Raw genomic sequence first — 60948 nt, forward strand, 5'->3', positions numbered from 1 at the left:
CTAAATGGTGTCCTTTCATCTCCTGGCATTTACTCCTGCTAATGGCTCTGGCTCTGGCTTAAAGCCTCCTCTTCCTCCATCTCCTTCCCTCCCCTGCCCCACCTCCCTCCATCCTCTCCCTCAGATCCAGTCGCTTTGCTGGGCAACAGGCACTTCTGGTTAAAACACCAGGGTAGGAGGGGATAACCTAGCTGTGTCAGGAGGTGGGGTGGGAGTCCAGATGTAGGAATACAGACCAGGAGATTCAAGACAGACATGGAGATAAGACAGGCCATGGCAATAGCTTCTCTTTGACTCTCCGTGGATAGCTGTCTCCTCCCTCACCCTCACCCACCCCAACTCTAAAAGGCTGACAAGCAGAAAACCTAGGTAATGTGTATGTTTTCCAGGGGACAGTTCAGGAGACACAGAAGAGTTTTCTGACTGGTTTTTCCCTTAATCTTCAGTTGTGCTTAAACATCATTTTTCTTCAAAGTCGTTTTTGGAAACATTTCAGGAAACACCTAATTAATACACCCCACAGCCCCTTTGAACAAATTCTGTTGAGTAATCTGTTTTGAATGAATTTTTTTCAGTGTGAAATTTTAGAGTGTTATATAAAGAACGTGTATAATTTGAGGAAAAACAATAAATTGAACATCCAGGGACCTACCCCTCATAAACAGAACATTACTGGTACCTTAGAAGGCTCTATTGCATCCTCTCCCTGGCCCCCATCTCCACAGGTAATTCACTATCCGGAATTATGTATTAATTATTCCCTTATATTTTTATACACATATACACATATTTGACTATAAATGGATGCATGTATTTATACATATATGCATGTATGTATATATAACAATATAATACAGTCATCACGGGGGATTGATTCCAGAACCCCTGTGGAGCTACAAAATCTACAGATGCTCAAGTCCCTTATATAAAATAACATAGCATAGTATTTGCATTTAACCTATGCACATCCTCCTGTATACTTTAAATCATCTCTAGATCACTTAAAATACCTAATACAATGTAAATACTATGTAAATTATTGTAAACACAATGCAAGTGTTATATAAATAATTGTGGACACGTGACAAATTCAAGATTGCTTTTTGGAGCTTTTTGGATTTTTTAAAAAATATTTTCAATCTACAGTTGGTTGAATCCGGGGACACAGAACCCACAAATATGGAGGGTCAACTATACAGTTTTGCCTGTTTTTGAACTTTCTATAGATGGACTCACTCTTTTTATTTTTCTGTGTCTTGCTTCTTTTGCTATGTTTTTACAGTGCATCTGTGTTGAAGCATGTGACTATCATCCTTCTTCACCGTTGTATAAAATTCCACTGAATGAACATATCACAGTTTATACTGTTGATAAATATTGTACATACCCCCTGGTCTTCATAAGCAAGATTTTCTCTAGAGTTTATATCTAACATTGTTGTGTCATAGGGCACACACAAGTCCAACTTAACTAGGTAATAATCATTTTCTAAAGCGGTTGCACTAATTTCACAGATCAGGTTGCCCTGGAAACAAACTAGGATGCTTCTGTGAAGGAAGTTTATTGGGGGGTGGGGTGGTCTCAGGAACACCTGTGAGGGATGAGAGAAGCAAGACTTAGATCTACCATCTTATTTTGTGCTTTTTTGCCACAACTGTTTTTTTATTCTTTCTTGGCTTCTGTTTTCTTTTTCACCACTAGTTTTAAACATATATAATTTATTTATGTTCTCTTACTGATAATCCTGGAAATTTATTTAGCTTGCTTATTGAATAATTCGGAAAAGTAGATGAATACATGTATAGCTTTTCCTAGAAAATTTATTAGGTATGTTATTTTTACTTGAGGGTTGTTAGGTTTTTCTGAAACTGTGAGTGGTTCTTCCATCATTTCTGGAAAATTTCCAACAATTATCTTTTCAGATATTGATCCTGCTCGTTCCCTCCCTCTTCTCCTTCTGTTAGTTCTCCTTTCCCTCAACGTCACTTAACTTTTCTCTCATATATCACATCTGTGCCTTTCTACACTGCATTCCGGATCATTTTTTCACTTCAAGAATTCTCTCTTAGCTATGACTCTTAAACTCGATCATTGAGGTTTTTCAGCTCAATTACTTTTGTTTTCATTTTTAGAAGTTCCTACCTGTTTTTTAAAAATATTTTCTTGTCTGCTCATTTTTTATTAGATTTCCTGAGATATAATTTTCAGCACACAAGATTCATCCTTTTAAAATATAAAATTCAGTGGTCTTTGGTTTATTCAGAGTTGTGCAACTACTACCTCGATATAATTCCAGAACATTTTCATCACCCCAAAAGAAACCCTGTACCCATTAACAGTCACACATTGTTCCCTTGTTTCCCCAGTCCCTGGAAACCACTAACCTACTTTCTGTCACTATGGATTTGCTTATTCTGTACATTATATATAAATTGTGTCATACATATATGACCTCTTGTATCTGCCTTCTTACACTTAGCACAGTGTTTTCAGGGTTCATCCATGTTGTAACGTGTATCACTACTTCATTCCTTTTAATGGTTGAATAATATCCCATTGAATGGATAAACCACATTTTGTTTATCTCTTCATCAGTTGACTGACACTTGAGTTGTTTCTGCTTTGGGACTGTTATGAATAATTCTATAAGCATTCATGTGCAAGCTTTTGTGGAGACCTATATTTTCATTTCTCTTGAGTATCTCCTTAGGAGTGGAATCGTTGAATCATATGATAACTGTTTTACTTTTTGTGGAACTGTCAGTTTTCAAACTGACTGCATCATTTTAAATTCCCACCAGCAATGTGGGAATCACGTCCTTGCCAACACTTGTTATTATCCATCTTTTATTATTTTAGCCATCCCACTGGATGTGAAGAGGTTCTCTGTTCACCTGTAAGCTCCCCTTTGTCTTAAAAAAAACAAACAAACTAATACAGCTACTTTATAATCTGTGTCTGACAATACCAACATATGAAGTTTTTCAGCTGGTTTCCACGCTGTCATTTCTGCTGAATCATGTTCATGGTCTTGTAATTTTTTTAAGTAAGCTTCTCATTTTTCTTAGAACTTTATCTTTGGGAATAATTGAAGCCTAGGATGAACATGGGCTATTCAAGAGGATTTATTTGCCTCTGACAGATGCTTCAGGACATTTACAGAAAAATATTAAACTGAAATCTCAGCTTGAGGCTTTTCAGACCACCCAGGTAGGGTGAATTTAGACTGCAAAAGCTCACATGAGAATTAGCTTATCATTCTCAGGGAAGACTCTTCCTCGAGTCACTATCAAAGTTTTAGACAGAAAAGTTTTTTTCCAATCCTCAGGGTGGGAGAGTTGTTTGCCCCATGACCCCAAGTTCACTTTTATATTTTGGGCATAGTCTTCACTTTGGCCAGGGCCAAAAGCTCACTGTGATGGTTAACCTTATGCATCAACTTGGCTAGGCCACAGTACCAGATATTTGCTCAAACATGTCCGGAGTAAAGGTATTTTACCTGAAAAGGAATTTTTTAGATGAAATTAACATTTAAATCAATAGACTGGGGGCTTCCCTGGTGGCACAGCGGTTAAGAATCCGCCTGCCAATGCAGGGGACACGGGTTCGAGCCCTGGTCCAGGAAGACCCCACATGCCGTGGAGCAACTTAGCCCGCGTGCCACAACTACTGAGCCTGCGCTCTAGAACCCGCGAGCCACAGCTACTGAAGCCCAAATGCTTAGAGTCCGTGCTCCGCAACAAGAGAAGCCACCTCAATGAGAGGCCTGCACACCGCAACGAAGAGTAGCCTCCGCTCGCCACAACTAGAGAAAGCCCAGGCGCAGCAACGAACACCCAACACAGCCAAAAATAAAAATAAATAAAATAAATTTTTAAAACTAAATAAATAAATAAATAAATAGACTTTGAGTAAAGCCGATGGCACTCCATAATGTGGGTGGGTCTCATCCAATCAGTTGAAGGTCTTAAGAGAAAGCAGACTGAAGTCCCCCCAAAAAGAGGGAATTCTTCCAGAAGACTAGAGCCACAATATCAGCTCATCCCTGGGTCTAGAGCCTGCTGCCTGCCCTGCAGATTTTGGACTTGCGAGCCTTCACAGTCATGTGAGCCAATTCTTTAAAATAAATCTTTCTCAACAGATGATAGATGAGAGGCAGATAGATAGATGACAGATAATATAGATACATGTAAATGCAATATAGATAGATAGATATGCGAATGCTACACACACACACACACACACACACACACACACACACACTCTCAAGTTCACTGGGTTCAGCAAATGCCTTCAAAGCCAAAGTTGACTTCAGGGTCTGCTTACAACTCTGCATGTCTATCTTCATTAGGTTTCTGACTTCATGCCAGCCTATCAGTGCATTTAGGAAATTTAAAAATTTCTTAATGGAAGGGTTGGTCATCTACCATACTGGCAAAAGTTGCAGTCAGTAAACAAGCTGATTTATTGTGCTTTTCTTTAACTTACCTTAGAGCCAATTGAATCGTGAAATGTGGCTCATGTCTTGGTGACTCCTATCACCTGATGTTAATGAGTATCTTCCTTTTGCCGGACTCAGTATATTGTATCATGTAAATAATTGTATTAATGGTTATAACCACACATACTTGATTCAAAATCACTGAGGTGCAAGGTAGATCTTTACGGAATGTCTCTTACACCTATGGAGTGTGGGGTTACTTCCCACCAATTGCAAACTTTCCTGAACATCTTTTAACATTTCACTTTCTTTCCCCACTCCCTTGAATGGAGGACTACTTGCTTCCCCCGAGACCTACCATCTCTCCTTCCTCTTGCAGTGGGGAGGCAGGGTGGAGAGGAAGAGGTCAAAAATAATTGAGAGATTACTCGAGGGTGTTCAACCTGGATGGCCAGATCAATGTTTGGTAAAGTATGTAGGAGAAAGTGTATCTTTGCTGGGGCAGGATGAACTGCACTTTAGATATGCTGAATCAGAAATGACAAGAGGGCAATGAGAAAGCCACCAGACAATTGAAAAAGGAAACCTAGAGTTTGGAAAGGACATTTGTTCTTTTTGCAACATTTTCTTCTCACCATGTTCTGAGGAACACGGACACCATGAATGAAATAGCCTCTACTGCTGTCAGCTCTGCCGGGCAGAATAAGATTGAAGACAAGGAAAGAAGAAAAAGAGTCAAGCTGAGATAAATACCTTTGCCTGGTTTCTTAAAGCCAATCGGAGACCCTTTTTACATACTGTCCTTCTCCAAGATCTACTTAAAATACTTATATTGTAAAGATTGACAGCTGAACCAACTTGAGCTCAAAACACCAAGTAGTTGGAATGCAAAGAAAATACAACTGTGTATCAGTCAGACCAAAGAGCTCTGGTCAAGATATTTCCAGCTAAGAGAGGGGTGAGATTCATTGACTAACAAACTTGAAAAGTCCGAAGGTGAGTGTGGAGTTTTGAAAAACGTTTTTGACAAATATTTATGAAATAAGGGAAATTCCCAACATGAAAAATATATGTATGGGAGGAAAAAAACTGGAAGCACACCAACATGTAAATAGTTGTTGTCTCTACGTTATTACAGGTGATTTTAGTTGTCATCTTTTCATATTTGGTTTTTAATTATGGTGACACAGTGTAGTGTAATGAGCAGAACTTGGGCTTTGGGGCCTGGCAGACCTGGGCGTTACAACTATGCCTGCTGTGTAAAAAACTTCACCTCTCTGACCCTGAGTTTTCTCACAGGAAAAATAGGAATAATAATGACAAGATGAAGTCTGGATTCAATGACATGAAGTGCTTGGCATAAATAGGAAACAGGATTATTATGTGAACAAGTATTGCATTTGGGTGGTTGCTCCTTCTTTCATTTTCTATTTTAATTATTTTTTTAAACATTGCTTCTTCCCTGTTTCTTCAGAGCTCAATTTCCTTCTTAGGAAAAGTGGTATCCACTCCAGTTGTTTTTCTTCTCAGCACTGGTTAAGTGTAAATTCTTTCAGTCTATTAGAAATTACCTTAATTTTATGTTTACTCTTGAAAAGTAGTTTAGAAGGATACGAATTTCTAGATTTGACTTTTTTTAACCAGCATTTTGAAGTTATTCTCTTTTAGCTTCTAGCATAACTGTCGAGCAGACTGTTAATCAAACTATTGTTCTACATTCTCAAAGAGTTAGGAAGCCACAATTAGTCATTCCTTTCTCCATATAAAATGCCTCATTAAAATATTTAGCTACTATGTCTCTGGTATTCGAACATGCCCGTTCTATTGAAAAAGGAAAAGTAAATCTGATAGAATCTGCTCTTGGTAAACCTAGGCTGGCTCTCCCTGCTTTCTTCTCTACATACTTAAAAATCTATGCTTTTAACAATTATGATTTGTTTTCTGCTCAGAGCAATAAACTCACCAAGTCTATAATTTCTAGACTTTCCTTCCCCTCTCTGCACAATCCTAGAGGAGGCAAGAGTTCCAGGAGTATCATTCAGATTTTCTAAGCACATCAAGTATCTCACCTGCTTTAACTCAGTTTGCATCTCAGCCACCTATAGGACCCCAGCGGGCAACACAAATGAGCCAAGTGGAGCATGTCAGGCCAGAGGCAAAAAGAAACAGAAGGACTGGACTAAAGGAGCAATCATTATTCAGCTCCTGGCAAACCGCTGCCACACAGGAGTCCAATTCCAATCAGTACCAGTGTTTCAAGCAAAGTTGAAATACAAAACCTATTTAAATGTGAAATCTCCTTACTTCTAAGTTTGGCAATTATTTGAAAAATCAGATCTCACGTTGGACCAAAGCATAAGCATATCAGTGGGCAGAATTCAGCACACAAGAGTTCAGTTTTAATCTCTTGCTCTAAACTAAGAAATCTAGGTGTCTGTTTAAAAGAAGGGTGGGAGGGAAGACCTAAAAAGTCAAATTGGAGGCGCCAATCCTCTCCTGAAAATGTCTCTTTTTATCTATTTATAGATAATATTTAATATTATCCTCCTTGCCCCAGAGCACAAAAGTAAAATGAGAGTGAGGTGATTACAAAACTACAAAGGATGGAGAAAAAAATGCAACCACGACTCCCAAGGAGTAGCCTTCCTGCACTCTTTATTGTTCCTGCTGTTAATGATGCTGCAAAAGGCTCAGTTTTTACTTCTTGCATAGTAGCACCAAGAGTGACTTCTTCCATCTTTCATACTTTAAAAAATGTGAGGTAATTCTTCAAGCCCTGTCCCTCACCCCCCTCTCTATCCCAGCTAAAACACAGGTCACAAATTATCCCAATTTGCAATGTGCAAAGTTGTTTAAATGTCATTTGTCACAACTTCCCATTCCTTTTGAAATTTTTTTCCTTTTTGGAATTATAGTCTAAGGAATCTTGCTCACTGTTGCAAAGCGTTTTTTAAATTGTTTTCTTGGTGACTGGGAGGCACTCGCACCCAAGCCATTATATGCTATCATTATTTCCTAGCATTCTGAAACATTCATGAAAAGCTAGAAAATCATTCTCTAATTTCTAGGCTTAAAATACTTAAAACGAAGTCAAATTCCATTAGTAATAAACAACTGGCACCTAACTTTCAAGTGCCTGATGCTATACAGCATGACAAAGGTCTGATCTCTATATCCTATGGAAGACGTGCTCAATCCAGGCCAGAAGAGTTTCCTAACACGCTCATATCAAGGCAATCACAATATTCCATCGATACTTTGCACTAAAATCCACAAACAAATTGGGCAAATAGCCTTTCAAGTCATTCTGTCAGCATTCAGAGGCACCTGAATAAGAACTTAGGATTCACTGTCCTATTAAAAATATTCCTAGCTTCCGTTCTTCTTGAAAACCATGTTAGAAGCACTGAGGTTGTTCAATGTGCCTTCTATCACAGCAATTTCACTTCGATGCCTTTGTTTTTTTGTTCAATACTGAGTATGCTAACAAGATACTACAGATTGATAATCAAGGCCAGGCATTTCTTAAGTTTATTGGGGAATTCTTAGTTGGGAGAGAAAGATCACAGACTTAAACAACTGGAAAAAGATAAAAGAACAATTAATTGCACATTATTACAAAAGTAATTTCTGAAATGTTTATTTTGAGCCACTGCTAAAACAAAATTTTAGTTCTTATTTTGGTAAATGAACATATTAAATTACTGAAAAGCAAAAAAAAAAAAAAAAAGTTACTGTTATGCAAGATCTTAATGTAGTAATTCAGCACAAACAGCTACAATTACTCAAAGCTGCTTTTGCTCTATATCTGGTATATTAAACAAAAATGTGACTTACTTTTAACACTGCACAAGTAACCAAAGGTAGTAAATCCAGAAATATTAAAACCTGATATTAAATAGTATTCAAACATTTCAACAAAAACAAAACAATGAACTTCTAGAACTATACTTCTACCCATGTGAAAGGAATGTACATGGACGGTTAAAACAAATAAATAAATAAATAAAGTGACAAGAGTGACCAACACTGTATCTGCATCTTCAGAACAGGAATACAGTGAGTGAGTAAGTGTGTGCAGGGTCTTCTAATAAAAATGAGAAGAAATGCATTTCATTTTAGTACAATTTCATAATTCCCACGGAAGCTCTAATTCTCATGTGCTGGTGACAGGTGGCCAGGGTTTTAAGTGGAAAGTATTTTCCCTACACCCTGAATATGGATGCATTACTCTTTAAAAGTTCTGTGGAAAGTTTCCCTTGAAAAATCAAAATTTAAAGCAATAGATTGATGGGAAATTGATCATTTTAATTGTGGAAGAATAATATTTGCTAAATAATTAACTAAGAAGACATCTGCGTCTAGACTCTGATGATGAGTCAAGGTTAAATTTTGCATTTGGGGAACGTGCATGGTATCAAAGTCACGTGGGTAAACTATCTTCCACTTTATACCTGGTGCATTTAATTAAGTAATTAACTTCTCCTACCTGCAAAATAAAACCTTTATTTAAGCAAAACGAAAGTATTATGAATTGAATTAATTCACATCAAATATCTGAAAGGGTAAGTGGAACATTTTTCAAAATATGAAGATGTTATCACATATATTCACTGAGTGAATATTCTCAAAGATTTTATTACTCCATTAAATTGTGTCACAGCATCCAATAGATACTGTAATTTTCTTCCGTGTCATTCCTTTTGTATAAATCAGGAAATACTTTCAAAATCAAAATTAATAATAACCAAAATATAAATGTAATTTAATCTTGGCTTGGGAAAAGAAGAATATGAAAGAAGTGCCCCATTTCAGTCTGAAACAATGTTCTAAAAACCCCGTCAGAGGCCTCCTTCACTTTCTTTCCACAGATCCTTCGATGTTTCTGAAACTGATACAACAGAGAATTCAACCCAAAGCACAACACAACTTTAACAGTTCTGAATAAAATATCATACTTCATAAGGGCCAACGTGTGCAGAATGGCAGTATTACACTGTCATAATAAATCTACTTATGCCAAGTATATTTTTAACAAAATAAGACAGAGTCGTCCTCAACAAACAGATCTGTTCTGAAGGCTGAACAACCAAATAGATCTACAACGTCTTTGGAAAAATCACAAAGTGCCTTTAAACAAAGTAAGTTTACACTGTTCTTGATTAAAAGATACTGTTATAAACTCCAATGTTTTCTCTCTATATACGGAAGCTTAACTCCCGTTTCTTTTCACATCTGCCAACACTTAATATTTTTCTCTACACCCCTGCACTGAACTGATAGAAGTGTGGAGTTCCACTGTGATTAGCACTATGCATGCTAGTGTCTAAGGATTGGTCTGTCAGTCCGCAGTGGCTGAATAAGGGAATTCTGAATCCATCACAGCTCCAGATAATGCAAAGAAAACAAAGATATGAGGAAAATCTTACCGTAAGAGAAATAAACATTTTCAAGTACAGAAAGTTTTACAGAACTAATACATTGTCACTTTAGCTTAAAAGAAATTCAGAACTCAGTTTTGCTGTTAATAAAACCCGTACATACATCGAAGTCAACAAACACAACTTGATAGTTATACACTTGTAAAAATTCAATCTAAGCTTAATAATCAATCAATCTATGTTATAACAACCTGGTTCCTAACATTAAAAAACCCAGTCCAGTGCTGCTGCATATCAAGTTCTGAGAAGCTAAAGACAGAATCAATTCTGGTTATGTACATTTCCTGCATTTCTCCACCTTAAAAAAAATACCTGAAGAAACTTCAGGAAAATTTATTTTAAGGCCTGCTCTATTTCTTTATCTTAAATTGAGAAAAACCAAAGCTTACACAGTGTAACCTTGAAATATTTAAATAGATTTTGGTATTTTTCTTAAAAAGCAATAAAATAATTTCTCTACTGTAATTGTAATTCAAATTAATGTAAGGGCCCTTATTCCTTGTCTCCTGGTGGGTGCTATGTCTTCTATACTTTGTGCAGCTTCCAGAACAGTCAGTGCTCAAGAAAAAAGAAAATGTAACAGAGCAAAACCAAAGCCTCCAACAAAAAATGATTTACTCTAGGGTTACAAAATCTGCTAATGGAAGAACCAAAAATTCACACACACATACCCTCACATACAAAACACAATCCTGGTCCTCTACTCAAGTCAACTCGCAGTTACTAAAGACAAGTAGTAGAAAATGCAGAGCCCAGAAAGACCGTATCAGAGGACTTTACAAAACAGTGCAGGTACACTTTACTGGGGAAGGGATTCAGGGGAGGGTCCCATTTTTTTCTAGAAAAAGCTTATCTTTGCTAAAGTGGGGTGTTTTTTTCCCCAAAATCCCAACAGTGAAAATAATTATTGGGCTTCTCTAAATGCATTTCCAAATTAACATTAAGTTTTAAAATTTCAACATGTTTTGCACCTTTATTTTCATTTATAGGATAAGTTGGGGACCCAAAAGAGTGAAAAAGAAATAAAAATTCTTACTGCACAATCTTTATAGACATTTTATTTTAAAGCACCTTTTTAATGTTAACAGTGGGTTTCTAACAAGAAAAGAGTAAAATAAAAGAGGGCACCAACCACTAGCAAGGTAAAGTTCTCCTTTCCATACACACACACACACACACACTCACACACACACACACACACACACACACACACACACACACTTGCTTTCATGCCAGAACAATTGGTAACATTAGCAAATAATGTCATTTGATGAAAGGCTAGGGAAACTACCACTTACGATATTTATAGAAACCTAAACTACTCATGTTTCTAAGAAATTAAATAACTTGGGGGATTCAAAAAGCTACCAATAGCTGAACTATGAAAATAAAATTGACCCTTAAAAATAGGACAAAAGATGTCAGAAAAAAAATTAGCCTCGATGCTATTTTTTGATGTGAGATTTGTTATTAATAGGATACCATTTGCTTGCAAAGGAGCAAAATATAACTCCCTATCCCTGTCGCCCACCCTCAGCCACCTCAGTGCAATTTCTAGCAGCACTATTTGGACGCAAAAAGAATGCTGTTAGTCAATGTCCCTGAAAGCCTTCAAATACATGTTCTTAGGGTCTTAACACACTACACATGTGTATAGAAGAATAAACAAAGATAATATTTGAGAGATTACAAAAGTTTGAACTATATATACCATGTGATGACACAACACACTTTAAAAGCTATATTTACCTTCCTCCCAATTCACTTTAAATGTTAATATTCACTATTCAAATTTTACCCTATGCATCTTAATCTGTTCCTTCCTCTCTCAAAACAAATAATAAAATATACTGGTTTGGAGTTTGTTCTATGCATTTTCCAAGAGCCAATCAAACAGGGACTCGGATCTCTCCTCGCTGGACGTCTTCTCCATCGCCTCACAGTATTTAAGCACAGCCTGCAGGAGGTCTCCCACTTTCCAACCTTTTTCTTGTAATCGTTTTGAAAGCTAGTAAGAAAGAAAGGTAAGTCCAACATCAGATAATACTAAGAATCCTGGTGTTTGCAGTAAAATACTGTTTCCCAGTTGTAACAAGGTCTTCTCCCCTAAACCACCACTCTTTACACAAATTAAACATTTTTCCTTCCTGGCTTTTATAAGTACTCTCCTCCACAGAATGCCACTTTGGGATTGCTGGAGCCAGAATCCCACAAACCTCACCCAGCAGATATACGCCTTCTGTGTGGGCGTAGAGAGGCTACATTTCTACAGGAAATTCTTAACCTAACTAAATACATCTGCCATACCCTCAATTAGGAACATAAAATAATAAAGACAATGTCAAGTTTAATAAAAGGATGTGGATTTTCCTTCCACAACATATAGTGTGTTTTTTTCCCTGGAATACGCACTCTAGCCTCAACGGAAACATGGCTTTCTAAGTTACAAAATGTTAATGTTTCCAAAAAAAAAAAAACCAAAAAAGTAAATAAATATTAAATACTATGGCGATCATTTTGCAATATATACCAATATCGAATCATTATGTTGTACACCTGAAACTAATATATATATAGTTATATATCAGTTATAGCTCTTTATTTTAAAAGTAAATAAATGCACGTTTAAATAAACTATCACCACCAATCAGAACACGTCTTCACTCATTTTTTTTCTACTTAGTTCTGTAAAAACTAATTTTTTGTAATATAAATATGCTTAACCTTTTTAAAAATAGCTTTACTGCAATATAATTCACATACCATACAATCACCCATTTAAAATATACCAGTCAATGGTTTTCATTATATTCACAGAGTTGAATGCAACATCATCACAATCAATATTAGGACACTTTTATCACACCAAAAAAAAAGCCCTACCTGTTAATAATCACTCTCCACTCCTCCAAACCCCCTCAACTCTAGACAATCACTAATCTACTTTCAGTCGATAGACTTGCCTATTTTGGCCATTTCATTTTAATGGAATCATAAAATATATGGTCTTCTGTGACCTGGCTTCTTTCATTTAGCATAATGATTTCAAGTTTCCTCCATGGTACAGCATATCTCTACTTCATTCCTTTTTATTGACAGATAATATTCCACTGCATGGATATGCCACATTTTATTCATCCATTCATCGGTTAATGGACAATTAGGATATTTCCACTTTTGGCCTATTATAACACTGCCATGGACATATGTTTTCATTCCTCTTGGGTATATACCTGGGAGTAGAATTGCTGGGTCATATGATAACGCTGTGTTTAACTTTTTGAGGAACCGCAAGAATGTTTTCTTAGGTTACGAGGTGATGAGGTTCCCTTACACCAGCACCATTACACTCAGCTCTGCCTAAGGACTTCCTTAGCCCTCAGTTCATCCAAGACTAAATGACTTGAAAATGTTTGCCTCCCTAAGGTCAGTTCTAATACTTCCCCTACCCATTCTTTCTCCTTGACAATTCACGTCCTGAGCATCCCTTTCTGTCTTATTTTCTGCTTCTGCCTCAAAACAGAAATCTATACTGGAAAAATCCAAGAAGTATAAATAAAGACAACAAAATACCAAAAAAATTTTTTACATAATATCTTTTGAACATACTTCTTTCAACAGTATCTTTGTAAATTCTGAAGCAGGAATCAAGAGTAACTTGATTATTCCTTTTTTGTTATTACTGATTATCTTATATTGGTAATTCTTTGGACTACTCTATATTACATAGTAAGATTAAACCAAAGTTCTGATAAGGAAAATTCCTGGACAAAAACCTTAAGACTGTAAACTAAAAATCTTGACTGATAAGGTAGTTGGGGACTTCCCTGGTGGCACAGTGATTAAGAATCCACCTGCCAATGCAGGGGACATGGGTTTGATCCCTGGTCTGGAAAGATCCCACATGCCGCGGAACAACTAAGCCCATGCGCCACAACTACTGAGCCTGCGCTCTAGAGCCCGTGAGCCACAACTACTGACACCCACGCGCCTAGAGCCTGTGCTCCGCAACAAGAAGCCTGCGCACTGCAACGAAGAGTAGCCCCTGCTCGCCGCAACTAGAGAAAGCCCGTGCACAGCAACAAAGAGCCAACACAGCCAAAAATAAATAAATATATAAATAAATAAATTTATAAAAAAAAAAAAGGTACTTGGCACACAGTAAGTTATCAATAAAAATATCCTATTAGTGCATCTAACCTGAATGTTCTATTATTAGAACCCTATTAAAAGCTCAAAGTGAACTACTGTCCCTTATTAAATGTTTAAATGTTTATTGGCTTTTACTTATGCCAGCTTCTCATACTAATGAAACTGGATTAACAGAAGAGACACACTAATTACTAGGCACAATCATGAATCAATTAAATACAAAGAATAACTCTATCTTTTCATATGAATACATGAAATGCTTATTTTTTTAAAAAGTTATTATCATATTAGTCATCAATTTTATACACATCAGTGTATACATGGCAATTCCAATCTCCCAACTCATCACACAATGACCTACACCCCCCCCCCCGCTGCTTTCCACGCTTGGTGTCCATATGTTTGTTCTCTACATCTGTGTCTCAATTTCTGCCCTGCAAACCGGTTCATCTGTACCATTTTTCTACATTCCACATATATGCATTAATATACGATATTTGTTTTTGTGTTTCTGACTTACTTCACTCTCTATGACAGTCTCTAGATCCATCCACGTCACTACAAATGACCCAATTTCGTTCCTTTTCATGGCTGAGTAATATTCCATTGTATATACGTACCACCTCTTCTTTATCCATTTGTCTGCTGATGGACACTTCGGTTGCTTCCATGACCTGGCTATTGTAAATAGTGCTGCAACGAACATTCGGGTGCATGTGTCTTTCTGAATTATGGTTTTCTCTGGGTATGTGCCTAGTGGGATTGCTGGGTCATATGGTAATACTATTTTTAGTTCTTTAAGGAAACTCCATACTGTTCTCCATAGTGGCTGTATCAATTTACATTCCCAGCAACAGTGCAAGAGGGTTCCCTTTTCTCCACACCCTCTCCAGCATTTGTTCTTTGTAGATTTTCTGATGATGCCCATTCTAACTGGTGTGAGGTGATACCTCATTGTAGTTTTGATTTGCATTTCTCTAATAATTAGTGATGTTGAGCAGCTTTTCATGTGCTTCTTGGCCACCTGTATGTCTGCCTTGGAGAAATGTCTATTTAGGTCTTCTGCCCATTTTTGGATCGGGTTGTTTGTTTTTTTAATATTGAGCTGCATGAGCTGTTTATATATTTTGGAGATTAATCCTTTGTCCATTGATTCGTTTGCAAATATTTTCTCCCATTCTGAGGGTTGTCTTTTGGTCTTGATTATGGTTTCCTTTGTTGTGCAAAAGCTTTTAAGTTTCATTAGGTCCCATTTGTTTGTTTTTGTTTTAATTTCCATTACTCTAGGAGGGGGATCAAAAAAGATCTTCCTGTGATTTATGTCAAAGAGTGTTCTTCCTATGTATTCCTCTAAGAGTTTTATAGTGCCCGGTCTTACATTTAGGTCTCGAATCCATTTTGAGTTTATTTTTGTGTATGGTGCTAGGGAGTGTTCTAATTTCATTCTTTTACATGTAGCTGTCCAGTTTTCCCAGCACCACTTATTGAAGAGACTGTCTTTTCTCCATTGTATATCCTTGCCTCCTTTGTCATAGATTAGTTGACCATAGGTGCGTGGGTTTATCTCTGGGCTTTCTATCCTGTTCCATTGATCTATATTTCTGTTTTTGTGCCAGTACCATATTGTCTTGATTACTGTAGCTTTGTAGTATAGTCTGAAGTCGGGAGTCTGATTCCTCCAGCTCCGTTTTTTTCCCTCCAGACTGCTTTGGCTATTCGGGGTCTTTTGTGTCTCCATACAAATTTTAAGATGTTTTGTTCTAGTTCTGTAAAAAATAGCATTGGTAATTTGATAGGGATTGCATTGAATCTGTAAATTGCTTTGGGTAGTATAGTCATTTTCACAATATTGATTCTTCCAATCCAAGAACATGGTATATCTCTCCATCTGTTGGTATCATCTTTCTTTCATCAGTGTCTTATAGTTTTCTGCATACAGGTCTTTTGTTTCCTTAGGTAGGTTTATTCCTAGGTATTTTATTCTTTTTGTTGCAATGGTAAATGGGAGTGTTTCCTTAATTTCTCTTTCAGATTTTTCATCATTAGTGTATAGGAATGCAAGAGATTTCTGTGCATTAATTTTGTATCCTGCAACTTTACCAAATTCATTGATTACCGCTAGTAGTTTTCTGGTGGCATGTTTAGGATTCTCTATGTATAGTATCATATAATCTGCAAACAGTGACAGTTTTACTTCTTCTTTTCCAATTTCTATTCCTTTTCTTCCCTGATTGCCGTGGCTAGGACTTCCAAAACTATGTTGAATACTAGTGGTGAGAGTGGACATCCTTGTCTTGTTCCTGATCTTAGAGGAAATGCTTTCAGTTTTTCACCACTGAGAATGATGTTTGCTGTGGGTTTGTCGTATATGGCCCTTATTATGTTGAAGTAGGTTCCCTCTATGCCCACTTTCTGGAGAGTTTTTATCATAAATCGGTGTTGAATTTTGTCAAAAGCCTTTTCTGCATCTATTGAGATGATGATATGGTTTTCATCCTTCAATTTGTTAATATGGTGTATCACATTGATGGACTTGCATATACTGAAGAATCCTTGCACCCCTGGGATAAATCCCACTTGATCATGGTGTATGATCCTTTTAATGTGTTGTTGGATTCTGATTGCTAGTATTTTGTTGAGGATTTCTGCATCTATATTCATCAATGATACTGGTATGCAATTTTCTTTTTTTGTAGTATCTTTGTCTGGTTTTGGTATCAGGGTGATGGTGGCCTCACAGAATGAGTTTGGGAGTGTTCCTTCCTCTGCAACTTTTTGGAAGAGTTTGAGAAGGATGGGTTTTAGCTCTTCTCTAAATGTTTGATAGAATTCACCTGTGAAGCCATCTGGTCCTGGACTTTTGTTTGTTGGAAGATTTTTAATCAGTTTCAGTTTCATTACTTGTGATTGGTCTATTCATATTTTCTGTTTCTTCCTGGTTCAGTCATGGAAGGTTATACCTTTCTAAGAAATTGTCCATTTCTTCCAGGTTGTCCATTTTATCGTCATAGAGTTGCTTGCAGTAGTCTCTTTGGATACTCTCTAGTTCTTCGGTGCCTGTTGTAACTTCTCCTTTTTCATTTCTAATTTTATTGATTTGAGTTCTCTCCCTCTTTTTCTTGATGAGTCTGGCTAATGGTTTATCAATTTTGTTTATCTTCTCAAAGAACCAGCTTTTAGTTTTATTGATCTTTGCTATTGTTTTCTTTGTTTCTATTTCATTTATTTCTGCTTTTACCTTTATAGTTTCTTTCCTTCTGCTGACTTTGGGTTTTGTTTGTTCTTCTTTCTCTAGTTCCTTTAGGTGAAACGTTAGATTGTTTATTTGAGATTTTTCTTGTTTCGTGAAGTAGGCTTGTATAGCTATAAACTTCCCTCTAAGAACTGCTTTTGCTGCATCCCATAGGTTTTGGATCGTCATGTTCTCATTGTCATTTCTCTCCAGGTATTTCTTTATTTTCTCTTTGATTTCTTCATTGATCTCTTGGTTATTTAGTAACATATTGTTTAGCCTCCATGTGTTTTTGTTTTTTACGTTTTTTTTCCCTGTAATTGATTTCTAATCTCATAGCGTTGTGGTCAGAAAAGATGCTTGATATGATTTCAATTTTCTTAAATTTACTGAGGCTTGATTTGTGACCCAAGATGTGCTGTATCATGGAGAATGATCTGTGCGCACTTGAGAAAAAAGTGTAATCTGCTGTTTTTGGATGGAATGTCCTATAAATATCAATTAAATCTATCTGGTCTATTGTGTCATTTAAAGCTTGTGTTTCCTTATTAATTTTCTGTTTGGATGATCTGTCCATTGGTGTAAGTGAGGTGTTAAAGTCCCCCACTATTATTGTGTTGCTGTCGATTTCCTCTTTTAGAGCTGTTAGCAGTTGCCTTATGTATTGAGGTGCCCCTATGTTGGGTGCATATCTATTTACAATTTTTATATCTTCTTCTTGGGTTGATCCCTTGACCATTACGTAGTATCCTTCCTTGTCTCTTGTAGCATTCTTTATTTTAAAGTCTATTTTATCTGATATAAGTATTGCTACTCCAGCTTTCTTTTGATTTCCATTTGCATGGAATATCTTTTTCCATCCCCTCACTTTCAGTCTGTATGTGTCCCTAGGTCTGAAGTGGGTCTCTTGTAGACAGCATATATATGGGTCTTGTTTTTGTATCCATTCAGCGAGCCTGTGTCTTTTGGTTGGAGCATTTAATCCATTCACGTTTAAGGTAATTATCGATGTGTATGTTCCTATGACCATTTTCTTAATTGTTTTGGGTTTGTTTTTGTAGGTCCTTTTCTTTTCTTGTGTTTCCCACTTAGAGAAGTTCCTTTAGCATTTGTTATAGAGCTGGTTTCATGGTGCTGAATTCCCTTACCTTTTGCTTGTCTGTAAAGCTTTTGATTTCTCCTTCGAATCTGAATGAGATCCTTGCTGGGTAGAGTAATCTTGGTTGTAGGTTCTTCCCTTTCATCACTTTAAGTATATCATGCCACTCCCTTCTGGCTTGTAGAGTTTGTGCTGAGAAATCAGTTGTTAACCTTATGGGAGTTCCCTTGTATGTTATTTGTCATTTTTCCCTTGCTGCTTTCAATAATTTTTCTTTGTCTTTAATTTTTGCCAATTTGATTACTATGTGTCTCAGCGTGTTTTTCCTTTGGTTTATCCTGTATGGGACTCGCTGTGCTTCCTGGACTTGGGTGGCTATTTCCTTTCCCATGTTAGGGAAGTTTTCGACTACAATCTCTTCAAATATTTTCTCTGGTCCTTTCTGTCTCTCTTCTCCTTCTGGGACCCCTTTAATGCGAATGTTGTTGCGTTTAATGTTGTCCCAGAGGTCTCTTAGGCTGTCTTCATTTCTTTTCATTCTTTTTTTTTTATTCTGTTCTGTGGCAGTAAATTCCACCATTCTGTCTTCCAGGTCACTTATCCGTTCTTCTGCCTCAGTTATTCTGCTACTGATTCCTTCTAGTGTAGTTTTCATTTCAGTTATTGAATTGTTCATCTCTGTTTGTTTGTTCTTTAATTCTTCTAGGTCTTTGTTAAATATTTCTTTCATCTTCTCGATCTTTGCCTCCATTCTTTTTCCGAGGGCCTGGATCATCTTCACTATCATTATTCTGAATTCTTTTTCTGGAAGGTTGCCTATCTCCACTTCATTTAGTTGTTTTTCTGGGGTTTTATCTTGTTCCTTCATCTGGTACATAGCCCTCTGCCTTTTCATCTTGTCTATCTTTCTGTGAATGTGGTTTTTGTTCCACAGGCTGCAGGACTGTAGTTCTTCTGCTGTCCGCCCTCTGGTGGATGAGGCTATCTAAGAGGCTTGTGCAAGCTTCCTGATGGGAGGGACTGGTGGTGGGTAGAGCTGGCTGTTGCTCTGGTGGTCAGAGCTCAGTAAAACTTTAATCCACTTGTCTGATGATGGGTGGGGCTGGGTTCCCTCCCTGTTGGTTGTTTGGCCTGAGGCGACCCAACACTGGAGCCTACCCAGGCTCTTTGGAGGGGCTAATGGCAGACTCTGGGAGGGCTCACACCAAGGAGTACTTCCCAGAACTTCTGCTGCCAGTAAGACCCTATTTCTAATATGGATTGATTCATTCAGTTCTACATCAGTGACCCAAGCATTACAGAGTGTAAAGACCATACATCATATGACTCATCCTTTCCATGGTTTATTTCCACAAACACTATCACTTGCCCAGAAATAACTATAATTTTGTAAATCTCTTATTTCCCCAAGTTCTTTATGATTGATTTCCTTCTTTCCAGTGCATTTGACCTGAAGTCATAGGTCCATCAATCGATGATAAGACAGAAAACTCATGAAATGCTTATTAAAGGCACCTAACTTTGAAAACTTTGGATGTGCCAGGCAGTAGATTAAGCATTTTTTTTTACAGTATTATATTTAATCCTCACAAACCTTTGCAAGGTAAATTCTATACTCATTTCCACGGTACAGATAAAGAAACTGAGACTGGTGAACTTACCCAAGGTTACACTGCTAGAGAGAGGCGGAGCTGATACCTGAGTCCAACCACTGGACTCTATTACCTGGGCATTTACCCACTTTCTATCAACCATGTGACACAGAACATCATATACCGTGTCCTCACAACCACCCTATAAGGTAGGTACTTACTTGTATAAACTCCTTCTTTGCAGAGTCATGAAAATAAAGTTCTGCAACTTCGGCCTCAGAGGCAACGAGCCACTGAAGAATAATCCTTAGCTGGGGGTCTACTGTGCATGGCTCCATGTCAACATTCGCAATTAGCAGAGTATTTCCATCTTGCTCTGAACCTAATATTTAAATTGAAACGATATGAAGTGAAACTCATCAATTCAACTCTCAGTGCTCTGCTTTCCAAGGACATATAAGCATTTTCCATTTCTTAAGAGTCCAAGGAATTCTGGAAAAAAATTCATCTTTTCTTAACTGCACCATAACATCAACTAAAGCATTACTTTGAAAAGGCAAAATAATGCTAAAACAAAGGAACAGCTTTGATCATTTGTGACAGCAGAAATGCAAAACTCTATTCTCAGGTATTGAATTCAAGAGCCAATTCCCAAATGCCATAATTTGTGTCAAAATATAATCTATAGGTAAAGCTGAAAAAAAATAAAACTGAAATGCTACAATTACAATCAAAATATAAATAAAACACAAATAAAAACCTCAAATAAATATATTAAATGGACTTTAAGAAAGCTTTCTGAACTAAGAGAAATAGCAGCAGCAGTGAACACTTGTATTGCACATATTACATCCTAAGTATTGTTTTAATCTCTTTACATATACAAACTCCTTTAATCCTCACAAGCACCCTGTGAGGAGGGAACTGCTATCATCTCATTTTACAGGTGAGGAATCTGAGGCATAGAGAGATCCAGAGTCTCACAGCCGGAAATGGCTGAGCCAGGATATAAACACAGGCGGTCTGGCTCCATGCTCTTAATCACTTCACTCTTTAGGCAAAATACAAAAAAAAAAAAAGTCATATGCAACCACTTACCTCCCAAAAGCTAAACCAGGGAATTTTCTGGTACACCCTTATTATAAATAAGACACTGTTCTCAAGTTTAAGTTTTAATGAAAATTATGATTTCAACATAAAAAAGATGAATCCCTGTTGACTACAAAACTAATGCCCGTGCACCAATATCGTGTGTTTAACACTGCTGCTTAGTGGTGGGCCTCCCACACAAGAGGCCAGCAGTGGGGCATGCTGGTAGACATGGCACCAATTTGCACCAGTAATGGACATTTGTTGGTCAATGTCCCTGATTCTTTTTTTTACAGTTTGCAGGGCATTCTAGACCACTACTAATCATTTTTAGGATTCGTATTGACCCCTAAAATTTTTCATTTAAAAAAATTGGTCCACACTATTCTCTTAACATAAATGTATTATCATTTCTCTCCTCTCTCCCCTCTGACTTTCAGTCAAAAATGGGTCTGGCAGACGATGGTACCAGACAAAGTCTTTGGGCCATTCTGTAAATTCTGCAGAGGTCATGGGGTTGAAATGTTCTCTGTACCACTGGATTTCCCAGTTCAGGGTTCCTGGTTGCCTGGCCTAAGAATGACTTGTCTTTGGGGAGGTTACTCAACCCTAGCAAAAAGAGAAAGAACTGACATCCTGCAATTACAAACAATAACAAAAAAAATGAAGTTTGTTGCCTTAGGATTTCCATAATTTTGAATCATTTATAAATATACATCAATCCATCTCCTAATTTACCAATTTCTAACTTAACAAATTTGAAAGTTAGCTACAATTTTCTATATAATGAGAGATGACTATAATCTCTAAAGCTGAGTAATGACATATCTACATATAATTAACCTCCCAGTTTATTCCTAGTGACAAAAACAATACTGAACAGCCTGTGACCAATGGTATCTAGTATTTATATCTTTGGAACCATGTTCATTAAAGGAAGAAACGAATATTTTCTTCCAATATATGTGTGAGTGTAAGACTGGAATTGAGGGAAGGAAGAATCTATTTTAAAATATCTTTTATTTTTACTTATTGATTTATGTAAGGTTGACAGCAAAACAAACTGACATGTGATATGATAATAAATTATATCTCATAATGTAAGAATTTTATATTTTGAAAAAGATAATTATATGAAGAGATTATCATGAATTTCTCTCTCAAATAATTGAATAATTCTTTTAAAGTAGTTCGGTCTTTACGCTGATGAGTACTTCCTTAGTTTAGCAATCAAATAACACAAACTGCTCAGCAAAGGATCTGACACTGGTTAGATTAGTCAAGAATACCTTGATTTGGAATATTTCCTCATCTTTCAATTCCTTTATTGTATTATCTGTACAATAAGAAATTTGGACAAGAACTTCTCTTGGGTCTACTCTAGTTACAAATTTGTGTAATTTTAATGGAAAACAATTTAAAAATAAATCAAAGTTTGTTCTAACGAATATTATTTCAAGTTACATTGAATAGTTTAAATGAATAATATTGTATTGAAGGGATCCCAAAAGACATTAATAACCAAAAGGGAAGGGAAAAAATACCATTGTGAAATGTAAAATGATTTTTTCTCAGTTATTACTAAAAGTCTTCAGTTAGTATTTCCCATTTAATCTGACTTCATATAGGTTATTATAAATGTCTTTTATTTTTGTATGTCTGTATTGCTTAATATTCCAAGTCTAGTAAAATCTTATGCAAATAAACCAATGAATTTAAACAAAACAAAACAAAAAAGAATACCCTGGTTTGTAATGTAAAAACCCTGATTTGTAACAACCCAGCGCCTATCTGATGAAAATGTACAAACACAAACATTAAAGACTTTTCTAAAGAACCTTATAAAAAAACATGCAAACACTTTGAAAAAACAAATTGTCAGTTAGTTACCTTCTACATCATCCTCATGCTCTTCATCTTTATCATCCGGCCCATCACTTATCGAATGAAGTAGCAGAAGCAGTTAAAAAAAAAAAAAAGCTTTAATTAATAATGGTACTAAAGACAATTCTTAAAACGTGGTAAAAAATGAATGATACAATATAACATATGATATTTTAAAAGGGGAGAAATGACAATAAAAAGGAAGCTTTGCTTCTCACATCATTTCATGTTAAAATCTGAACTGCAAATGATGCCTAAAGGTAAGTTATCAATAACTGAGAAGTTCTACCTAACCATGATATCTATACAGTGTCAAGTAATTACATAATAAAATTTAATTTAAAATAATTTGAAGCCAAAATATTCTAATTTGGTTTTAGATAACACAGCATCTGAATATTGCAGAATGCCATGAATAATTATTTATTAATGCTTCTGCTGATGCCATTTGTATTTTTTTTTAACATAGTAAAAACATTTGTTCTATACCTTTCTTATAAATAAAACTGCATACAAAAACAAAAAACCAAAACAAAACAACAGAAATCCTGTAGGAAGCAAGCTCTTTTTAATGAAACAGTAATTGGTAGAATGAAAAATAGCAAGCAGTGCAACACATGCATAGAATTAACACATTTTGCAATTAGATGTCAGTCACATCTTAGCATAGTTGAATTTTTTCATTAGATGTAAATTTATCAAGCAGAATCATGTCAAAATATAGGAGAAAAGCAGGTTGATACACATTGGCATTGTAACCCACATTCTTTTAAGAATATGACATCATGCATTAGTGGTGAAAGACTCATCAGTGTTTAGGTTTCTGGACTGGACCAACCTGTCTGATGTTGGAAAGGATAAATTGTCCTCATACAAATCTCCTTCTAAACCAAGACTGCTCCAGCTACTGCTGTTACCATTACTGCCAGAGGAAGAAAAGAACAGAGCTGAACTAGCAAATGAATGGTAAAGACGACCCTGGTTTTCCTTGGAACAGCATGCGTCAGTGGTAACTGCGGACATTCTGAAGCTGCCACGGTGGGTGCAGCATCTGTGGAGTTACGTAAAGACCATCGCTGCTACTGTACAAGGTATCTGACAGCTTCAGAGATTTGGGAGTTTTCTTACTTGTCCTCAAAAGTTCATGAAAATTATTCTAAATGTGTATTTATTTTACAGATAAAGACAATGACTTTTAATGAATGCATGAACTAAGAAGTTTCGCAATGAAATTACTGTCTATGGCAAAGCTTAGGATATAATTTGTAGAAAGCCAATGCTCTTCAGTTTGGATAAAGTTTAAAAACAAAAAAACCACAGGTTAACATTCTCTCAAGTCTTTAGATAGTGCAAACAGTGATGGGCCAGGGTGGTGATGGAGGATGGGGAAAGGGATGGGATGGCAGACACCAAAACACAGTCCCAAATAGACCTTTTCTAACTACTGGGAGAAAAGCTGTCTTCTGATTTTAAAATACTCTTATTATGTCAATTACCTTCATTTCATTAACTATGTATAATTCAGTAGGTGGCAAATAATATACATTTTCTTCAGAATATTGAATAACCAAGGTTTAATCAAGCATTACACTTGTCTGATCAGCCAGTCACTAACGCCACACAGACACCTTCTCACGCTACCTAATCAAAAGAAGAAAGCAGCTACGTTCTACAAGTGCGGCAAAGCGATACAACACAAAAAGCAACTGCGTTCAGAAACAAAACTGAATTCAGTTTTTCAGATTAAAATCTAAACATGCAATTTTAAAAAATTCTAATCATTAAAATAATTAGTAAGCACACATTAGTTTGCAGTGATAAGCAGCTATATTTCCCCATATTAGGCTAGACAATTATAAAAATTAATATTCACACAAACCAAAATTTTGGTTCTAAAAAATGAATTAAAATAAAATCATCTTTCATGCATCAGTAAATGTTGACAAGGTTACCAAAAAAGGGGATGATTATTTAAAAGTTCTAGTTTCCAGGCCATCTCAATAATTAACATATCCATATTAACTCTAGCACTATCAAACTGTCACAAACCATAATGCATTACAGAATAAAAGTTAAAACTGATCAGTGTCTTTTCGACCCTATGTTCAAACAAATATAGATCTATTATAAAACCATTAAACCAACCAGAATTTTTGCCCATGTAGTCTGTTGCCAGACAAACCAAAAATGAGAAAATATGGAAATACAGAATGGATAGAGAGCTATGAGCCGAAGAGAAAGAGAAAATTAATGATCTCAAACACCATATTTACTTCTATTAATAGAATGATTATCTAAGCACAGAAAAAAATTACAAAATTAAAATTCTGACCCATTTCCACACTAAAGCCATGTATCTTAAGTGAGGTCTCTGGATCTTAAGTGTGGTCTCTGAATCACTTGCTTTAAAATAATCGGAGGTACTTATCAAGCCTGCAGAATCTTGGGACCCTCCAATGACCCAGGGAATCTTCATCTCTGGGAGGCAAGCACACCACCAACCCTGGATGAGCCCCACTAAGTTTTTCTTTGTGCCTGAACCTTAAGGCCACACAGCATCATTAGTTCTTATTAATTCTATAGTCAATTAAAACCACAGGTGTTCTTCTGACAAAATGCTATCAAGTCAGGTTTTCCCCATCCTGAATTCAAATAATTAATTTTCTGAACCTAAATGCATTTACCTATGTTAAACATTATTAGTTTAGCCTCAGCCTGATTTAGTCTTTCTGAACCTTGGTTCTGTTAATGGGATTACCTTTTCATCTTTGTTTTGAGTCACTCACAAATACTAAGTGTTCTACATCACTAATAAAATAATGCTGAAGAGGAAGAACCAAGGACAGACCTTGGTAGGCGCCTCCCTCTTTTCGTCAAATTAGATAACATTCCATACCAAGTCGTTCAACCAGCTACAGTCCTCCTAATGCCACTAGCCTCTAACCCTTGTTCTCCCACTTTAACACCAGGATTCCGTAAGCAATGTCAACCCCCAACTGAAATTCTAGAAGCCTGCTTCTCAAAGATGAGAGAAGAATTTAAGTGTTCAATATTCTACTCTAAAGTTATGGGAAGGGCCAAATGATGATCTGTGATATTACCCCCACTTCCTGCTACCAGTTTTAAAGACTGCCTTTTTGGATTTAGATTTTGTAAAATACTGGTGGTTTACATCACATTTTAAGAAATTATGACAAAATAGATACTTTATAAAAATATTAAGACTTACTGGTTAATCCAAGCATCAAACAAAATACTCTGAGATGATGTGTTCTAACAGGTGAAAAGCCATTTAGGCCTTTACAGAGTTAAGCAGCTTCTCTGCTGTTCTAACAGGTGAAAAGCCATTTAGGCCTTTACAGAGTTAAGAATATAAGAAACAACTGTTATCATAATTAATAAAATATTCCAAAACTATTTTAATGAACAAAGTTAACTGAGAAAATGATATATGAAGTGACTTCTGCTGTACAAAACCACACTTTTATAATGAGTTTATGTATTTTCAGTCATTCAAGTATAAATGCTCAAGTTACAGTGTTCCTGAAAGGACAAGTAAGGAATCCTTCCCCCCAAAAGATACTACTTTCATGTCAAGAAAACTACAGGGCCATTTTGATGCCTTTTACAGATAACTGTTCTTTTTCCTATCCATTAGAGAAAAAAAAAAGTACCCTCTTTAAAGTGAGAAAGAAAACTTTTTCCTCAAAAATTCATGAGAAGTCCAAGTAAAGCTTTTTAAAGGGTATAGAATCAAATGTATGAAGTATTTTTCAAATCAACTATTGGCACATTCAAAGAAAATTAGCTCAGTTATTGTATTTAATAAATGTCAAAACCATTAGAAATATATTGTGAACAATAAAATACACTTTGAAAATAACAGATTTTCAAATTCAGAATTTTAAAATCAAACTCAATGTAAATTTATAGCTTACTTCTGAGGTCTGAGTACCTGAACTATGCAATTACATACAAAATCATAGTCACCTTTCACTTAGATGATGAAAACTACTGCTTTCATCCTGGTGTTCATCTTCAAAACTTAAATTGGACCAGCTACCAGTGCTGTCATCACCAATACTGAGATTCATCTGCTGGCTACCAAAAGACTCAGTTGACTGAAAGTCTTCTATTTCTTTTGGACTGGAAAAAAAAAAAAAAAAGGAAGGAAGAAAGAAACAAAGTCCAAAAGCATCAGATTCTGAATTATAGGTCTATCCATTTGATGATAAAGATGACAAAAACAAGAAGTGATATTCAGAGCTAGACCAGTGTCCATCTAACCTTTGGTTTGTGTCTGCTAATAAAGAGACTTGGCAGGAGAGCATACTAACTTCAAAGTTAGCTGAGGCACCTACACAACATCCCTAACTCACCTTGTTCATCTATTATGGATCCATCCCAAGCACACCATTTATTTAAATTCTCTTTAAAGCAGTTCATATTTTCAACTGGAACCTCTATGAAGGAGCACAAGTTCCTAAGTTTTTGTAAGACAGTATTTTATTTGTACCAAAAATTACCCCTTTTCTGGCTTAATTTAAGAACAAAAAAAAGTAGTTCAAGGAATTCTAGTACTGTCAAGCCTATAATCAAACTAGCCAAATCTCTTCAAGATTTTGAGCTTGGATCATAACCTCTCTCATTTTTTTCTCAATGAAAAGACATTTATATTTTTATTCCATCTTCACAAGAAATGTCATTCACTGTTCAATTACTGTATTTGTCCCTTCTACATTTTACTCTGGAGTAACAGTTTAAAGTGATATTTTAATTTTTTATTGAAGTATAGTTGATTTATGATATTAAATTAGTTTCAGGTGTACAACATAGTGATTCAATATTTTTGTAGATTACACTCCCTTTAAAGCTATTACAAAATAATGGTTATATTTGTTTCCCTGTGCTGTACAATTTATCCTTGTTGCTTGTTTTACACATAGTAGTTGGTATCTCTTAACCGCATACCCCTATCTCGCCCCACATTTTTAAACATGAAGAGGGAAAATGCTGATCTTCTGGTCAAAACCTTCTAGTGGCTTCTCGTCAATCAAAATAAGAGTCCAAATCCTTATAACATACATCAGGTGTGACAACCTCTCACAGCCTCCACTGGTCTCCTACTCTCCCTGGCTCCCTTGCTTTAGCCACACAAGCTTCTCTGAGGCTTCCACAACATGCACAGTCCCACTCCTTTGCCTGGAATCCTGTTCCGCCTGATTCCCACTTACCTTATTCTCTCTCCACCTTTGGCTCTTTGCTCAAATGTTACTTTGTCAGAGCAGCTTCCCTACTACCTACTGAAAACTGCACCGCACCCCACCGGCTGCTGCCCACTGCCACCCCCAGCACTAACTCCCTGCATCTCCCTATTTTAAGATGACCAAGAAAGGAGGCAGTGCTTGTCATGGCTTTGACAAAAGCTACTAAAATATCCGGCATTATCGTTTGGCTTAATTAAATTCCTCCTCAACTCAAGAAATTTTCTCTTTCTGTGAGACTAACAAAAATAATCCTACAAACTAATAACACAAGCTGGTCCTGATGTCTTCCCAGGGAGAAAGAAGGTTAAAAGTGAATATTTTAACTAAGGAGTTAGTATCGCTGAGCACAAGACACAGTTACTGAAATGCAGAACACTGCAGGACCATCAGGAAGAACAGTCCCCTTAGATGGTGGCCTATCAAGAGGAGTGGTGGCAGGAGTGGAAGTATTTGGAGAATTTTTGCTTTCTTCAGAGCAGTTTGGTTAAATTACACTCTTTTAAAGAAAACTTACCTTTGTGAACAGAAATAAAAATTTAATCTCATAGTACATTAACATGGTGATACTCAACATTTGCTGTATAAAATTCTCCAGCTGTTTCTTTGATTCAACTTTACCTACTTCACAGCTTTGTAAACTTGGGCAAGGTGATTATCCACGCTAAGCCACATCTTCCAGCTCAGTGAACGGTTCATACCTTCCTTCCCTCAAAGGGCTGTTGTGGGATAATGAGACAGTGTCTATGAAAGTAACAGGTAGGCTATAAAACAGTACACAAATGTAATAGGGAATATTTTTTGTTAATTTAGGATTAAAAATAATCATATCTTGCTGAACAGGACCTAAGACACAAATGATCAAGTTAACTTTTCACTTCATCATAAGACCCGAAAGAAATCGGAAACTTACCTGCTAACAGCCTGTCCAACATTCCTCATCGCCGATGTCATTATCTCAGTAGTGAGGCTTTCAGCAAAGATGACACCGTCCTGTCCAATCCCACTATCAGCTGCCAAACTGGTACTGCTCAGCTCTCTCTCTGCCTTTTCAATCGCTTCCGCAACTATCTTCTCAGCAAGCACTGTCTTCTTATCAAGATCAATATGAATTTGAGGGACATCGAGATGAAAAATTCTAGATTTCTGGTAGATGTTGCTAAATTTTGAATTAGAAACTGGCTTACTACTAGCAAGGGAATCTGGTCTGGGAAAGCGTGGACATGAATTTCCAGTGCAGTCATGGAGCTCTTTCCGGTCACAATACCTGCAAGCCTGACTTACCAGAGGTGACAACTTTTCTGCATAAGTGACCCTATCGGCCGCTTTTGTGGTCTCAGACATGTGGAAGACTACAGATCCTGAACTCAGCTCTAAAGCATCATCCACTACTTTGTTAGCGTACTGTTCGATAGCCTGAACAACAGTCTCTCCATAACCACACCCACTCAAGCTGCCCATACTGTGGGAAAACCTGTGATTTTGGGAGGAAGGCTGAAGAGACGCGGGAAATTCTGGCTCGAAGAGAGACTCGGCATCTTCGTCGCATCCATTTTTTTCATAAAGGCAAGAATCTGTTAAGGATTTTGGCAAGCCAACTGTAGATGTCGTCAGCTCTTTTTTAACATCTTTTGTAATGTTGTGAGCGAGAGAGGCTGAAAAACTATACAGTTCCAAGCACTCATTTCTGCATGTATCCTGTGTCCATTCACAAGTCGGGTTTTTATGAAGGTAACCTCCACTTATTTTACTTTGTCTTTTTTTATCCACTCCTTGCTGGTGTTCTTCACTTAAGAATAGTAACAGTTCACCATTGGTTTTCACCTGTGAGCTTTGCACAGGGAACATTTTTGAGTTGCGCTTCATTTTGGCTGTCTTAGATGCTTCTTGTAATCCTGACTTAACAGACCGATAAGCAAGTCTATTGGCATACTGGTCCATTATTAACTCACTATCACCACCTTCCTGTTTTAGTATTTGGATAATGTGGCCTGCGTACTCATCTGTCACACTTTCGCAGCTGGGATACTTGTATGTCAGACCTGACAGACAAGAACTTGGTGGTAATGAAAGAAGAAATGAATCTACTACTCCTGGGTGTGCTACAGCCTCTACATCCATCTTCTCTTCTGATCTATAATCTTGGTCACTATCAACATAACTGTTCCTCTTCTGCCTGAAAAGCATACAACTTCTAACTTTTGCTATTTTTTCAGCTTCTGTAATGACCTCCGCTGCCATATCACCTGCAAAATTGCATAATGTTTGTAAGTTTTCATCTAAGCAATTTAAAAAAGTAGGTGATATGCTTCTTTGACTTTGCACATTTAAGCAAGGGCTTCTAACCTTGGGTTCTTGAATTATTTTATTATCCAAATGGGAAGCTGCCATTTCGGTTGCAAGAGAAATGATGTGTACTGCTAACGCATCTGCAAACTGAACTTTCTTCCCTGAGGGCTCTGGCTTCACGTCCACTTCTGGCTGCTCTTCATCTTCACTACTTTCAACTTCTTCTGAGAGAGATCGCATGAGTTTCAACATGAACTCTTCTTTTTCTATAGTATTTTGTTCATTTTCAGACAAACTGCCGACAGACGAGTTGTGAGGTGTAGAAGGTGGCGTGGCAGGTGCAAATTCTTTTGCTAACTCCCCCTTGAGCTTTTTGGTTAACTTCTTGATGTCCCATTCAGAAGCAGCCTGGGATGGGACTAGAGGAGTTGATGGAGGAGTATCAGGTATCACATTCCCATCTCTGATTTTCTGTTTATCTTCCACGTGCAAACCATCTGCACATGTGAGCACTGGGGATGAGAAACTATGTGAATGGGCAAAAGGGTTCTCCTGCCCAAAACGCCAGGGCTCAAGTGCTGTATCATTCAAACTATGCTTTTTCACAGATTTGTCCTTAGCAATTTCCTTCAAATCGGGTTTCTGACCTGCTGCAGTTGGACAAGGTGGTAGCGTCTCTAAAGAAAATCCATGAGCCATATAACCTTTACATTCCAGAACACAATCCTTTCTTTCTGAAAGTGAACAGTGAGTTAAATGATCTTGAGCTTCAAGAAACTTGGGGAACTTTTCCGAGGTCAACCGTGACTCATCTCCAGGAATAGGCAAGTCTTCCTTGTGGAGTGCATTTTTATCTACATTTGGGATCACTGATTTGCTTTTGTCTATGGAATGTTTAACAATAGATTTAGATAATCGATCAGCAAACATGTCCTTCTTGCTAGCCTCACTCTGTTGCATTGTTGCTTGATCACAGTGAAAAGGAGGGTTTTTTCCCTTTACTGTTTTATTTAAACAATCTTTGTGTTTATCCATTGTTTTTGTAACTTTGAATGACGTCACTGAATCTAAAGTTTCATTTACTATTGTATGCACCACTGCCACAGAAAAATTGTTAATAATCACAGGATCACTCGTTACTTTTGAAGAGCTCTCCATTTCAATATCATCATTAGTTGGTTTAACATCATTCTGGTTACCCGGATGGTGTTCTGAAGGTAAACAAATATTCCTGAGACAAGCTACCTCCTCTTCTTTGTTTTTTGTGGCAACCCCTGCTTGGGTAGAACCACCATTCAAATTACTATCATCAGATGATGGATGAGACTTTGCCTGATACATATTAGATGAAATATGATATGGGAGAAGAGCACTTCCTGCCAAGGGCACTGGTATAGAAGTAACAACTCCAGAAGTACAAAACAAGGCCTGTTGTACTGTGTATTCCTTTTTATATTCCTGCATTGGTTTTGTCACCATAATTGTTTGACCATTAAAAGTAGGGGAAAATGTAGACGTCTGTGTCGATGGCACTACATTTTCTGCACTCACATACTTAATGTTATCTGTGGAAACACTAACTGCTGCCTTTGTTGTGAAGGTCACGTCAACTTGAGACAGCTCAATGAACGCTTCCTGTATTACAGATTCAGATAAATCTTTTGCATAGGACTTCACTACTTTGTCTTCATAGTCAAATGACCGACGCTGTGGAGATGCAGGTGTTGGAGGATACGAAAACTGACACACTTCCATGATGCCTTCAAAAACAAGTTCTTCAGCAAGATCTGCAGCAAACCTAGCAACAGTGTTTGTAAAGATCTGCTTCTTTACATACTGTAAATCTTTTAGAGCATTTGTGAAAGCTTCACTCACCAAAAAATTAGCCAGACTACTAATGGCACGTTCTTTCAACGAAAACGCACGCTGCCTTCTCAGTTCATTAAATGCCATCTGAAAAACGGATGATGTCAATTTGACGGCTAATTGGCACAAAGCATTGGTACATGAAAAGACTCCTTTCTGTAAGTCTTTAAATGCACTGCCAAAACTTTTCTCCACAAGATCTGCTGCAAACTTCTGAATGCTATCTTTAATCATTGAGGATTTATTTTTAGATTTACTTTTTTGATCAAGGCTTCCACACTTAAGAGCTACCGTTTTATTTTCTCCCTTTTTAATACCATTAATGTTGGATGTTGCATTTGTATGTTGGGTATAAAGAACCGAGCCCAGTACTTCACATGAAAGGCTATCTGCGTAATCTTCATAGGTATAATACACAGAATCATGATTTTCATGAATCCTATCTTCACCAATATCTGTTTGGCAAAAACATTCAGCAGAAGTACAGCCTCCAAGAGGACTAAAAGCAGAGGATCGAATAGGGCTAAACAAACCACTGTCTTCCCCTGATGCCTTCACTGGGCGGGGAGAATCTGGAGCATCACACAGGTTACTGTAAGGGGATTCTGGTTTACGAGGAGTTGGCTTCCTAACATTAGCTGGGAGAGCTGGACGATCAAACTTGAATTTTTGAGGATTCATTGTAGTGGTTACAGAACACAATTTTTCATGTTTGTGCCCTTTTTTTTGTGACAGCTTCCCTATGGCAGGATCTTTTAGAAATGGACAAGCAGACTCCAAAGTCTGTTCTAGTTCATCAAACTGATCAAAACTATCGAAAAACTCACTTACTTCTGAGTCTGAATCCTCAATATCATCTTTCATCACAGGAATTTTAGGTAACTCAAGTTTTGCTTTTAAACTTTTTTGATATCCTTCTTCATCCAAGAAAATAACAGGACTTGGACTTGAGCATTCTGATTCAGACGAGTAGGCAGGAGAAGAAGAGAACAACTGTTTCTGCACATCAGCATCACTATCTTTATCTGAAGCAGTGGATGACCTATAGAAACTCCTTTGGACCCAAGGCTCAGAAACTGATGTCGTGACTGAAGGTTTCACAGAAGGCAGTTCTTTATGTCCCAGAATACTTATTAAAGAAGCAGAAGGTTTAGCCAATGACTTCTGCCACCCAGAGCCAACCAGAACCCTGGTTTCTAAACGGTGACCAGAAATAGTCTGTGAAGCAGCATCACACTGGCTCCTTAGTGCAGTAATGTTTATTCCTACAGGAAAAGAATAAAATGATTATTCTTGAACAGAATTTTTTAATTAATTTAAATCAATGGGAATAAGTAGACTTGAAGCATGAGATATTTATTTGTACTGTATCTTCTACACTATATTGTTTAACAGGTTCATCCCAAATCATACTTAAAAGCAAGTACATGCTTTATTTTACCCCACATCTGGGAATACCTGGTCTACAGAATGCCTAGCACACTGTCGCATGTTAGAAACACTAATATTTAGGTGACTCTGTCAGCTAAGTCTGCTCAAATTTGAACTTAGGCATGTTCCAAACGATTAATGTAATAAGGGAAACAGTACTTGAACAGTACTACCTAAATAAGAAGAGAAAGAACAAAACTAAAAACCAGATAACGATGAACTTAAAATCACAAGGAAATTAATTCCTCAATCAGAAAAGAAGATTTAGATGCTTAAACTTGATCAAATTTCAAAATAAATTTCAACTGAACAAGTCTGCCTTAAAACTTTTAAAACTGAACTTTACACCTTAATTCTCTATTTCAAGAAAAAAATCTAGTAAAGAACAAACCATCATTATATGGCTTTGAAGTCTCTTCCTCCTCTAAGTGCTCAAAGGCAGTGACAAAGTCATCTTCGATGGAAGATACTGACTGGTTAGTATCGTCATCATCTTCATTAGTGGCCTCAAGTTGGCACTTCTGATGCAAACATGTGTCCAGGGTGTACCTTATACCCATAGCATATTTACTTAGGAGACTAAAGATAAAATCAATTCTGAGTCTTGGTAATGTAGATGACACTCTCATGACACAAAGCATTCCAGGACGATGACTCTTGGGAAAGATAAAAGATGATAAGAATAATTTTAATTTCAAAATATATTATACTTATAAGACATATTACCTGGAAATGAAACCTAGAAATAACATGATCCCATTTTAAAAAAAAAGAAGAAGAAGAAGAAAAGAAACACATGCATCCTGAAAGGCTCCCTGGTTTTGTAATGTTTAATTCTTTTCCTCATTCTTTCTCTACAATACTTCTCACTTCTCAATCTCTTTTTCTCCCATCTTTCTCTTATCCAGGTATTCAAATTCTACCTATTCTATCTCCTTAAACCTGCTATCCATTCCTTTGACAATTATGTTTTCCTGTATTATTGTACAGTCCTGTGATTTTTCTTATTTAATCATTCACCTAGTTCAACAACTACACTGTAAACTGCTTGAGGACAGGAACCAGGTCTTAGTCTTTCTGTAACCCATTTTCCCATAGCTTTTAGTATGATACCACATTCTCTCCTATCATAAAAGAATCATCCCCTCCTTTTACCTAAATTCCCCTAGTATTTCAATTTACAATAATGTTTATAGCTTTGATTAAAAATAGAAGTCGCCAGATTTTTCCATATTATTTTTAAAAATGTAAATATTGACAAATGACTTATTCAAAAAACTAGAAATTAGATAAAATAGCTAATCACCTCTTGTATCCTAGCAAATAAAACAAAGTAAGTATAAATGAAAAATATAATTAAGGAAATAAAGAGAGCAGTTCTACTTTTATCTGTAAATCTCATAACGAACACAGTGGTATTTTATACTTCAGGGAATAAGTAATTCAAATTTTAAATACACTAATAATTCAATTTTCAGGAGGGAAAACATGCAATTCATTTTTCTTTGAGGTATTAACAACAAAGTAACACTTAATAAAGAACTAAAAGCTCAATGTCACAAAACTAATGGCCTTTTGGAAATGATGACATTTTCGTTTATAAACAAAGAACATATCTTCAGATATCCATTTTACATGGAATTTTTTAAACAAGAAAATGAGTTAAAGTATGTTCTCTAAAACATACAGCACAATATTTACACAAATTTGAAACTGGAAATAAGAGGGAAAAATTCCTATGACTTAACACACAGGTAGCAGTTCAAGAAATCCAGAAACAATCAAATTTTAGAAAAAAATTAATATGTACTTGCATACCACTTACAGAGCTTCACACATGGAAAATCTAATTTAAAGCTATGACCAAAATTATTTTACCCTTCAGTGATTTCAAAGATTCTTGAGTTAGATTTCTTATGAATCATATTTCCTTGAGATGGCATTAAACAAAAAGAAACTTCACCCAAGCATTTAAAAGTTTAATACACTAAATCAAATGTCACTGTAAAATTTGCCAACAAAAACTCATTAGAAATAATATATAAAAGTTACCTGGTTTAGAGGACCATTGTTTATATCTGATGATTTATTTATATCCTTCATACAAATAATTTCATTTTCATTTAGACTGCAGAAGTGCAGTGAATTCAGAAGATCTGGGAGTTCCAAAGAAACTGCAGCCAAATCCTAATTTAAAGCAATAACACAATAAATAACACTGTAGCATAACACTTTTGTTAAAGTCCCTATAATGTGGCCTTATAAAAAAACATAAGGTCTACTGGTTAATAAATTTTCCACTTCATAATAGTTAACATACGCAGTTTACTGGCCACAATCAATTTTGTAAAAACTCAAAAATAAAATGTACTAAAATATTTTTAAATGACTATTTCTGTAGCCTTTTAAACATAATGATACCAAGCTATAACAAAATTTTACAGGGTTATCTCACACATCCACGACAATTTAGGCATTTAATAGTTTTTAGCTGCAAATGTCAACCTGCAGTCCTAAAGTTTAACCATGGAATTTTTCTTTTTTTTTGGTTTGTTTTTATTTCCATTACTCTAGGAGGTGGATCAAAAAAGATCTTGCTGTGATTTATGTCAAAGAGTGTTCTGTTCTTCCTATGTTTTCCTCTAAGAGTTTTATACTGTCCAGTCTTACATTTAGGTCTCTAATCCATTTTGAGTTTATTTTTGTGTATGGTGTTAGGGAGTATTCTAATTTCATTCTTTTACATGTAGCTGTCCAGTTTTCCCAGCAACACTTATCGAAGAGACTGGCTTTTCTCCATTGTATATCTTTGCCTCCTTTGTCATAGATTAGTTGACCATAGGTGCATGGGTTTATCTCTGGGCTTTCTATCTTGTTCCATTGATCTATGTTTCTGTTTTTGTGCCAGTACCATATTGTCTTGACTACTGTAGCTTTGTAGTATAGTCTGAAGTCAGGGAGTCTGATTCCTCCAGCTCCGTTTTTTTCCCTCAAGACTGCTTTGGCTATTCGGGGTCTTTTGTGTCTCCATACAAATTTTAAGATGATTTGTTCTAGTTCTGTAAAAAATGCCATTGGTAATTTGATAGGGATTGCATTGAATCTGTAGATTGCTTTGGGTAGTATAGTCATTTTCACAATGTTGATTCTTTCCATCCAAGAACATGGTATATCTCTCCATCTGTTGGTATCATCTTTAATTTCTTTCATCAGTGTCTTACAGTTTTCTGCATACAGGTCTTTTGTCTCCTTAGGAAGGTTTATTCCTAGGTATTTTATTCTTTTTGTTGCAGTGGTAAATGGGAGTGTTTCCTTAATTTCTCTTTCAAATTTTTCATCATTAGTGTATAGGAATGCAAGAGATTTCTGTGCATTAATTTTGTATCCTGCAACTTTACCAAATTCATTAATTAGCTCTAGCAGTTTTCTGGTGGCAGTTTTAGGATTCTCTATGTATAGTATCATGTCATCTGCAAACAGTGACAGTTTTACTTCTTCTTTTCCAATTTGTATTCCTTTTATTTCTTTTTCTTCTCTGATTGCCATGGCTAGAACTTCCAAAACTATGTTGAATTATAGTGGTGAGAGTGGACATCCTTGTCTTGTTCCTGATCTTAGAGGAAATGCTTTCAGTTTTTCATCGTTGAGAATGATGTTTGCTGTGGGTTTGTCATATATGGCCTTTATTATGTTGAGGTAGGTTCCCTCTATGCCCACTTTCTGGAGAGTTTTTATCATAAATTGGTGTTGAATTTTGTCAAAAGCTTTTTCTGCATCTATTGAGATGATCATATGGTTTTTATTCTTCAATTTGTTAATATGGTGTATCACATTGATTGATTTGCGTATATTAAAGAATCCTTGCATCCCTGGATAAATCCCAGTTGATCGTGGCGTATGATCCTTTTAAATGTGTTGTTGGATTCTGTTTGCTAGTATTTTGTTGATGATTTCTGCATCTATATTCATCAATGATACTGGTATGCAATTTTCTTTTTTTGTAGTGTCTTTGTCTGGTTTTGGTATCAGGGTGATGGTGGCCTCATAGAATGAGTTTGGGAGTGTTCCTTCCTCTGCAATTTTTTGGAAGAGTTTGAGAAGGATGGGTGTTAGTTCTTCTCTAAATGTTTGATAGAATTCACCTGTGAAGCCATCTGGTCCTGGACTTTTTTTTGTTGGAAGATGTTTAATCACAGTTTCAATTTCATTACCTGTGATTGGTCTGTTCATATTTTCTGTTTCTTCCTGGTTCAGTCTTGGAAGGTTATACCTTTCTAAGAATTTGTCCATTTCTTCCAGGTTGTCCCTTTTATTGGCATAGAGTTGCTTGTAGTAGTCTCTTAGGATGCTCTCTAGTTCTTCAGTGTCTGTTGTAACTTCTCCTTTTTCATTTCTGATTTTATTGATTTGAGTCCTCTCCCTCTTTTTCTTGATGAGTCTGGCTAATGGCTTATCAATTTTCTTTATCTTCTCAAAGAACCAGCTTTTAGTTTCATTGATCTTTGCTATTGTTTTGTTTCTATTTCACTTATTTCCGCTCTGATCTTTATGATTTCTTTCCTTCTGCTAACTTTGGGTTTTGTTTGTTCTTCTTTCTCTAGTTTCTTTAGGTGTAAGGTTAGATTGTTTACTTGAAATTTTTCTTGTTTCTTTAGGTAGGCTTGTATAGCTATAAACTTCCCTCTTAGAACTGTTTTTGCTGCATCCCATAGGTTTTGGGTCGTCGTGCTTTCATTGTCATTTGTCTATAGGTATTTTTTGATTTCCTCTTTGATTTCTTCAGTGATCTCTTGGTTATTTAGTAACGTACTGTTTAGCCTCCATGTGTTTGTGTTTTTTACGTTTTTTTCCCTGTAATTCATTTCTAATGTCATAGCGTTGTGGTCAGAAAAGATGCCTGATATGATTTCAATTTTCTTAAATTTACTGAGGCTTGATTTGTGACCCAAGATGTGATCTATCCTAGAGAATGTTCCGTGCGCACTTGAGAAGAACGTGTAATCTGCTGTTTTTGGATGGAATGTCCTATAAATATCAATTAAATCTATCTGGTCTATTGTGTCATTTAAAGCTTCTGTTTCCTTATTTATTTTCATTTTGGATGATCTGTCCATTGGTGTAAGTGAGGTGTTAAAGTCCCCCACTATTACTGTGTTACTGTCGATTTCCTCTTTTATAGCTGTTAGCAGTTGCCTTATGTATTGAGGTGCTCCTATGTTGGGTGCATATATATTTATAATTGTTATATCTTCTTCTTGGATTGATCCCTTGATCATTATGTAGTGTCCTTCCTTTGTCTCTTGTAACATTCTTTATTTTAAAGTCTATCTTATCTGATATGAGTATAGCTACTCCAGCTTTCTTTTGATTTCCATTTGCATGGAATATCTTTTTCCATCCCCTCACTTTCAGTCTGTATGTGTCCCTAGGTCTGAAGTGGGTCTCTTGTAGACAGCATATATATGGGTCTTGTTTTTGTATCCATTCAGCGAGCCTGTGTCTTTTGGTTGGAGCATTTAATCCATTCACGTTTAAGGTAATTATCGATGTGTATGTTCCTATGACCATTTTCTTAATTGTTTTGGGTTTGTTTTTGTAGGTCCTTTTCTTCTCTTGCGTTTCCCACTTAGAGAAGTCCCTTTAGCATTTGTTATAGAGCTGGTTTGGTGGTGCTGAATTCTCTTAGCTTTTGTTTGTCTGTAAAGCTTTTGATTTCTCCATCAAATCTAAATGAGATCCTTGCCGGGTAGAGTAATCTTGGTTGCAGGTTCTTCCCTTTCATCACTTTAAGTATATCATGCCACTCCCTTATGGCTTGTAGAGTTTCTGCTGAGAAATCAGCTGTTAACCTTATGGGAGTTCCCTTGTAGGTTATTTGTCGTTTTTCCCTTGCTGCTTTCAATAATTTTTCTTTGTCTTTAATTTTTGCCAATTTGATTACTATGTGTCTCTGCGTGTTTCTCCTTGGGTTTATCCTGTATGGGACTCTCTGCATTTCCTGGACTTGGGTGGCTATTTCCTTTCCCATGTTAGGGAAGTTTTCGACTATAATCTCTTCAAATATTTTCTCTGGCCCTTTCTCTCTCTCTTCTCCTTCTGGGACCCCTATAATGCGAATGTTGTTGTGTTTAATGTTGTCCCAGAGGTCTCTCAGGCTGTCTTCATTTCTTTTCATTCTTTTTTCTTTAGTCTGTTCCACAGCAGTGAATTCCACCATTCTGTCTTCCAGGTCACTTATCCGTTCTTCTGCCTCAGTTATTCTGCTATTGATTCCTTCTAGTGTAGTTTTCACTTCAGTTATTGTATTGGTCATCTGTTTGTTTGTTCTTTAATTCTTCTAGGTCTTTGTTAATCATTTCTTTCATCTTCTCAATCTTTGCCTCCATTCTTATTCTGAGGTCCTGGATCATCTTCACTATCATTATTCTGAATTCTTTTTCTGAAAGGTTGCCTATCTCCACTTCATTTAGTTGTTTTTCTGGGGTTTTTTCTTGTTCCTTCATCTGGTATATATCCCTCTGCCTTTTCATCTTGTCTATCTTTCTGTAAATGTGGTTTTTGTTCCACAGGCTGCAGGATTGTAGTTTTTCTTGCTTCTGTTTTCTGCCCTCTGGCGGTTGAGGCTATCTAAGAGGCTTGATGGGAGGCTCTGGTCAACCATGGAATTTTTCAAATGGGATTCTTGCCTATAGAATATACTTCTTTGGAGCTTAAGTTACATATTTATAAAATCCAAGTCTATTTTTCTGCCTTTCCTCTCTAAGGTATTATATCAGACTTTACTGAAAATTTTATGAAGATGTAAAGGAAAAGAAAATGCCTTTTTTTTTTCTTCTCATTTGCCCTTTTTATGTAACTGTTTTGCCCAGTTAAAAGAATTATTAACATCTTTGACCCTTCGTAGGGTATTTTTTCCTGGTTTTATCAGTAATTCTTAAAGAGGAAGTAGAGTATGAAAGAAATATTTTAGATACTTCTTTCAGCCTTACGTTCTCGGGACTATATCTTCTCTTGTGCCTTCTGTCGAAACTATTTCTTTCAGGCAAGAGCACAATCAAGACACACTGCAGAGTTTTCATTCATCATCACCTGATATGCATTATCTTTATAAATAATGCAGTGTTGCTTCTTCTACTAGGAGATGCTTTACTGCCACAAAAGGAAGCACGGCAATCACAAATTTTAAGAAGCGGTACGAGGTGAAAAAAAGTACGCCTACCACATCTACACGAGCTTCAACTCCTCTTCACGTAACTGTGGAGCTTTCCTTTGCTGATCCTAATCTCAACTGTCAGTCCCTTTATAAACACCTGCCTAAATCAAACAGGCTAAAATTTTCACAACTTTTTACAAATTTTATCTTTTAAATTTAACTCTATCTCAATTAAAAACATAAGAATATGACTGTTGAAGTTAGATTATAAAAACATCAAAATAAAAAAATAAACCTTTCAGTCTACATTATGACAGAATGGAGAAAACGTCAGCCTGTGGTTTGCAACCTTCTCAGATAAGTGACTTTTGTGGTCTCTTAACCTAAAACTGCTTTCTGTCATAACAAGGACGCTTGGTGAAAACACTAAAAGTGAAAATGTCCAAGGCACACTCAAAAATTGATCTCAAAATGTCATCTTTTAATTTTAAATAGGAATGATAACAGAAGAGTTTAATGTAAATTTGGGGCTAATAAGGCAAAGTTTCCATGCTCTTAAAATTTGTTCCACATAATCTCTCAGGGCCCTTTCCAGTTCAATAAATCGACCATACCTGTATATGAGCAGCATCTGTTTCTTCATTAAAACCTAGAAATGTGACCTGAATAAAAAAGGAATAAAGATCCATTAAAATTTTAAAGTCTTGTCTCAATTAGACTGTGACAGAGCTGAGAAACAGCAAAAAAAAGCACACAAAGCATTAAAATGCTGCTGTCGTGGACAGGATGATTAATTTTTTCTAAGATGATCACAAAGTTTTTTCACCAAAGATTTGACTCCAGAACTGAGGTTCCTAAACCTCCCCCACAGCCACTTCATTAGCCAGTTCAATCAATTCTAGTCCCCAAACATATCTCACATGTACCCACTTCTCTCCATAGCCCCTGATGCCACTTCTCACCCGTGCACCTCCAATCCTCTCCCACTTGCCCCAGGAATTATCCTGTCATTTCCCTGTCGAAACCTTTCCAGGCTTCTCAGTGCAAAGTCCTAACACAGGGCCCAAGGCTCTGGCTTAGCTGGTGCCTTCAACTTTCCCTCACTTGCATTCATACACATGGGCCCCTTTCTGGGTCCAGAACACGCCAGAACATTCTTGCCTAGGGGCTTCAGAGTGGTGCCCTTTCAACCCGGATCTCTATTCCATGGATGTTTACATGCCTAGCTCCTCCTCATTCTTTAAGTTCCAACCTAAATGTCACCTCCTCAGAGAGGTCTTTCCTGGGCACCCCCAAGGCTACCTCCTGATTGACTCTTTGGGATATCATCACTTTTTTCCTTCAATGCCTTTACACAGAGATTCCTCTGCAAAAGTTTATGTAAATTAAATTACTGAAGAAAATCTAATGGCCTGAGGAAATGTCACATTATTAAGTAAAAAGGACAAGTTACAGAAATATGATATAGACTATGCACACAATTTCAACCTTATTTTTAAAAACATATGCATGGAAAATAATACTGGATGATAATATACCAAATTATAAGCAGTGATTAACTCTCAATGATGGAATTATAAGTGATCTTATTTTTCTCTACTCTTTTCCCCCATGGTTTTTTCTTTCTTAATTCACAGGATTAATGATAGTCATTTTCTTTTTTATGCTTTCAGTATTTCTTATTTTTCTATATGGATGATGTACACTTTTATAACCTGAAAAAGTATTATTTTAAAAATTTATATTCCCTTTATGTCTTTGACATCATAAGAAGAAATTTTGGTCACTTGAAGATAGACTAGTAAACTGTCTACTAAGCAAGTACTGTGACTAAAAATATGAAGCACTTAAATGGCAGCAATACGGGTAATCAACTCTCAAGCATTAATGGAAAACAGCATAGTTGAAATACAAAGCAACACTCAATATACTTTAGATCTCTTTCTGATAATTAAAAAGCAAGTCAGAATCTTAGATTATTCCAGAATCTTTATTCTCATTAATTATGGGTACTACTTCACAGAAACGTTACAGTTAATTTCCAGGTGCCTAGGTAAGTTATTAACCTGCAGGAGCCTGTCTCCTCACCTATAAAACTTAAGGTAACACACCTCCTCTCCCACAGTTGTGAGGATTAATTAGATAATGTGAAGGAAAGTGCCTAGCACATCATCGGCACTCGACAACAAAGAGACACTCAAATAACAAGTTTCCTTCCTTTCTTCAAAAAGATACTTGGAGATATCTATAGCCTAAAATGAGAAATTCCTTCTATTCTTTCAAGTTTCCTTTTACTGAATACAAAAGAGAAAATAAGCTGGCATAGAGTTTTGAAGGTGCCAGGAGAAGTTTGAATTTCCCATTGATTAAGGAATGTGGGCTCAGAGGGGCACTGTGTAAGCAACTGGAGAGAGACGGCTGGAAAACTGTTTGAGGGCAGAGGACACAGAAGACTTGTCACGCTTGGCAACAGCTGAGGAGATTAGGAGTGGCTTGGCTTTACTAATATAAAGTAAAAAAGGATAAAAAAGAGGAGAACAGCCAAGAGCCACAGCACTGAGCTGATACAAAAAGAAGAGGCACAGGTCAGAGACCATTACAGGGTCTGAAAGGTGTGCTCACCATCCTATGGAACCACTTCAAATACAGTTTCTCAAGGAATATGAAAGAAAATCATTCCCAAAAATAATAATCAAGATTTTTTATTAGAACCCTGATTTCAAAAAAATTTTTAAATTCACATATTTATTGGTTTTGAGCTTCAATGGCCCAATACCCTATCTCTCTTCTTTGGTAACATAAATGTATTGATCGACTATGGCTATACTGTTGAAAAAAATTTAACTCCTTTTTATAGTAATAAATTCAAACAAAGGCTGGAAACGCTGATGCAACAGAGAAATAGATGAGCAAGTAGTATATCGTATCCGTAAGGTGGTAAATATCTTAATTTCAAAATAAACGTACCACTACTTTTTCATTTTGAACCAAAGCACTGAATTTAAACAACCAAGAAAACAATAACCCAAAAAATAAATATAAGAAATAAGTATATATTTTGTTTCAGAGTAGAAAATTTTAGTATGAAAGTCCCAATTACTGAACATAGCAGAAATCATCTAATACAGTGCTGTGTGTCTGATGAGTGGCAGGTAATGCCTGTGCAGTGAATTAAATGTGCTCATTATAATACACTAATGTTAGCAGGTATTTAATATTTAAAACAGGTACTTCTCACGCATGTATTAATGTGCAGAGATTTTAGGCATTCTAAAAATAGACGATGCAGTTCTACAAAGATACATGAAAATACATTGTGCTGCATTAGGAAAGGGTATAGAGAGTAATCTGTCAAACCTCAGTCAAACTGGCATGTTCATCCTGCTTTAAACAGTCCTCTGCTGATACACTGCATAGTTCCTTCTCACTCTGCAATAAAGACTTTACGGACTGGAACACATCTTCACTGAAGCTCTGAAAATAAAAGATATTCTTAATCTACTTAATTCTAAGACAAGGTAAAAAATCCTGGTGATGGATTAAATGAAGAGTCACTAACTTTCCAATGAATATTCACTGGAAACCTTTTGATGTAACAGAACTCAACTCAGCTGAGAGGAAGAAAGAACAAAAGGCTAAAGTAGAGCTCGACGTGTTCAACGCACACATGCCACAGCCCAGTCACTCAACCCACTGGAGACCACGAGGCCCTCAGCCAGGTTCTCTCACTCTCACCCTGCACTAAAACCTAACAGATCACATGTCTGATTTCCAAGTCACTGGCAGAACAGGAGCAACAATTTATATAAGGAGACGATGTGGAAGCTAATAGTAAGGTATGCTAACAACGTGATGACTCTCGTAACAAAGTTGGAGATGGAAAAAAAGAAAGAGATAATAACTCAAAACAAGGCTTTTCAGGGGTCTTAAAGCAGCTGTATGATGAAAATGAGGGAAGGCATTCCAGACTGGAAAGAGAAAGATGTCACAAGTGCAAAGAAACAGAGGGAGGAAAAAGGTACATTAAAAAATGGGTATTAAATTTGGACATAAACAGAACATTAATTTCTCTCTACCTTCTGATTTGTTGATCTGCTCTTCTATCAGAAATGTCCTTACTCCCCAATGTTCCCCTGTAGAAATCCTACCCATCCCAAGACCTGTGAAGATTTTCCCATCCCTTAGTCATAATAAATCTCTAAGTTCCTACTGTATTGTTTGCACATTAAGATCATTTAACCTATATCACAACATGTTATAATAACTGCTTTCATATATAGTCTTTCCTACCCATTAAACCAAATTACTGAGGTCAGAGATTGTCTTATACTCTATTTATTTCCCCAGATTTCAGTACCTCACATACAAGATGGACTCAATAAATGTTCGCTAATTTTAATAAATTAAAAATTAGTGGAAATCTTATCTAAGAGAAGGGATGCAAATATGAAATCAAAGCAATTAAGAAAAAATGCAATGTTAAATTTGAACTTTCAATATGAACTCAAGATTCTTCAGATGTATGTACTACATTTTCCCATTGATACATCATAGAAGCAATGACCCTCAGTAGCAATGAGCATACCCAGCACACAGATTTTGACTTCTAAATACCATTCACCAATTAAAAGAACTAGATCCCCCTTGACAGAATGGCTGGTTCCAGGTCGGAGGCAGAAATGTATGAAGTGTGGCTGGGACATCTTATTGTGAAAGAATGCAAGGACATGCAGATTAACTGGGTTATTTCAAAAGAACACAGAAGCCAACTTGAAGGAATTCCAATTGGCCAAATTTGGGATAATCTGAGCATCAAAAAATAAATGATAATGGAGTATAACAACTGAATTTAAAAAAAAACTACAAGTCCATTAAAAGAGACAGATAAAAAGGGTGGGGATTGGGGGAGTGCGCTACTTTACATTAGAATGCTGGCTAAGAGATATGAACAGAATGACAAAATTTAAAAATTCCGTTTGTAACTCCCTCCAATGTAATTACTGACTTAGGAAAGGATCATCAATTACCCTAATCCACTGGGTTAAAAGCTATTGGGGAACAAGATACACTGTTCTGCAACATCACCTTACATATTATGTATTAATAGTGTTAATTACAAAGGGATTATGTGTCTTTAGATTGGAGATACCTGGTGGTTACAACTTATCTACCTGGTCAAGCCTGGCACTAACAATATGCACCGCCTGCCTGATCTGACAGAGCGGAATGACCATGACATCATCTTTGAGGTGTTCCTGCTGAACCTAACCACAGGGAAAAACAAATGAACTCGGAATATGGGAATGTTCTACAAGATAACTGGTACAGACTCTTCCAAAGATTTGCCATCATGAGAAAAGAATCTAGACCATTGAACTGGAGCAGACTGGGGGAGACCAAAGAAACACAATACCCAAACACAGTGTCAACCTTGCTTAGATCTTAGATGAGAGGCAAGGAAAAAGTAACAAGGATACTTGAGACAGCTGGGGAAATCTGTGCATGGACTGCATGTTAGACAGTGTTACTGAATTAACGATTTCCTGAGGGGTGGTTAATAATGCTGATGTTCTTAAGAGACGCATGCTGATATATTAAGAAGAGAAGTAAAATAATGTCTGTAGCCTACTCTCATTTAGTTTCAAAAGGGAAGTGTGTATATATGTACACACACAGAATGGGTGTGGCAAAATGTTAACAGAAAGTAAATCTAAGTGAAGAGTATATGTGGTGTTTATTGAACTGTTTTTTCCCCCAATATCTGAACATTCAAAAGTTTAAGTGATTCTGTTTTCATTAATGAGTGGAAGTTTTCAGGCTAAGATATGAACATGAACTGAAAAAAGGAAAACATATGAAATGTGAAATCTGAACATGAGCAATCATTATAAACTCATGACAGTGAAGGAACAAAGCACAGATCTTGATTTCTAAATACTATTCAGGGGTTCTTTGGAGAAACAGCCCATTCTAGGTCCGAGGAAGGTAAAGTAGAAAGTGAAACTGGGTCAATTTTGTCCTAGAAAGCAAGGAAGCAATCAAAGAATTATGAGGCTGTGCATAACACACACATAAACAGTATATAATATTTACATTCATGTATTTTTATCTAAAAGGGTTTCCAAGTATTCAAGTGAATTCAAACCAAATTTTTATCATGGGCCTAATATAAATAATGATCTGAATAAAAAAGACATTAAATTAATAGTATAAAGTTTCAGCTGCAGCCTAATTCCTTATCTCAGGAATATCTTGGTAAATTCAAGTCAAATAGGTAGGTAGTATAATGTCTGAAGAACAAGATCACTAGCTCACTACTATATTTTGTATATATGTATTTCTTAGTTCTAATTATTAATTTAAAGCAATCAGTACAATTTAAATATTAATTTAAAGCTATGGGTCCAATTGCTAATCTGAAAAAAAGTATAATATACTCTACTTTACAGAAAGTGGAAATAGAGAAAATAGTTTTTATTGTACTTTTTTCAAATTAAAAAGGGGACCTACTAAGTTTAAAGGTACCTGAAAAACACATGGGGCATATTACTTAAAAATGTAATTACTACACTGTTCCAAAATAAGTTTACTTTCTGTTTTCCGACTCCGCCGGCACCTTTCAATTTGACAACCACTCTCTTCCAGTTAGCAGTCAAATCTAAACATTTCTCAGATCTCTGAAGAAATGAGTAAATAAACGAAAAGGCAGGCCTAGCAGCTTACAAGAACACTAACAATTAGAAGATGGAAAGAAGATGTGCAAAGGAGACAAGTGTTATCGTAAGAGAGAAGAAAAGAAAGAAGCTGTAACGAAAGAAGTCAAAGGCTGTCTTAACATGTAAGGACTTGTCAAGAGTGTCATATGATGCAGAAGATGAAGCTAAAAAAAGGGTTCACCAAGACTGCTGACCATCCCCCAGTATTCATCCTCCCTTTCTGCCTTTAAGTAACACCCCCCGACAGCTTTAGCAAAGACAAAAATGTCAAGAAATGAAAGGGTAACCAAATCGTCTCAAGGGAGGAAAAGAGAGAGGGCTCTTCCTCAGACAAGAAAGCAGAAGCAATCAGGAATCACATTCAATTTGCTCACTACTGATTATCCAGCCCATACCTAACACGGGGCCTGGCATATAAGCAGCACTCAAATTTATATTATATTTGCTGAGTGAATGAATGCATGGTAATATTTTGGGGTAAAGTTAACGCTGTATAAGGAAAGTCACACCTGATGCTTATATTGCTAAAAAGAAGAGAGAAAACTATCTGCTGAGAAGAAATAGGGAGACGTGATCTTTGGGAAATAAAGTTCATTGTCTTCATGATTTCATATCACTATTTTCATATATGCCAATCTTTTCAGTATTTTATCGTTATTCAATAATAAGATTCATTTTAAAAACAAGAATACCATAGCATAGCTGCTTAACAAGACTTCAACTTCAAAAAAACTGATCAACATTTTTATTAAAACTATCACTAAAAAGAATCCAATATAGTGAACTTACTTTTCTGACAGATGCTCTAGTTTTCATGTGAGTGTTTCTGAAAGTCTGGAAGGTCGCCATAACTATATTGCTGTTGTAGGTAATCAGTGAAGAGTTAGTCCACAAAAGACCTAAAGAAAAAAGATTAAAAGAAAATGACTATTTTATTGATCTTAGTGATTCAAGCAAGCATTTTGTCCTAAGATAACTTCTTTAAATTCAGTCATTTACAAAAAAAAAAAAAAAACATAAGAATTCTGAGACGTAAAAATTTATTAAGCAATCCAACATGAATATTTGAAAAATACGAATATTGGCACCTTAACAAGACACCAAATTATTACAAAAATCTTTTTAGGTTCAAAATTATTATAAACTAGTTTATCCTTATCTAGTCAATCTCACTGCCCTTTTTTATTACAAATAAGAAAATATTTGAAAGCCTCAATAATATTTCAAAAGCCTTTTAAAAATCTAAAGCAGATAACGTCACAAAAAGAATCTCAGCCTTCTTGCCTCCTAAAAGTCACTCTATCCCTACAGCAACTGTGAATGCTCTAAACATTCTTATTTCTTGGGCAGAAAGATTTAATAATAAACAAATGAGAATATGAAATAAACAAATGAGAATATGAAATCTGTACATATCAAATAAAATCAGATAAAACCAAAGCCCTCATATAGGCATCTCAACAGCATACCAATGACGAGAGTTCAAAAATATCCAAGTTAAATGATTAATACCGTAGTATTTAAAACACATGCACAGACATGTGTTTATACACACACACATACACACCCTCCTTGGGAGAAACTCTGAAACTAAGTCTCAGCTTTTTATCAATGTTTTAATGAAATATCTTTTAGAGCTTAAATCAACCTGGGCATTAACCACTCAATATCCACATCTGACCACAGTAACTTGTCCCTTCATTCAAAATCTACTTGCACTAGATGCTATAGATACAGAGGAGAACAAGGCAAATATAGCCCATCTGGATCAGAGTCTTACAAGGAAACTGTTTTATTACAGTAAAGGGTAGGAGTGAGAATTGAATACTAAATCACTAAACACTAAAAAAATTGAATCAATAAAGATTTGAGAAATGGCTAATTAGTTTCAATCAAACTGGTCTTCTTAAGAATTACCTAGTTGAGGTTTTCAAGACATTTAGTTAATATCAATTTATACTATGAAGACATTTATAGGCAAAAGCAAACTTCAACCTAGTCCCCTGCAGAACTGAAAAAAAAAAAAAAAACTAAACTAAATTTTAGTGGAGTTCTAATTTTATATTCTTCCACAACAGAGATAAAACTGAAGTGTGTGTGCAGGCAGGCACACATCTGCACCTCCCTTTAAGATTTCTATATTCTGATTTTTCACAAAGAATTCTATTTTTTAGACAAAAAATTCCTATTCTATTCTGAACTAAGAAAAATCCTAGTGGTCTCTTTAACAATAAAATTTGATTAATGACTGGAATTGAAGCAGAATTGTCAGAAAGGCAAGGGAGGTCCCAATAGCACAAGATAAAGAACCATACACCAGGATGCAGAAAAGTAGCATTTGTGTCCCTGTTGTACCTCTCATTAGCTTTGTTTCCTCTAGGTAAATTGCAATATCTCTGCATCTGTTTCCTCCATGTATATTACATGGGTGTGTCTATTATGTAGATTACCTCGATGTATATTACCCTACTTACTGCACAAGTTTACTGTAAGAATCAAATGGAAAATTTATATGAGGCACTTGAGAAACCACAAAACATAGGTAAAAGGAAAATTAAAATATTTACTTACGGACCAAAATGATCAAGAGGACCAAAATTCTCAAAACAAGGTGTAAATACACAGGTTTATGTAACCAAGGCAAGAAAATAATTCTTTTCTTTGTCCCAGGCCAAGTCACTCTCCTTTTTTTTCCCCATACAGTTCTCTTCAGCTGCCAAAAACCCTCAGGGGCAAGTGGACTTGCCTCAAACTTCACATAAAACATATAAAATATAGAGGCCAACACAAGGGTGCCGGAAAAGTCAAACACTCAAATTCATCTCCTGAGTAAACCGGCACCACCTTTCTGGAGGGCAATTTTGTAACGCATGTCAAAACCCTGAAAATATTCCTAGCCTATGACACAACCATTCTACTTCTGGGAATTCATCAAAGGAACTGATGCTCCTGGAGCAGCGAGGGTTCTAAGGAGAGTTTATAATGCACCAGTTGCTGTGCTAAGAGATTTCCTTGCACATCTCATTTAATCCTTAGGACTGGCAGAGCAGTACTCCAGTTCTACAGTGAGAAAAACAGAGGCAAGAGGAAGGGGTTAACAATTCACCAGGCCCACACAGTAAGCAGTAGAGGGCTGAGATGCAAATCCAAATCTTCAAATTCTAGCACCCAGGCTCTTACCCTCTTCTCTGTAGTGTATACAGGCTTGAAAAGCTGTTCATCACACTTTGTAATAGAGAGAAATAAGAAGCACTCTAGATGCCAGAAACAGGAGAGAGACTGAATTACCTAGAGTGCACTCCCGCAGTGACACGAGGGCAGCCATTACACACAACTTGGAAGGACAGAGGACCAGCACACAGAGCGTCTTTACTTTCTCAGACCCCTAACCTTGCGGAGAGGGCAGAGTTGGGAAAAGAGATGAGAGACAGCAATGACCTTTGCAGCTGCTGACTAAAGTCAACACGAGCAAAGATTAAACTCGAACTCACTGGAGGCTTCACCAGGCAAGAAACTACTGACCCGTTACCTCACCTGAAGGTGGAGGTGCGACAGGCCAAGCCCCTGAGGGAAGAAACAGTCACACGGAAGTAGGGGAAGATCAGAGGGCCCTGATACAACATCCCGGATCTGACACCTCAAGCTACCCCACAGTTCATTACCTGCAATATTCCTGAATAGCCGACCTAAATAGAACACCCTTTTCAAAGCTGAGTACTAAAGAATCCAGTATGGACCTATGAAGAATCGTTTAAAAACAAAACAAAACCAAAAACCACATAAGAGATATACTAAAGAAAGAAAAACACTCCAGACAAATATACTCATGCCACCCGAAACTCACATTATCTGTTTTTAGAATAGTACCTAAGAATTTATATTAATAAAAAAGAAACTAAATTTAATTCCACGTTTACACTCTGCTTCACTCATTGAAGAAAAATACTTACTGAATCCTACTCCATAGCTTTGTGTTCAACTTAAAACATAAGTAAAATATTAACCTCACAAAGAAAAAAAACCTATGAGAGAATATCTACGCAACAGTCCATCAAAGTGAATCCAGCATGAGATGACATGACTCATACTTCTGATAAAGCAAAGAAACAAAAATCATCTTTGAAAAGACACAAAGGCAGATGGGGGGAGAAAGTAACACAGTAGGGTTCCCTCACCATCTTTTATAATTTGAGAGAATGTAGTTTTAGACAGATTTCACAAAAGGAGTAAAAATATAGTATCTTCCCTTGGAACACCTTTATGTTACGATAATAAACTTTTCACTTAATGCTTTTTTGTTTGCTGTCCCATTCTTGGTGAGTAAACAAGAGTCCTAAATAGGGAATAACTAAGGGCGTTTCCCTAGAGTCAAACAAATTAAAGTGAACCTGGATAATTTTTTAAAAAGCAGATCAGAGACAAGAAAGTACAGATGGACAACGCAGACAACTGAAAAGTAAGCTGCTGGAGCTCAGGAAAGCCACAGGATATAAAAACAATACCATAAAATAAATGAAATCCCCTGAGAAGCAGCAAGAAAGCAGAATAGATATTACAACCGAGAAAGTTTTAAGAAATATCACAGAATGTAAAAGAAAACAAATGTAAGATAGAGAAACAATTATAAACAGTAAACAGGTATTGGATACTTTGAATAAATTACACCTACCCCTTTGGTCCTGCGATTTCACTTCTTAAAATTTATCCTACATGTGTACTTGCACAAAATTCACAAAGATATATGTGAAAGAATATTCACTAAAACAAAAAAGGATGAAAAGCTAAAAATAACCTAGAAGCCCATCAATTCAAATAAATTATAATACTTTCATATGACTATTACCCAGCTGTTGGAAAGAGAGCAACACATACTGATGTGACAGTATGTCCACAATATATTAAGGGAAAAAGCAAGTTACAGAACAATGTAAATAGTGTGCTACTTGTGATTTTTTTAAAAAAATTATATACACACACAACTCTGACACTCGTGTGTGTGTTTGTACAGGCCTAGGAAATACTATGACAGATATAGACTAAACTCATGATAGTGGCCACTTGTGACAACTAGGATTTTTTTTAATGTCATAAAATGTCAAATACCTATAATATGGAAAGATGACAGATTATTAAATAAAATAAGGCAGGTTCCAGCATGCTCACATTATCCCATTTTGTGTAAAACCTCTATGACTACATGTGTGCATTTATATAATACATGCAATATAAAAGAGAACATACACTAGATGGGTATAAACATTGATTTTATCTGGGTAGACGCAATTACGTGTGTTTCTAGATGTGCATAAATTCTTTTATAATAAGAAAAATATTTCCAAAGTCTTTCCTCTCCTCTCCTCTGGCCTAAGAAGTATTCAGGTCAGCATCATATATTTCTTGATCTTTTTTTTTACCATGAGTTAACGGAGCCAAGGACTCCCTGAAATTCCTTCCTAGCACTCTATCAACAATACTGTCCTATTTTGACCCTCCTCCTCCTGCACTAGTTCTCTGACTTCAGTACCTGTATGGATCAGCTTATATCTATTACCTCCCTCCAACAAGATCTGAATTCAGGAAGTCTACATGGAACCCAGAAACCTGTATCTTTTACAAGTACCCTATGTGGTTTCTGATTGAGAAACAGCTATCTATCTCTTTAGCCATTACATTAGTCTCCTTCCAAAATTCTTTCATAACTTGTTACTCAATGACCAATAATTCTAACCTCCTCTTTGGTACTCATTTTATTTAGTTTTCCAAGGATGCTCTATTTCTACCTCTGGTTTAACTATACAAATAACTCCCCAATATATATCTCCAGTTCAGTTCTTGCACCTGAGTTTCAGTTCCTTATATCCAATTTTTATTAGATACCTCCAAGTAAATATCCCAGTTACTCCAAAATTAGCATGTTCAAAAACTGAATAAAACTTTCCTCTCTAAACAATCTCCTCCTGTTTTCTCTATATCAGTAACAGCCAGTAAACCAATCAAGCCAGTAGGTCTTTCCCTCAGTCACTACTGACTATCACATCTAGTCAATAACCAAACCCTAACCCATCATCCTCCTAAACTTCCCTCAGATGTACCCTCTCTTCCATCAGCTGAACTGCTACTTACTCTTCATACATCAGTTCAAGGACCTCCCTTCTTGAGAACGCTTGCCTCATCTCCTGTATCCCTCCTTGCCAAAGCAAGTAGCCAACTCCTTTATGTTCCCAAAGTGGTTTGCCCTTTATTCCTTTGATGCCATTGTTTGCATGCTTCCCTCCTTTTGTGAGTTTTGAAGACAAAAGTGTTTTTTATTGTATTTGTATTCTAGCACAGTAAGCATTCAAACGTCCGCTGAATAAATAAAAAGCAATTATTTTTAAAGAGCAAAGTTGACCTTTAAATGTTGGAATGGACACTTCTACATTTAATGAATTACTTGTGAAAATATAATTAGAAGTTTCCAATAATTTCTACTTTTATAATATTTATAATAAATGCTCCAAATACATATTTTGGCCCAGTCCCAAATGTCCAAGTGTTAAAAATATTCTGTTCAATATAAGTACAACTAAACAGGGCAAAATATATGAAATATCGCTTTTCAAACATCCGACAAGAGACAATGCAAGACTATGATCCCTGAGAGAAGAGAAACACTTCCAGGTCACAACACAAGGAGAGGAAAGCTAAGCAGTCTGGCAGTCTCACCGAGCTGCAGAAACAGAGGTCACAGTTTGGGAAGGCCAAGGTGGTTAGAATTTGCAAGGCAGATATACTGGAGGGAGAGCTCAGAAAGAGTGAGAGCTTTAGAGATCTGCAGGTGGGCTTCCCTAGGGTCCTTGACTGAATGTTGATCTGTGCCAAGTAGCTGAGGTTGGGGAAATAACTTCTAGAGAGCAGTAGGCCAAACAATACCTGGAGCCAGACAGGGCTTGGGAATAGTCCGCATTCCCACCAACCAGAGTGGGAAAACTTTGTAATGTATCAGGTAATGGATGGACTCCTCAGAAGGGAACTGCTTTGGCTGAGAAACTAAGTCAGCACTACGCTGAAGGCTGTTCTGGACTCACCCTAACAAAGCTTAAAGGCAAGCCTCAAAACAACCCAACAGATTCCAAATAAGCTACCTATACACCCCAACTAAATCCAACACTCCTAAGGATTACAACAGAACTGAGCGAGCAACAGCATAAATTCAATGACTGGCACACAGTCAAAAATTATCAGGTATACAACAGAGGAGACAAATATGACCCATAAGCAGGAGGAAGTAAGTCACTAAGTGCAGATCCAGAAATGACAGAGATGATGGAATGAACAGAAAAGATGTTAAAACTATACTATTGGAACAAATGTGTTCCATACACTTAAGAAGGGAGAGGAAAACATGATCATGATAAGGAAAGGAACAGAAGAGGGAAGACACTCAAATTGAACTTCTAGAGATGAAAATAAAATACATACCAGATGCAACAGCAGATTAGATACTGCAAGAGAAAAGTTCAATGAATTTAAAGACATAGCAATAGAAACTATCCAAAATGCTGCACAGAGAAACTTAAAAACAAACAAGCAAAGCAGCATTGATGACTCACTGTAAAAGGTGAATGACTGGAATCCCAAAAAGTGTGGGGGTGGGGGGGAAGGGGGCAATATATGAAGACAAAATGGCTCAGAATTTCCCAAAGTTGATGAAAACCATAACCTGATAGATGCAAGGAAGATTAACAAACCCTAAGAAAAACAAACCTGAGGAAGACCACACCAATATACATCATAACCAAATTTCTGAAAACCAGTGATAAAGAGAAAAATCTTAAAAGCAACCAGACAGAAAAGTACACATTACATACAGAAGAACAAAAACAGACAACAAATTTCTTATCAGAAACTATGCCAAACCATAAAATAAGACAATGGAGCAAAATCTAAAAAGAGTGTCAACCCAGATATCTATTCCCAAATATCCTTCAAAAATTAAGGCAAAATAATTTGAACTAAAGGAAGCTGTGAGAATTCATCACCAGCCAACCATCACTAGAATCACTGTTTAAAAAAAAAAAGAAAAAATTCCACTGGCAAAAGAAAAACAATATCAGATGGAAATCTGGATCTAAACTAAGGGTAATATCTCAAAGGGTCAATATGAGGGTAATATAAAAAAATATTTTCTCCTTTTTTAATTCCTTAAAGAATAACTTTAAACTGAAAATAACAATGTAATATGGGGTTTAGAAGTAAAGTGTATGATAAAATAACACATAGCATGTGGTGTGCTGGAATTGAAAAGATATTGTCCCTACACTATACAAGAAGTGATATTGATAAGTTACCCTGTAAACCCCAGAGCAACCATCAAAAACAAACCAGAGTAATACCTAATAAGCAAACAGTGGTGGGAAAGGGATGCTATCCCCTTTTTTGCAGATAAGGAAGCTGAGGCTCATCTTCATAGGATGGCTATGAGAATGCAATTAAATAATGCATTTAAAAACAGTACCTCATATAGAAGGAACGGAAATGTTAGCTTCTTCCTTGGGTACAGACCTGCTGTTTAACTTATAAAATCTAAAAATACCACAGCTATCAGTTACTACTTTGTTTTGTCTTTCAAAACAATAGTCAATCATGTAAAAAAGATGTGACTGTAACCTAATTGATTATCTATTAAGATATTTGCTTCTCTATAGTTTCCTGTATACCAAAAATAAACACAACTAAAAAAAAAAAACCCTAAAATATTGAGGCTGTGCTTTCAATGTGAATATGCTTCCTAGAAGGTAGAGTAATGTTCTTAACCTTATGCATAACTCCCACCTACAAGATTATTTTTAACAAAAAATATGTTCAGAATTTTAACTCAGGAACACAGTTTTCCTTATCAGTAACATCTGTGATGCCATGACTCTAAGAGTATATTGCTGAAAAGGCATTTAAGCAGCTCTTGCAAATAGTAATAAGGCTCTATCCTAAGCTGCCAGCAGCAGGAATGAGTGAACGGATCTGCTTTGCAGATGGTCCAGTGCTCGGCACATAGGAGACATTCTAAAAGCCTGTGCAGAACTTATTAACCGACAGAATACACGAGGCATAAAAACAGGAAGACTGTGAAAGATAATTTCTAGGTTTCAAGCTTGGGGAGCTAGAAGAAATAACTGGCAGACAGCATTATTTTATGTCAAGGTACTATCCAAAGGGTACCTAAAAAATACATTCAGTTGGCGTGGTGAGAGCTAGAGATGTTACTCTAGGAATCATCCGCATATCCAGAGCTTGAAAGCTGATCCTAGAGACAGGGAAAAAACAGAGGATCAAGAGAGAATCTAAGAGGACAACCATGATAAAGGGTTCCTGGCAGGTAAACAAAGAACCACAAATAAGTGGCAGTCAAAGCAGATGAGGTAGAGATTTAGGAGAATTTAGGTGTCACTGAAGTCAAGAAACGGTTTTAAGTATGGAGTGGTCAGCAGTAGACTTGTAAATGCCTGATGGCAGGAATGATATCCTTCCTTCTCGAAACGCTGAAGGAGTCCACGCCACAGTGCCCGCCACACAGCTTGCCCTCAGTCACAGTCACACCACATCCTTACACTGTGCCACGCAGGCACTGCTTAACTGCTGTTAAACAGAATTCACGTTTTTCACAACAGAAGTTGCTGTTATCGTACCCATTTTACACGTAAGAAAACTGAGGCACAAAACATTTACACAATTTGCCCCTCACACACCTAGGAGAATCTGTCCTGAAGGAGATCATTGCTGAGAGCAAGTTCAGCGCAGTACTAGGGAAAAACTCAAAACTGCAGGATGCTAAAAGTACACCAGAAGTACCCACCTTTTCCCCCCTTGTTCACACCCCCTTCACTAGAGAACTTGCAGTACCCAGCCTGAAAAAGTACAAACTGTGAGACACACCTACATCTCCTCCCCCACCCGTTTTCCCATTTCCATCTTCCCCCACCCTCAGCCAACTGGACTACAAGTAGGTACCTGACCAACTGAAGTATCTCTCCAGAAGTTCAGAATTAAGATATGGAGGTATTTGTTGAGAGCCATGCTACAAAATCAAAATATCTTGTGTTGTCACCACAGCAAACCAAAGTTTCATGCAAACCAAAGGTATGGGGAAGCAGAAACCAAGAGCTTTAAAGAGAGTCAATCTGAAAGAAATTGGAACAGACATTACAGAGTCACAGAGACACAAGACCATGTCATGTGTTTCCAGAGAAAAACTGGCAGAGTAACTGCCTGAAGATGTTCTGGTTTCCAGGACGCTGAGCTGGGCTTCAGAGGCAGTCCTGCAACTTTAGGACAAACGCCCTTTTTAAGTAAGTTAATTCAAATGGTTTCTGTTCCTTGCAGCCAAATAATCTCAAGACATCAGAAGAGGTCAAAGAAAAAAACACTGCGTAAGCAGTCACTCTGTGCTTCACAGTAACTTTGAGGTTTTTAACTCTATCAGGGATGAAGAAAAAGAGTTTCACTAGCATCAATGTACAGATCTGCTGGACTCCCAAACACAAACTCTTTTACACTGTACCTCATTTTCATTCACGTAACATCCAATCCGTTCCAAGCCTCTATGCCATTTATCTTCTTTTTTACCCCATGAAACATTCTCAGATTAATCCAAAAATGTTAACTTTTCTTCTGTCCAGTCTCTAACCTATACATTTCAAATGCCTTTATGCTAGTATAATAAAATAAACTTGTATATATAAAGATGAGTGGCAGATCTGTTTGGTTTGTTTTTAAATTGATAAAGTATTTTTGTTTCCTTTCCTTTATAAGCTTTCCCAGTTTATACACCCTTAACTCAAGCCCAGGCCAGCTTAGATCTTTTCCTGACCTGTCCCACCCCTCATTTCCTCCAAATGGCTGATTTTACTACTAAAATTCAGACCACCTGACAGAAAAAGGATAATTCAGCTTACCTAAATATTTATCCTACCCAAAGTGACTTCAATTACTTTTCAAAGGCACTATGAAACAAGTATCTACATCCTAAGCTTGAAACCCTTGCCAAACAGTGATAAAGACCAGCAAAAAATTCCGTTTTTCTATCCCTGAGAATCAGTTCGCCAAGATGAAATGGTAGAGAACTTCTTAACTCTATACCGGTCTCTTTCGCCCATTCTCAAAAAGACACTGCCTAAGTTTTTCACATTTTCTCCAAGTATAGACAGCTCCACTGCCTATTTATAACTAGAAATTTCCCTAAGAATAACCTAAAATGTATCATCTGATTTGGTTTGATTTACTTTCCCAGACAGTTAAGTTCCTGGAATTTTTTTTAATTAAAAAAAGAAAAACAACTTAAACGTACTATCCTTTTACCAGCCTCAAAAGGCAAAGGAAGACTTCTTCAGCTTCTAGACTTATCCCAGGAGTTCAGAAGCCAGAGAATTTCTCACTGTGGTTCAGGGACTTCGGCAAGTCCCATATCCTCAACAACTGGGAAATATCATGAGCCTGGAGATAAACCACTAGGCCCTTATTAGTAGTGCAGCTATGTGGGTACAGACACTCATCCAGCCTGGGAATCCATTTGTTCTGACTGCCTTATATTCTGATCACTTATAAACTGCTGTTAAGTCACAGTTACAACTAAGAGTGAAATTCACTGTCAACCTTTGGGTCAGTTCTGCCAGAAGGACCATAAAAAAGTATGCATAACCAGCATACTAACTGAAAAACGTGATTGTGTATATAAAAGGATTCATTAAATGGCACTATGTTAACTAACACTGATTGTGCTAGGAACTGTGCTGCCATTTATTCTAAAATCATAAATAATAATAACACATTAAAATCATCTTTGCATTGCTGAGTACCCTAAATTTTCTGTGTATATTTTCTATTTCCAGACATATCAAAATCAGTATCAATCAATATAACATCCCCAAAGAGGTGGAAATAAGGTAGGGAAAGCTTATGAGTTTTGCAAGGGGCTGAATAATTACAAAGTTGAAAAGAGAACCAGAATTTTTAACTACAATCTGCACTAAAGCCATTAGGTATGTACCTCAGCAGTATTTCTCACCCTGAAATTTCCTTAGCATCTTAAGCTAAACCACCTCCAGTTTAATAAGGTCTCAGAGGAGGGAAAGCGGAACTGTTACCACGTCATACCACTGTGGTTTAGGTTCTACTGCCATTGTCATTTTACCAACGTTTTTAATACTTTGGTCACATACACTTTTTTTAATAAAGCAGTTTAAGTGCCTGGAATAAAAGAGTAAGTATACCCAATCCACTCGGAATACTGATGGCCAGCATTTGAGCCATTTAACAGCGTTGAAGAAAATTTGACAGCAAATCCAAATCTCAACACTCCGAGGAGCTGCTGGACGCGTTCCGTTTCTGTCACAAGATTTGGTTTGTGCCTGGTTCCAGGGCTCAAGGGTTCTGACAGTGAAGGATGCTGTTCGAGGACAAAGTGCAATGTCCTCCTCCTCCATATGCTCCTGTGCGCGCACCACGAACACCAACTAAGCATACGCAGCAGCACGCACGGAGGGGACCCGGCTCTGAAGACCACCCTTGGGATGGAAACTAAGCTTGTCATCCAAGGGGGATGCTGCTCCGCCGCCACACTCGGACCCCAGGAAGACCCGTCTCGAGCCCGAGGACACCCCTCCCCCACGGCCCGGTGCCTCGAGCTTCCTACCTCCGCCCCGCTCCTCCCGCCCTCCTCCCACCGCCGTGCGAAGGCGCAGCTCGGGGCAGCTCAGAAGTCCGGGCAGGGACTGCGGGTAGACGGAGGGGCTGCGGCGCCCGAGCCAGGCCGCTCCATCCACCGCGGCCCTACACCCCGCCGCCACCTCAGCCAACGGCACTGCTCACGCCGCGGGCGGATCCGCGCCCGGCTCACCTGGGGGCCGCAGCCTCCGCAGCTCACAGGCATGTCACCGGCCCGCAACGACCAGCCGCACGAGCTGCTAAGCAGGCGGGCGACCCCTCCCGCAGCAGCCCCCCAGCCCTCCCCCCCTCCCCGCCCCGCGGCCCGCCCCCGGCCTGCCCACCCCCGGCTTCCGCCGCAGCAACTCCAGCCCGCAACACCTCCTAGTCCTCACGCCTCCCACTCACTCTCGCGAGAGGGTCGCACGCCTCTCGCGAGAAGAACCCCGCGACAAAGCCCGCGCAAAAGTGGGTGGGCTTTTTTAAAAAGGAGAGAAGGAACAGGAAAAACCTTCCCACGTGCTCCAGGGCCGCTACCAGGACCGCCCCGCGCATCATGTGACCACGCCCAGCTGCCCCTCCATTGGCCAGAATCCGCTGGGCCAGGGGAGCTTTAAACTC

At 37.0% G+C, this 60948-nt stretch overlaps 1 protein-coding gene across 2 annotated transcripts; it reads right to left on the minus strand.

Moving 5' to 3' along the window:
* Positions 1-10925: 10925 nt before the first annotated feature.
* AKAP11 (A-kinase anchoring protein 11) lies at positions 10926-60609 on the minus strand. 2 transcript variants are annotated; one of them, XM_059902744.1, is made up of 12 exons: positions 60521-60609; positions 48439-48548; positions 44291-44407; positions 41548-41595; positions 35833-35967; positions 34172-34436; positions 29108-33614; positions 26921-27076; positions 23769-23852; positions 22937-22983; positions 20179-20339; positions 10926-11890 (listed from the first exon to the last, which is right to left on the minus strand). In XM_059902744.1, exons 2-12 carry the CDS (start codon positions 48496-48498, stop codon positions 11750-11752), a joined length of 5721 nt encoding a protein of 1906 aa, XP_059758727.1. In that variant the 5' UTR covers positions 48499-48548; positions 60521-60609; the 3' UTR covers positions 10926-11749. The 2 variants fall into 2 exon arrangements, with proteins under 2 accessions (XP_059758727.1, XP_059758728.1); XM_059902745.1 differs by lacking the exon at positions 23769-23852.
* Between the last annotated feature and the right edge of the window lie 339 nt (positions 60610-60948).

Source organism: Balaenoptera ricei, chromosome 18 (genome assembly GCF_028023285.1).
Source record: "Balaenoptera ricei isolate mBalRic1 chromosome 18, mBalRic1.hap2, whole genome shotgun sequence".
Lineage (NCBI taxonomy): Eukaryota > Metazoa > Chordata > Mammalia > Artiodactyla > Balaenopteridae > Balaenoptera > Balaenoptera ricei.

Bases quoted from the DNA above. Each gene is read 5' to 3' on its own strand.
- AKAP11 (XM_059902744.1), bottom strand. From the start codon at position 48,498: ATGGCGACCTTCCAGACTTTCAGAAACACTCACATGAAAACTAGAGCA. The intron at 34,437-35,832 runs GTAACTTTTATA...ATCTTTCCCAAG, and splicing joins ACAATGGTCCTCTAAACCAG to AGTCATCGTCCTGGAATGCT. The intron at 33,615-34,171 runs GTTTGTTCTTTA...CTTTTCCTGTAG, and splicing joins TTCAAAGCCATATAATGATG to GAATAAACATTACTGCACTA.